The sequence below is a fragment of the Apium graveolens genome, chromosome 11 (genome assembly GCF_009905375.1).
Source record: "Apium graveolens cultivar Ventura chromosome 11, ASM990537v1, whole genome shotgun sequence".
Taxonomy (NCBI): Eukaryota; Viridiplantae; Streptophyta; class Magnoliopsida; order Apiales; family Apiaceae; genus Apium; species Apium graveolens.
Window position 1 is genome coordinate 124,391,702 of NC_133657.1, and position 72,089 is coordinate 124,463,790.

Sequence of the window (72,089 nt, forward strand, 5' to 3'; positions counted from 1 at the left end):
TGGAACAAAATGGGTGTTCAGGAACAAGATGGATAAAAATGGTATAATCACCAGAAATAAGGCAAGGTTGGTTGTAAAAGGCTATTCACAAGAAGAAAGAATTGATTATGATGAAACTTTTACTCCAGTTGCAAGACTTGAAGCAATAAGGATTTTTCTAGCATTTGCTGCATATTCAAATTTCAAAGTGTATCAAATGGATGTCAAGAGTGCCTTCCTAATAGGTGAATTAGAAGAAGAAGTTTATGTGCAACAGCAACCAGGATTTGAAGATCCAGAATTTCCAGATTTTTTGTACAAGCTACTCAAGGATCTATATGGACTAAAGCAGGCACCTAGAGATTGGCATGACACAATGACAGATTTTCTACTTAAACATGGTTTCACTAGAGGAACAATAGACAAGACACTTTTCTATAAGGTGCATGGTGGTGATATGATCCTAGTTCATATTTATGTGGATGATATCATTTTTGGTTCTACTAATGAGAAGCCGTGTCAAAGATTCTCTAAGCTTATGCAGAGTGAATATGAAATGAGTATGATGGGGGAATTAAGTTATTTTCTTGGACTTCAAGTCAGTCAAAGAAGTGATGGAATCTTCATCAGCCAGACTAAGTATAATAAAGATTTATTGAAAAAGTTTGGCATGGTTGATTGTTCACCTGCATCTACACCTATATCTACAGCAACAAAGTTGGATGAAGATAAAAAGGGCAAGAGTGTAGATATTACAAGCTATAGAGGAATAATTGGATCATTGCATTACTTAACTGCAAGTAGACCAGACATCATGTTTGCAACATGTCTCGGTGCAAGATTTCAAGCCAATGTAAAAGAATCACATTTGATGGTTGTGAAGAGAATTTTCAGATACTTGAAGGGGACTCCAAACTTGGGATTATGGTATCCTAAGGGAACTGATTTTGAAGATGTTGGATACACAGATGCAGATTTTGCTGGATGCAGGGTTGACAGAAAGAGCACTAGTGGAAGCTGTTAGTTTCTTGGACAAAGACTTGTATCTTAGTATAGTAAGAAACAACAATCTGTGTCAACTTCCATAGCTGAAGCTGAATACATAGCTGCTGGAAGTTGCTGTGCTCAAGTGCTTTGGATTAGAAATCAGCTAATAGATTATGGCCTAATTTTACACAAAATTCCAATCATGTGTGACAATACTAGTGCTATATCTATTGTGGCTAATCCAATTAATCATTCTAGAACAAAGCACATTGATGTAATGTACCATTTTATTAGAGAACATGCTGCAAATGGTACCATTGAGCTCATTTTTGTTCCAACAGAAAAACAATTAGCTGACATTTTTACTAAACCTTTGGATGAAACAACTTTCACTAGACTTGTAGGTGAAATTGGAATGCTTAATTCTTCATCCTAAGGCAAGAACTCAACTAATGTGTTACAGCAGATTAATTCCTAGTAAATCAAAATTAATTTGATTTATTTAGAAATTAACTGAAATATGAATTATAAATATTTCAGAAGTCTCTGCATATTTATTTTTCAAAATTCAAAATTCAGCTTGGAATTTTTCAAATTCTAAGAAAACTGCCTAAATGTTAATTTACATGTTTAATATGTAAAATTAACACAAGGCAGAACCAAAGTGATCAAAAGTATATAGAGAACTGAGTTCTCGATAAGTTTAATTGACTTATTGACAAGTAATTTTAAGACTTCTCGAGTGAGTTATCGATAAGTCAATTTACTAACTTCTCGAGTGACTTTTCGATAAGCTTTATTATGATTTATTGATAAGTCACTGTAGAGTTCTATATAAGTATTAGCTTATAGAGTTCTTTACAAGTTTCTTTTTAGACTGATAGATAACTCAGAACTGAAATAATTTAATCTAGTAAATTATTTTGGAAAAATACTTTTGACAAAACTATTATGGTTTTATTTTAATTTATTCAAATAAAAATTGGAAACAATTCAGTCCATTTTTGGACAAACTGAGTATTTATTTGACATCTCGATAAGTTTATTTTTAGTTCTCTACATGAATCAAATAAAATAACTTATCGATATGTCTTTCACATTTCAAAATAACTTCTCGATAGACTAATTCCAAACGTCTATTTTTGAGTTCTCGACAAGTCATCTGATTTTACTATAAACTAGTTGGTAACCCGTGCGAAGCATGGGCCCGAAATTAAAAAATAATAGTATCACATTATTATTTGCATAAAACTGAAACTCATAACTCGTGTAAAATACATATCTAAATATAATATATAAAATATTTTTTAAATATGTAGTTATAAAAATCGAAGTTAAGTGTAACTCTAAAATTTCACCGTATAGTTCTAGTTATACACACACCTAATTATTTACTTATATAAATCTGACATGTTAACTTACTAATACGATTATTTTAAAATAAAACGACGCTTGGATGTTCAACAACAAATAAAAGTTTAAGAAAAATAAAATTTACAGAGAATAAAAGTTAATTTTTGTCAGTTGAGATTTTATTACATAAAATTTTAAAAATAGTTGTATAATTTTCTAGTGAATACCAATATTTGGGACCTAAACATGGTTTCGATAATTAGTATAGATAGTTGATAATCCGTGCGAAACACGGGACCGAGACTAAAAATATTGAATTAATATATGTAGAGAATTATTCATAATCTGTGCGAACCGTAGGGTTTACCCAGTGCGCATCCGAAGGGTAGCGGCTGCGGGTTACCTACGATAAAAAAATTAAAAAAAATTTATGTAGTTAAAAAGAATCGAATCAGTTATGAAATTTTCCACTATAATTCTAGTTTTGCATTGTTTTACTTGATATAAAAAAATCTAACATATTAGTTTTATTTCTGTGAAACGAATTGTATCTCTATCATATGAACCAAATATATGTTCTTTAGACAATTTAATATTAATTAATATAATTTGATAATTATCTTATAATTAGCCTTTTCAATATAGTTAGTTTAATATTACTTAATTATCGACAAAAATTAATTTACAAATTAAAAGTAAAAAGATGTCATTAAACTTAATTTAATATTACTAAATATAATCTAAATACAGGCCATAAATTTTTTACTGTTAAAATATATTTTTTTTAATTTAAAGTATATGAACGTTGTGATGGACAGTAACAAATACGATCGTTAAATCAATAATTTTCAGTTTATAAGTTAATACATGTTACTAAAATCATTTTTTATTACTTAATTATTTTTAAAATAATACTACAGAAAATAAAGTTTACAAAGAATATAAGTCAATTCGTGTTAATAGTTTACTTTGTAATTAGTAGTTTTTCAAAATAAAAGTAAATATATGTTATTCTACTTAATTTAACGTAACTTATTAAATTTTTAATATAATTTATAAATAAATAAAGTTTACAGAGAATATAAGTCAATTCGTGTTAGTAGTTTGTAGTTTTTCTAAAATTAAAAATAAATATGAGTTATTTTACTTAATTTAACGTAACTTAATAAATTTTTAATATAATTTACAAATCATTTAAAAAATATTTTTATTTATAAATTAAAAAGATGAGTGGATGAACACTAACTAAAATAAAATAAAATTTACAAAGAATAGAAGTCGAGTTGTGTTAAAAACAAAGTTGATAGAGAATAGAAGTCAACTTATGTCAGGTAAGTACCAAAATTTGGCACTTTGGTACTTTGGTACTTTGGTAATTTTAGCACCAAATTATACATGGTTTCGCTTATTAATAAAGAGTATAGATACCCAGACATCTCGATACATATATACTTACGCCTTCGAGAACTCTAAATGACCTAGCTTTTTCAATTCAAAACTGATTTTTCTCTCATTTCAAACTCTTTCTCACTAATTTTTCTTACCCATTCACTATCACTCAACAACAATGGCACTCAATATTGTTATAGCTACTATCCTAGTGAAAGGAACCAATTATCTAGTTTTTACTGATGCTAACCAAGCCCTTGATAGTTTCAAGGGGTTTGTGAAATTCTTGTCTGAATCTTACATTGCAGGAGCCTTAACTGCTAACCCAATCTTGTACTTGGATGTTCTGCATGAGTTTTGGACAACAACTGTGGTGAGAACTGTTATGAATGACAACTCTTATCTTTGGTGATAACTTGCACAATTGGAGGCCAACAGATAGAGTTCAATGAACAAGATGTTAATGTAGCCTTGGGTCTTCCAACTGCAAATCTAGTGGAGATGCCAACATAAGATGAACTTGCTGAATTCATGGACTTTATTAACTATGGTGGAAGAATCAATCTGACAAGCTTGAATAGAACAAATCTAAGGAAGGAATGGTCCTTTGTATTTGATTCTATAGTTAGGGCCTTCACATGCAGGAAGACAGGGTTTGACAATATATCAAGTGTGGTGTAGAAACTGGTGTTCTCAATAGCCCATAACAGACACTTGAATTGTGGTCTATTGATCCTGGAAGAACTTGCTACCAGGATAATTATGCCCCAGTCTTCAAGAGGTAAGGAAATTTTCTTTCCTAGATTTATTATGTCTACTTTAAATCATAAAGTAACAGACATACATTTGTTGAATGGTATAGGTAGCACTAAAATAGGCAATTGTAAGCAAGTATCCAAAATAATATTTGGTTCACTTACTACAAATAACAAGGTAAATGTAAGTTTGAAAATCACTCCATTTATGATGGAGAGGTTTAAGACTTACCCTTACCCTTACCCAATGCTTGACATGAGATCAAATGTACAAGCTAGTGCAGCTATGGTCTATGAACCTGTAGAAGTTCAAATTCAGGAAAAGCAACAGGGACCTTCCCAAGCTGAAACCATTTCTTCAAACCAAGTAGCAGCTAGGAAACCAACCACTTAATCCTCTCAAAAGGGTGAAGTGAATAAAAAGAAGAGAAAGGAGATAACCCTAACTGTTATGAATGAGAGTAGTGAGGTACAAGTCCAACCCGAGTCACCCTTGGTCAGAAAAACAAAGAAGGCTAAGAAAACTGAGTTGACCACTCAAACCTCCTCTGTATCCTCCCAAAAGGATGCAGTTGTACAAATGGGGACAAAACAGATTCTATAGACATCCTCTCAACATGATGTTTTTATTGAAAAGAGCATTCTCCCCAATGCACCTTGTATAGAGTCTTCACAGCCAACACTTGAACAAATCCAAGTGTATGGTAGGAGAAATAAGGATGTCACACACAAGAGAGCACATCCCTTGAAGCTCCCTCATCAATTCAGGGGGAGCTGCCAACACTCAATCCTGAGCTTCAAAATCTTATATCTAATATTTTTTCTTCCTATACTGAAATACTTGAATCAAATTCTCAACTGTTGCCCTAATCAAGTGACTTGGTTCAAGAAACCTTGCTCACCATCCAGAAACCACAATTAGTTGGTGAGAGGCTACATGCTGGGGTAGACTTTGATAAAACCAACACAAACATGGGGGATTCATCAGTTTTTACTGAAGACCCCATGGATATCTTAAATGCACCTTCATGTGTAAATCAATCTTCACAGACTGTTAGATTTGAGGGTAGTACTCCTGAGGGGGAGCTATCTAAATCCTTTCCAATTCAATCGGAGGTTCCTGTTCCAGGAACAACTCCCCTCAAAACCCTGGCTGAAATTGCTTTGACAATTGAAGCTGGGTGTACAATTGCCAATGATCTTGTCATAGAGGAGGCAAGTATAGCACATTTAAGTGACAGTGTGGTGCAAGACACACAAGAGTTTGAGACTGGTGCACATGACAGTAACCCAGTCAAATCCCCTCTAATTCAATTTAAGGTTCCCACCATATGTGAGGAACAACAACTTGTCACAAATACAGAGAAATCTGTGATTTAACCTGTGACTTCTGTCACATATGGTTCTGATCCCTCACACCAACCATCAACCTCCCAACCTCAACAACCACACCTCCTATCAAAATGGCTGCAAACATCTGACTCTCAACCTCAATCTGTGGATGATCTCCTTATTGAGCAAATTTCTGGATTAGCAAACATCTCACAGCATCTACTTACTTCAGATATGAGCAATCAAGACTATCAAGACATTATGCTAACATACAATGAAGAAGTTGAAAAACAGAAGGAGAAAATTGTAAATGATGTAGAACAAGACGGGAATGTAGATGTATGGCTATCTAAGGATTTTGTCTTGGAGATGGATCAAGTCTTGGCTAGGTTTAGGGATGAATATGTCACTATTCTTGGAAGTAATGCCAAGGCCTTGACTCCACATGATGTTTATGATGCAGTCACTGAAGTTTACAAGGCTCAGCTCAAGGCTTTTCACCTCTTTGGTAAAGCTCTTGAAGTAAAGATGACTGGTCATGAAGAAAAGGTAAGAAAGCTGATAAATGAGAAGATGGTTGAGATTATACCTTCCCAGGTCAAGATCACCTCAAAGTTTCAATACTTTACTGACCAAATGAAAAGACTAGATTTGACCACTATGGAAAAAGATGTCAAAAATATCAGACTATCTTTCATTGCTCTTCATGAAGTGGTCCAACAACAAATCACCAATTCAAATGACACAAAGATCAAGCAGGGTCAGATTCACCAAACCATATATGAGCCTTCTGCATTGCTTATGGAGGGTATCAAACATGTTGTGGCAGACACATTTAGACCTTCTACTTCATCAAGATCTTATCAACCTGCATCTACATCTACAAATCTCCAAATTCAGGCTCTTCAAAATCAATTCTCCACTCTGCAAACCTCAAATGATAACCTCACAGCTCAAGTGCATGCTCTCACTACACTGGTGTAGAGTCAACATGCAGATATTTAAACATTGGTGGACTCCCACAAGCATCTCCAAAGGCAGAATTCTGTTGCTTTGGGGGCCATCACGGGAAAGCTAAACATTCTATTGCCTGCACTCCCTGAGTCTGTGAGGCCAGAATTGCCAACTCCCCTAATCATGCTTGTCACCAAGACTAAGGGGGAGATGGAAGCTTGGATTCAAAAATTCAAGGATGCTGGCAAGTCAAAAGAAGTGACCTCTATAACTCAGCATGGTCAAAATTCTTCAACAACTCAAATCATTCATAATGTTGGAAAAGAAAGACTCCTAAAAGCTGCAGAAGGACCTTGTCAAGATAATGAATTTAATGAACTTCTAACAGTCTTGAGGGTGTCTCTCCACAATAATGTTACATACAAGAAAACTTTGGCTATCAGCATAAACTTTGTTAGAGTGGTGCTTGTCAAAGTTGACAGCTTTCTGGAAAAGAGGATCATAACAAATGTGAATGACTGTGGTCTGGATAGATGTCTTCAGGTGTCTCTCTCCAATATTCAAAAACAGAGAGGATCTGAGATGGATGTGATGATTGAAAAAGTGCACAGAGTAATTTCAGAGGACACCCAGCTGCTAAAGGAAATAAAAAATGCTCAGATTGCTGTTTTTCTTGAAGCCTATCTCCATCCAAGCAGGGGATTGCCTACATCTGTCCACAAAACCAGAAGGTGCAGATACTTCAAAGTTCCTAAAAACTGTGGAAGGAATAACTTGAGATTGATCATAACCCTTGAAACTGATCTAAAGACCAAAATCAACAAAAAACCTGAAGATGAGGAAATGATCAGGATCTTGGGGAGATATCTGCAAAATGTTGAGACCATGTTTCCCACAACATACTACAATTTAAAGGAAGACAAGGATGATGATGAGCAGAAGCATGATGAACAAAAACCTTCTGGCTCAAATCCAAGTCAATCCTCAAGGGCAACTGACAGCAAGGATAAGAAGCAGGAAGAGAAGAAAGGAGATGAAAAGAAGAGAGAAGAAAGAAGAAGGAAGAGAAAGGAAGATGGATCACAACCACAACCACAACAAACCTTAAAAAACCAAACAAATCTAGCTCAATCTTCAAAGCCAACAAACTCAATCATCAAACCACCTCAAACCTCTACGCCTAAATTCCTATACAAACAAACTGCTAACACCTTTCTAAAAATACTAATCACCTCAAGCCAAACATTTCTCAAGAAAATCACAAACCTAAGTAAGACATTCCCTAAGGAAGACATTCATGTATAATAACAAGACTAAGTCAAATTGACAACCCTAAGTAAGTTGTATGATAATCTATGTTTGCATTATGTTTTGTAAATCTTAAGTCTGTAAAAATGTTCAAGGGCAGACTGGAGCCTATTTCTGTAAATAGTATCAAGCCTAAGAATTCTATCTGGAAGAAGATCAAGAAGATCATGCCTCAGAAGAATTGTGAAGAAGCTTGGAGTTGAATAAATCTGTTTTGGGAAAAATATTCAAGTCAAGTTCTCTACAAGTCACAAATTAAGTATTATAGAGAAGTCATTCGAGAACTCCATAATGACTTATCGAGAAGTCAGAAAAGCTACTAGAGAACTCAGAGATATCGACAAGCCAAATTAAAGACATGAAGATTGGAGATATCGATAAGGCATTTCTTCACTAGAGAACTCTGAGATATCGATAAGTCTATTTATTACTAGAGAACTCAGAGTTATCAATAAGTCAACTTGTCATTAGAGAACTCAGAGTTATCGATAAGCTAAACTGAAGACATGAAGATGTGAGATTTCGACAAGCCAAATTCTCTTATAGAGAATTTAGAGACTTCGATAAGTCAAAACAAATGTAGAGTGATTAGAGATCTCGATAAACCAATATACTTATCGAGATGTCAAGTTCTCTATATACCAAAACTGGAGATCTCGAGGTAAATTCAAAGTACAAAGTGCAGACCAGTTCAATATCCAAGATTATCAATCAACAAACAATCTAATCAGTTGGATTGACAAGTCTACAAAAGCAGCTTGAAGAGTACAAGATCAAAGGCCAAGATTAACTGGAAAAGTAAAGTCACAGGCGTGCAAGATTAGCAAAGATACACTAAGCCAGAAATAGAAAGATTTGATTATCCAAAAATAGGGTTTATTACATACTGTTGCATGCTGTGTAATAACCAGTGTTTACTGATCTATAAAGTAAACACTAGATGCTTTTTTAGCTGTAACAATTTAGATAAGGAAATCTTGTATTCTCTCAAAAGAGAAGCTAAGCTCTTTATCAACAAAGAAACCTAGAAATTTTGTAGCAAAACATTCTTAATTTTAATATAAAATTAAGTGAGTTTTGAAAGATCTGTGCCAACTGTTCTTGCTTGCTAAATTTCAGTATTCACACATTTCACTACAAGATTTAATTTACTTTGTTAACCACCTTAAACAAATTAAGAAAAGCAGAAAAACACTAAAACACATTGACCCCTCCCTCTGTGTGTGATTCATTACCTAACAGGGGGAGATAAGGAGAATGTAAAAAAAGGTATATAAAAATAGTTCTCTGGAGCTTTTGGTTGGAAAAAGAGAAAATTTTGAAGAAAAGAATACGTTGGGAACTATTTGGAAAGAGATATTTGAGGTTTCCACCTAAATAACCCATTTTTGAAAAGAAAATAATTGTTAAAATTTTTGTTCGAATTTCTTCTCTTTTTATATGAAAGATTCAGGAGCTGAATTCAGAATAAAATTATGAAAAATTCTTTTCCTTCCCCTTCTCTTCTCTCATTAACATTACTTCGGAGCAAGTATAACAATTTTTCTCGCTAATAAAATATGGTAAATAAAACGAAATTGTAATAATCAATGATTTTTTTATATTATCTCCAAAATGCTAAATCAAGAATAAGAATGAGTTAAATATCACACAGGACACTGAAGTTAAGACGATTTATGACTTCATTAATTGATCTTCACAAGGTATTGATCACTAAAATTATATAATTATCAAATTGTTCCCTCTAAAATGTAAATATGTGCCCATAAATATTATATTTTGTTAAATTCTAGACATTTTTGTTGAACACTATTATAAACAAATGAAAGTTATGAATTTATAATATTTTAGATAATATATTTAGATTTTAAAAAAAATATTGTTTATTTTTAATTTTACAATTATTTATTTGATCTAAATAAAAATATACAATAAATTATATTTTTCTTATATATTTTTCCAGCTAGGCATAATTTTAATTGAGCCGAGTTAAGCCGAATCATTTAACTAATTGAGCGACTTCTGTCCGAAGTCGACCCTCTAATTTTACGAGTCGAGTCAGATCATTTAATTTATACTTAATTGAGCCTAGATTAGATATCTACCCGAACTGGGCTTGTTTAATTACACGATCATGAATTAACTAAATGATCAGGAACTTCTGCGCGGATTAGTTAAACAAGTTCGAGTAGTTGGGAAATCTTTCTTAAAACCGACACTTACTTGCTTAGTTGGACTCTCAAACATCAAGTAGATGGTTGATTGCGTCCAAATAAATCAAGTAGGTCACTCATTGTAAATTTAACTCAAAATAATCATTAATTAACTTAATTTAATCATTTTGATAGTCAAAATTGAAATTATCCAAAATTATAGGATGGTAGAGCTCGTTTTGGGTTTCAATATGGTTCTAAAACTTTTTATTTGGCTAACAGAATCATGATGAAATCTGGCATTGATTCTCCCAACTTGTGTTATTTTCAAAATTTTGAAGATTAAAAACGAGATTTCATCATGATTTTATGAGTCAAAAACCAAGTTTTAATAACCATATTGAAACCCAGAATAACTCTTACCCTCATGTATTATATTTTTTTGATTTTGGCTAATTTCAGTTTTCGACTTTAACAAAATGATCAAATTAAATTAATTGATGATAATTTTGAGTTAAATTTACAATGAATGACCTACAAAACAGTCACCTACCTGATATTTTAACTCATTAGAAAAGGCAAGAAGATGAACAAAATGTGCTTTAGTTGGATTGGCTTGAGATCAAACATTCAACACTTACAATCTCTAAGACCTGTAGATACAGCTCCAACTTCTTCATCAGTTATATATGTTTCACGCTTTCTTCAGTCACATTCTCTTCGCAATAAAGCTAATGATCCCAAAAAACCCTTTATTCCTTCTTCATCAAACCCTAATGCTCAACTCAAACCATTACTTTATGATAAATTAAAAGTTGGTTTCGATAAGCTCGACGATGCTCTTTTCATGTACGATAAAATGCTTAACTCAAACCTCAGCTTCCTGTTATGAAATTTAATCAACTCTTAGCCGCCCTCTTTAAAATGAAAGAGCACTCTGTTGCTATTTCTTTGTATAGAGATATCCTCTCTTGGACGACTCCAATTAATGTTGTTAGCTTTAATACTGTCATCAACTGTTGCTATCACAAGAATGCACTTGATTATGCCGTTTGGCGGAATCATTAAGCGAGGTTTTGTCCCTAATGCTGTGACCTACAACACTCTCATCAAGGGCCTTCTATCTCAAGATAGGCCTGTTGAGGCTGAATATTTGTTTAAGAAGCTTATTATATTCAATGAGGTTCAACCCAATGTAGTAACCTATAACATTATCGTTGACAATCTTTGCAAAACTTCAAATACTTTCATGGCTGTTGAGTTGTTTAAAAATATGGAGAAGAAAGGTTTTATACCCAATACAGTGACTTATTACACCATTATTGATGCTTTATGCAAAGACTGACATGTTGACCATGCATTGAGTATTCTTTCTGAAATGAATCACAAACGCATTTCATCAAATATTGTAACCTATAATTCATCAATTCATGGTCTCTGCAACTTAGGTCGATGGAAAGATGCAATTCGATTGCTAGGAGAGATGAATGCTAGGAATATCCTCCCAAATGTGCGTACTTTTACTATACTGATAGATGCATGTGGTAAAGAAGGAAAGGTTAAAGATGCAGCCTCTGCGATGGAAATAATGATTCAAAAAGGCCAATATCCTAATGTAATCACATACAATTCACTGATGGATGGATATTGTTTGTATGGACAAACTGACGAAGCATTAGAGGTGCTCAAAACCATGAGGGGAAATGATATATTGCAAGATTCTCATACCTATAATATTTTAATTACTGGTTGTTGTAAAAAGATGGAACTAGTGTTGGGTTTAATCTCAAACTTTAGTGTCTAAATAAATCAACTTGTGTTTTTTATTTAGTTATGTCCGTTGTTTTCATGACCTGGCCATGCTGGTTTTATGCAGTATTTGTAGGAGTTCTGTTTTCAAGTTAGTAGTGGAGTCAGTTTAGGAGATCAGCTAGAGGTGGTCCTATTTTCTAGTTGTTCAGTTGCTTTGTACTTTCTTATTTATGTCAAGTATCAGTCAATGAATAAGATCAAGTCTTTTGACACTTACTGAGCAGTTCTACTTACCAGTTTCATATAAACAGATAATATATTTGTATGCAATACGTGGTATCAGAGCTCACAGGGTACGGGAGAAGACTCAGACATGTCTACTGTGGATTTAAACAAGGTGAAGGGAGGATCTTTCGGACTAACTTATCCGATGCTGGCCAGAGGTAATTATACAGCGTGGTCTCTTAAAATGAGGGTCTTTATGCAAGCTCAAGGAGTGTGGGGCGCTGTAGAACCAAGTGATCCAAAGAAAGCAGTTGATGAGAAGACAGATAATATTGCTTTGGCAATGGTGTATCAGGGTATCCCTGAGAATATTTTGCTGTCCATCGCTGAGAAGAAGACAGCAAAAGGGGCTTGGGAAGCTATTAAAACTCTCTGCCAGGGAGCTGAGAAGGTGAAACAAGCTAGAGTTCAGACACTGAAGGCTGAATTCGAGGCTCTGTGTATGAAAGACTCGGATCAACTTGATGATTTCTACATGAAACTCAATGGGCTCGTAACGAATATTCGAGCTCTTGGGGAGGAAATGCAGGAATCATATATTGTGAAGAAAATGTTGCGTGCTGTACCATCAAGATTCTTACAGATCACGTCAACACTGGAACAATTTGGCAACCTTGACACGATGACAGTTGAAGAAGCTGTGGGTTCGTTAAAGGCTCATGAAGAAAGAGTTAAAGGAAAGGTTGATTCAAGTGAAGGAAAATTGATGCTCACAGAAGAAGAGTGGCAAAAGAGGGAGGCTGGTGAAGGAAAGCTGCTTCTTACACGAGAGGAGTGGATGAAACGTAACGCCAAAACAAATGATGGACATACAACATTTGTAAAGGCTCGTGATAAGAGTCGAGTCCGATGTTTTAATTGCAGCTTGTACGGACATTTTGCTGCTGAGTGTCGCAAGCCAAAGAAACACAGGGAACAAAAACAAGAGTCCAATCTGGCTCAAATAGAAGATGATGAGCCGGCATTGCTGTTGGCAAAATTTGACAAACCAGAGAAGGAGTTATTGCAGTTGGAGGAAAAGGATGTAAGGCCACGATTGACAACTAACAACGAGAGCAAACAGCTAGAGTCGAATCTGTGGTATTTAGATAATGGCGCAAGCAATCATATGACTGGGCAAAAATCAAAATTCCACGTGCTTGATGAACAGATCACAGGTCGAGTAAAGTTTGGGGATGGGTCGACTGTTGAAATTAAAGGAAGAGGCTCAATTGTTATGAAATGCAAGGATGGTCAGGAACGAGTCCTTAGTGAGGTATATTTCATTCCCAATCTTAGAAGTAACATTATTAGTATTGGGCAATTGACAGAAGAAGGAAATAAGGTTGTAATTAGAGGAGAACATATGTGGGTGTTTGATAAAAATGAAAAACTCCTCATGAAAGTCAAGAGATCTCAGAATCGTTTGTATAAATTAATTATTGAAACAGAAAACTCAGAATGTTTATTGTCTAAGTTGGATCATGTGTCAAAATTATGGCATTCTCGTATGGGTCATGTGAATTACCAAGCATTGGCATTGATGTTTAAGGAGAAAATGGTGAGGGGACTGCCAAGGGTTGCACAACCGCATGAGAAGTGTACTGGATGCCTTATGGCGAAGCAAGTGAAAAGGAGTGTGCCAAGTCGTTCAAATTTCAGTGCAAAGAAGGTCCTAGAGCTTGTTCATGCAGATTTATGTGGTCCCATTACTCCGGCAACAGCATCTGGGAGAAAGTATTTCATGTTACTTGTGGATGATTATAGTCGGGTCATGTGGGTATACCTTCTTGAGAACAAGAGTGAAGCTTTAGAGGCATTTAAATGGTTTAAGGCTCTGGTTGAAGACGGGGACAAACGAAGGATTAAGGTGTTAAGGACAGATAGGGGAGGTGAATTCATGTCAAATGACTTTAAAAATTATTGTGAGGAGATGGGAATAACTCGACACTATACTACTCCGTACACACCACAACAGAACGGGGTGGTTGAGCGGAGGAACAGAACGGTGATGGAAATGGTAAGAAGTTTCTTGAAAGAAAAGGGGATGCCAGCTATGCTTTGGGGAGAGGCAGTAAGGCATGCCGTATATGTACTCAATAGACTCCCAACAAGAGCGTTAACAGGTATGACACCATACGAGGCATGGTCCGAAAGAAAACCTGATGTGTCTCATATCAGGGTGTTTGGTTGCTTAGGTCATATGAGAATTCCAAGTCCAGGGATGAAAAAACTGGATGATCGGAGTATGCCTGTGGTGAATCTAGGAAGAGAACCCGGTACTAAAGGCTACATATTATTCAGCCCGGATGAAAATAAAATTTATGTGAGCAAGGATGTGGTCTTCGAAGAAGGAAAATGTTGGTCATGGTCTAATGGAACTGAAGATATTGAAACTGAAGTAGTATTTCCTTTTGCTGCTGATTTTGATCAGGAGAGTGTTGGGATGGAAGGCAACTTGTATGAAACTAGTGTTGAGAGGCACTACTCTACAGCAACCAGTGATGAATACGATTCAAGGACGCCAATTTCGAGTAATTCTATCCCGACATCAACACTGGTCACTCCACTTTCACAGACTTCGGTAACTTCAAGACTGAATGCAGACAATTATGATGATAGCACAGAGCCCAGGAGAGTTCGCAGACTCAGTGATGTCTATAATGATACGGAAGAAGTGGTCCTAGACGAAGAGCTGTATCTAATGGGCATAGAGGAGCCTGCAAACTACAAAGAAGCCTCAAAAGATAAATGTTGGAAAAGGGCAATGGAAGCTGAAATTGAGTCGATTGAGAAAAATGGCACATGGAAGCTCACGGAGCTACCTGCAGGATAGAAAATGATTGGCTTGAAATGGATATTTAAACTGAAAAAGGATGCAGCTGGTAATATAGTGAAGCACAAGGCTCGTCTCGTAGCCAAAGGATATGCTCAGGAACACGGAGTCGATTACGAAGAGGTATTTGCTCCTGTCACTCGTCTTGAAACCGTGCGATTATTATTGGCTCTTGCAGCAAAAAATTCCTGGCAAGTCCATCATATGGATGTGAAAACGGCTTTCTTAAACGGGGAGATAGCTGAAGATGTTTTTGTCGCCCAACCGGAAGGTTTTGAAAAAAATGAGAAGGAACATTTAGTGTATAAATTGGTGAAAGCATTATATGGTCTGAGACAAGCACCGCGTGCTTGGTATGCAAAGTTGAATCACTGTCTTAAAAGCTTGGGTTTCACCCGCTGTCCCTATGAAAACGCTGTGTACACAAGGGGGAAAGAAAATAATTGTTTGATAATTGCTATCTATGTAGACGATATTTTGATTACTGGTGCAGATATGCAAAAGATCGAGGAATTCAAGCAACAAATGGGAAGGAAGTTCGAAATGATGGATCTGGGCAAGCTTAGCTACTATCTGGGAATTGAAGTAAGACAAGAAGCTGAGTATATTGAGTTGAAACAATCAGGATATGCTGAGAAACTACTTGAAAAAGCAGGGATGAATGACTGCAATCCCACTAAGTACCCGATGGATCCAAAGGAGCAAATTTCGAAAGATGAGAAGGGGCGTCCAGTCGATGCAACAGCGTATAAGAGGATGGTTGGAGGTTTACGTTATTTAGTAAACACTCGTCCAGATATAGCATTTTCTGTTGGAGTTGTGAGCCGATATATGGAACGCCCAACAATGATTCATTTAAGTGCAGTGAAGAGAATATTACGTTATGTCAAAGGAACGCTGCAATATGGTTTGATTTATGCTCAGAATAGTGGAAATAATGTAATCACGGGATTCTCTGACAGTGATTTAGGAGGAGTGATAGACGACAGGAGGAGCACCGGTGGTATGGCCTACTACTTGAACGAGAGTTTAATATCGTGGGTGTCTCAGAAACAAAGGGTTGTAGCTTTATCATCATGCGAAGCCGAACTTATGGCTGCCACAGCAGCAGCATGTCAAGGAATTTGGGTAAGAAATGTTCTGAATCAGATTACAGGTGAACGTATTGGTCCAGTAACGTTATTCATCGACAATAAGTCGACCATTGATTTAGCCAAAAATCCTGTGTTTCACGGAAGAAGTAAACATATTGACATTAGATTCCATTTTATTCGAGAATGTGTGGAACGCGGTGAGGTGGTCGTGAAGCATATTAGTAGCAGTCAGCAGCGTGCAGATGGTCTAACTAAAGCTCTGGAAACTATCAAATTTGAGAAGATGCGTAACCTGTTAGGAGTTAGAGAGCTGGTAAAATAAGTTTGAGATTAAGGGAGGCAATGTTGGGTTTAATCTCAAACTTTAGTGTCTAAATAAATCAACTTGTGTTTTTTATTTAGTTATGTCCGTTGTTTTCATGACCTGGCCATGCTGGTTTTATGCAGTATTTGTAGGAGTTCTGTTTTCAAGTTAGTAGTGGAGTCAGTTTAGGAGATCAGCTAGAGGTGGTCCTATTTTCTAGTTGTTCAGTTGCTTTGTACTTTCTTATTTATGTCAAGTATCAGTCAATGAATAAGATCAAGTCTTTTGACACTTACTGAGCAGTTCTACTTACCAGTTTCATATAAACAGATAATATATTTGTATGCAATAACTAGACAGATCAATTGATCTATTTAAGAAAATGCCCTCTGAAGGTTTGGCACCAACTATTGAAACTTTCAGTAATATTTTGCAAGGTTTTTTCATGCCGGTAGAGTTTTTGAAGCACGGAAGTTTTTCCAGGAGATGCTAACCAAAGGTCTTAAACTAAATATTGTCACATGTAGTATCGTGCTGCATGGTCTTTGCGAGAACCATCTTGTTGGTGAAGCACTCTCTATCTTTCACAAAATGGAATGCACTGGTATACTTCCAAATGTATATATATACACTATTCTGATTGACGGATTGAGCAAAGGTGGACATCTACAAAAGGCAAGAAGTCTTTTTGAAAGCCTACCTTCAAAAGGCTTATGACCCAATGTCAAAACATATACAGTCATGATCAGAGCATTTTGTCGTGAAGGGTTACTCGATGAAGCGAATGAACTATTTGCAAAAATGAAAGATAGTAATTGCTTGCCTAATGATGCTACCTACAACACACTTATCCGTGGTTGTTTTCACAACAAGGAGTACAGTGAAGCAAGTGCACCCATAGGTGAGATGCGTGCTCGCGGCTTCTCAGAGGATGCATCTACAGTGTCCTTGTTACTGGTCTTACTTGAATTAAATGATCAAGATCCTGCTCTTCTTGATTTGTGTAAGAAATACTTGACATAGTTACCTGGTATAATTCCAATCCAGGCTTTGGGAAGCTAGATAGTTGTTTTTTTTTTGTTTTGGTTCAAATCTCCAACTGATATCTCTGTTTCCTATTATGATATTCAATTGAATGTTCCTGATTTTTTTATTCAACTGCTAGCCCAGTTTCCATAAATATAACATTCTTTTGGATGCTTATTATAATAAAAAAGAAAACTAGACATAACTATTTATCTTCACGGAATAATTACAAATGTTCAGGATTTTGTGATATGGATTGTGTCAGCTGGGTAAATACATGAATCACACGTTCTTTGAATAAGATGTAAGATTAAGGCAACATACTGCATCATACACTACCCTGTTAGATTGTTTTTGGAAGAAGTAACATAGTGATAAGGCACTGTCTTTGAAGCATTCTAATGCTTAATCCTTTTTAAATTCCTTAGTTTCTAACTGTATTGCATACAATATTATTACCTGTATATGTATTCAAAAAAAGGCTTATAATGAAGCATGTGTACTTATAGACAACATTTTTTGGTTGCGGCTTCTAAGGAGATGAATTCATAAGGTCCATGTTATTACACATTTCGATAAGTGCACATACTATTATACCTCTTAACTTGAATTCATATAACAAATGTGATTATTAGATGTTCCTAAACCCTTCAACAGATATCCTTGCATTCAAGAGGTAGCTGTAGAGTGCAGATTCTGCCCCCCATTTGAAAATAACAGGATATGACAATGGCCTTCCTTTGTCAAGTACGAATCACTTGGTTCACTATTTGAGTCGGTTCCAGATTATTTTATCATTTCTATTTATTCTTCTATATAATTTTCTTCTACTAAATTCCTTGTAATCTGGCGGACTGGTGTGTATTATGATCTCTGCTAGTGGCAACTAAAATCCGAGTTTTTTTTTTGATATTATGGTAGTTCTCATAATCTTTATCATGACATCCCCAATATCTAATAGAAATGCTTCAGAAGAAGAGAGATATGAGGATGTGGAATTCAGTTGCAGAAAAATCTTAGGTAGATTCTTACTGCATAATAATCTTGGATGGTTGCAGGTTAGATAATGACCAATATAATACTACCTCCATCCCATTGAATTGTTAATATTTTTCAAGATCTCCCTCACGTAATTTGAAAAATTTACCAATCCAATGGGACGGAGGGAGTACTTGTTAGCTAATTGATTTAGAAAATAAATATAATTAAGTCCTTCCAAATACTGATCGGCGAGGAAGGCCACATATAGAATGAAAAATTAGAGATAGGGAGAGAGTAGCGCTGTTCCATTTAAACAGCTACGGAATTTGACTTTCCTCACCTAACTGTATGTTTGTTAACCTTGACAATGGGTCTTTCACTCCCAGTTTACTAGACAGATATTAACCATTTAAGCTATAGTGCAGCTACACACTTGCACATACGTCTGGAACAATCGACATGACAATGTAGAATTGTTTACCAGTTGACATCTCTTCACTATTAATGATTGTAAAATTTCTCCTATATATATTGCAAGGATTTGCGCCAAAATTACTTGACAGACCCTTATCCGCTTCAATTGGAAAATCAAGGAGCATGCAGTACTTGTGAGCAAATTTCTTATTAATTAATATTTCTATATTTAGTTATAATTCCTTAAAACTTTGATCCTTGAATGATGTTTATAGGACTCTGGGTGTTAATTCACTATTAGGGGAACTTCCAAAGGAACTTGGAATCTTATAAATTTGGTATCTGTTATACCCAAAATTTGACATTGGGTCATGTGGGTTAGGAACGGGTTAATTGAAATCGAATTAGGGAAAAACGAGAGGAATAAATTGGTTTTAGGCTGCAAAGAACGAGGAGAGGACGTGCCCTCTACACGTAGGATGCGTCTATGATTAAGTAGACCGTGATTTGGGTTATTTTGGGATCAAGGATTGCCATGTTGAGAGATAAGGAAGAAATCTCAAAGGGTGGAAGACGCGCCCTATACGGTGGACGCGTTATGATACGACATGTAGTGGGTTGTGTGAGTTGGATTGTTTGAGGTTGAGGTTGTCATGCCAAGGAAACCAGGACGCATCCAGGACTTAGGGCGCATTGTATGGGTAGAATTGACAAGATGGATTGATTTCATGTTAAGTTTGCAGTGCAAGGGAAATGTGTGCATTCCATGGGAAGATGACGCGTCTTGTCCTTGGGAGATGCATATTTTTGGGTAGTTGGGCCTGTCCTCACCTAGACAAGGCAAACAAGGATACCTTGGGGACAAGGCAAGCATGGAAAGAGGAATGGAGATTATTTTTTTACTAACGTATTTGTCGCAGGTATTCTTTGGAGAATTCCCTTCTTGAGACGGTCAAGGAGGGGGATGTCCGTGAAAAGCTTGAAGGCCTCCAGGGGTATGCCTGATGACGGAAGGCCTCCTCCTGTATTCAACAAGTGTTCTCGTTGGGGATGCGGGGTTGATATCAGTGTGTGCTTTGGGAGCTCTGTTCTTGTATTCAATGGGTGTCCTCTTTAGAGAACTTTGGAGTCATCCTGCACTTTGCACCCAAGAGCTTGGGATCACCTGTCCTGCTATCTGGTGGTTTTCCGTATTCGGGGGACAGGGACACGTCCGACATTTGGGGTGAACCGTGGCTATACCTGCATCTGTAAATCAAGGGAGATTACTGTAGCGGAGTGTTATCCTTGCGCAGGGAGATGCATTATCTGTGAAGTCATACGACGGACGAGCCTTGGGCCTTCGCGGTTGGGCCTCGTAGTTGGACATTCCTAAAGCAAGCGGAAGATGGATTCTGGAAGGACTTCTACCGGGCCTAGGAATGAGAAGTCTCAGCCCATTAGATATCTTGTTCCCCAAGAACTAAGTCAGGCTTGATCCCTATATAAAGGGTACGTAGGCATATCGAGAGGGGTAAGAAGTTGAGAGCTGAAAAGGAGCCACCACTTGCCCTGATCAATCTCAGCCACCTATTAACACACAACCACCACACACCACTTGATTTTACGGCGAAGAACCACCATCATAGATCTGAATTCCAGTGAGAAACCTCAAACTTTGTTGTTACCAGATTCCTCCGTCAACAAATTGGCGCTAGAAGGAGGGCTGCTGATTAAGATTATAGTCTTGGGAGGAAAAGATGTCTTATAATCATGATGGAAGTTCTTACGATGAAAGTAATATCAGGTCTGAAGGAGAGGGAGAGGAAGGCTACACTCGCCATGAACCCTACGTGCCCAAAAATATAGTGGATCCTCCGTGAGCTTCAGATGTAGGAGGAACACCACCAGTTCTCATCAGCAACGCTGATATCTTGGAGCAGCTGTATCGCATGAGGGACACTCTGAACAACTTCAAGTCAAGGCTGAGCACGGTGGAGCGTTGTAAAATAAGGAGGGGTCATCGTTTTCCCCGCCATGACCACGCCATGGGGAAATCGCCCGTGGTCGAGAGAGATAGCCAAGATGTTCGCGGCCAAGCCGATGGAGGAAATATTTGAATCACTCTGCGGAACTTGGAATACTCCGATGATGTCGAGCCTATTGTGGAGCTTATCGATGAGGATACTGATGGAAGAGAGAGGCCTCGTATCGACAATCAGGTTGTTCCGCACCCGCATAGATCTGGGTGTACGATAGAGGAGCGTTGTCATGCGGAGAATGTCCAGAATCAAGATGAGGAAATAAGAGATTTGTTGACTCTGAAAAGGAGACTTGGCATAAGGTTGGAAGATGACGATTTGAGGATATTGCTGCCAGAATGGCAAAATGAAGGAAATGGTGGAGAAGCGAGGCCCCGTGATACAACGCGTGTGCCCCCTACATATCTACGGGATGATAGAGTGCAGCACCGCGAACACGAGCGTGCCCCTCCACGAGGAAGGTTTGGAAACTGCGGCCGCGGCTATTCGAGGAAAGGACGGGGAAGGACGGGATACGAGCATGGAAGGGCGCCATATAATGGGAGACGAGAGGGCGCACCCTCAACTAAAGAATCCCCTGTCATTGTTCCCGTGGCATCTCACTGTGCTACAGGCAATGGATCCAGGACGCATCCTCATGACCGGGACGACGCCCGAACTCAAAAAAGGTTGCAAAACAATAATGAGGTACGGAGATACGTCCAGGAGGAACCTTGCGCACAGGAGAATATTCAAAATCAAGATTGCAATATGCCACAGCCGCAGCCTCAGGGCGAGGGGCGACGAGATCCACCGGTACACCCGGGGGGTAACCAAGGGGAACAACAACAAGTTGTGGAGTAACCTCAACCACTTAATATTCAAACCATCCCCAGAATAGAAACATTTAATGTAAATGATCTTAAAAGGTTGCTCAACCATCTTGAAGGAGGTATGTATACAGCAACTACGCAAGCCCCATTCCCTTTCTCTACTGTTGTAAGGGAAACGCAACTACCTGTTGGATATAGGAACACGACCAATGACTTGCGCTTTCATGGAAACTCCGACCCCGTGGAATTATTGGGATGCTTCAATATTGAGATGGACATATATCAGGTACCTGACTTAGCACAGTGCCATCTTTTAGAGGCTACTTTTAGAGAAGGTGCTCAACAGTGGTTCCAAAAACTTGGCCAGGGGATTATCACATCACGGGAACAAATGAAAACCCTATTTTTTACTCAATTCCAAGATGTTGTGAAGTATATGCCGCCTGTTACCACACTGGCCAATGTGAAACAGAAGGAAGAAGAAAGCTTGACCTCATATTTCAAAATTTTCAATGCAGAGTCTACTTTGGTGAGGGGCGCAACTGACGAAATACTGAAAATACTTCTTATAGCTGGTCTGTGCATGGGAACAAAATTCTGGAAACATATGCAAGGAAAAGACCCTGTGTCGCTAGCTGACGTACTTGCGCAGGCTGAGTCCTTTAAAGCAATTGAGCAATCACTTGCTGAGACAAAGAAGAATGATAATGCTAATAACTCAAAGGGGCAAACTAGGAGGAGAGATAGGTCTACAAGTCCAGAGTATCGGCGAAATGCTCGGAGTCCTAATAGGGTGAATGCCGTGAATATACGGAGAGAGTGGAGTCCACCGTCGAACTATGAACAGAGGGTGAGCAATTGCACCCCCTAGCAACATCCATTGATCACAACTTTGAAGTAAACAAGGACAGATGAATCTTAAAAAAACCAGATCGCCTGACCTTGTGGTAGAGTAGAGACAAGAAAAAATATTGCGAGTACCATGAGTCCACTGGTCACGATACCCACGAATGTCATCATTTAAAAGATGATATTGAAGAATTGATCAAGGATGGATATCTGGGAGAGTGGATTGATAAGGTAAAATGACGCAGAGAAGATGGCAACAAGGGGAAAGATGAAAAGCATCCCCTACAGGCAGAGGTTGATGGGAAGCCAGCGGAGGTTAAGTTCCAAAGAGCTGGGAGTATTAGGGAAATTTTTGGAGGACATCCATTTGTTGGTGATAGTAATCGGGCGTTGGATAAAAATGCAAGAGAGGCACGATACCTACCACTCGCCAACATTCATAGCTTGGAGGATTAGCCTCCGAAAATATTCAAAAGTGAATCTGATGATATTACGTTCAGGGAAAGAGAGTCAAGATGGGTACATCATCCTCATAACGACGCGTTAGTAATAACTATGCTCATTGGGATGATGAACGTGCATTGGGTCTTCTTGGATAACGGAAGCTCTGCGAACATCTTATACTACAACACATACAAGAAATTGGGTTTCCCAGATAGTGACATGAATTATGAAGATGCACATGTCTATAGCTTTACTGGAGAAGCAGTAAGAGTTATGGGTTCGATTAGACTTTCTGTCACACTTGGGGAATGAGCTCTATCTGTTACTCAAATGATAGACTTCAAAGTGCTGGATCAAGAGTCCGTGCATAATGTGCTGGTGGGCAGACCTTGGTTGCGGGCATTCAGAGTGATAACCTCGATACATCACTTGATGATAAAGTTTCTAACGCCTAACAAAGTGGGCAGTCTGAGGGGGTCGCAATACGAATCACGTGACTGCTATCATAAGGCTATAAAGGAATTTTGCAAGAGAAGGTATGAAGGAAAGGGTCTTCCCGTTGAAGACGCGACGGGCATTCAGGTGAAACCAAATGAAGAGGTTTACGCACATTATTTTGTGGAGGATCCACAAGAAGAAAAAACTAATATAACCAATACTCCTGCTTAGATATTGGGGAATGTTTCAAGGATTTACAGTATGGAGGAAATCATGTTGAACCATGAGGGGGATGTTTTGCAGGAGGAAATTAATGGAGAAAAATTGGAAGGAAGAAGTGAGATTTTACAAATCCTGGAAAGTAACCCCAAGGTAGATGCTCCTCAAAGACAGGACATGCCCTTGGAGAGTGAAAGTGAACGTGAGGTTGATGCCCCTCAAAAGAAGGACGCGCCCTCCATGTTTGCAAAGAATAATGTTCCTCTAACTGATGACGCGTCCTCCATACCTGCAATGCATGAAACTATGCCTTGCCCTGAGGTGGATGCCCCAAGCTGTAAGGACGCGCTCTCGAGTGCAAGAATGGAAGTGGAAGACCCCCGAGACTTTGATTTCCATCTGGTCCTAGGATCCCTATGCCTACTGAAAAACGGGGCCACCCGAGGACACAATATCTATTCCAATCGATAAAGATGACCCAAGAAAGATTTTGAATGTAGGATCTCAGTTAAGTTATGGGATGAGAGAAAGGCTCACCCGTTTTTTGATTAAAAATCTCGACGTCTTTGCATGGAGTCATTCAGACATAGTTGGGATCGACTCGGGAATAATGTGTCATCGATTGAACATCATCCCTAACTACACGGGTGTATGACAAAAGCATCACCCGATGAGCGGAGAAAGAATGATAGCATTAAAGGAGGAGGTAGATCGACTGTTAGAGGTTGGGTTAATCAAGGAATCTTTCTACCCCGATTGGCTCGCAAATCTGGTGCTGGTGAAAAAACTAAATGGGAAGTGGAGAATATATGTAGATTTCGCAGATCTTAATAAATCCTGCCCGAAGGATAGTTTTTCACTCCCACGAATTGATCAGTTGATCGACACGACGGTAGGGCATGCCTTGTTAAGCTTCATGGATGCATACTCCGATTACAATCAAATTCCAATGTACGACCCCGATCAGAAACATACATCCTTCATCACCGATAGAGGATTATATTGTTATATAGGAATGTCATTTGGATTGATCAACGCAGGGGCGACTTACCAACGGTTGGTAAACATGATGTTCAAAAATCAGATTGGAAAGACCATGGAGGTCTATGTAGATGACATTTTGGTTAAATCTAAAGAGGTGGATGATCATATCAAGCACCTGATGGAAATGTTTAACATTCTAAGGAGGTTTTGCATGAAGTTGAACCCGCAGAAGTACATTTCGGTGTTGAGTCAGGCAAGTTTCTTGGGTTCATTGTCAATCATAGGGGAATTGAAGCTAACCCTGCGAAGATCAAGGCACTGCTAGACATGAAGTCTCCCACGAGTGTAAAGCAGGTGCAAAGTTTAACCGGAAGAATCATTGCGTTAAATCGATTTGACTCTAAATCATTCGACAGATGTAAGGAATTCTTTAAGGAGATTAAGGTGGCAGGGAAAGATTTTGTGTGGGTATTAGAATGCGAGGAAGCTTTCAGGAGGATCAAACAGCAGCTAGGGAATCCTCCCATATTGTCAAAACCATTGGATGGAGAGTCTTTAATCTTATACCTTGCAGTTTCAGAATATTCCATCAGTGCAGTATTGGTGAGAGAAGAGGATGCGCAGCAGTCTCCAGTGTATTATGTAAGTTAGCGGCTGCATGATGCATAGACTCTCTATACCAGCATGGAAAAGTTGGTTTATGCCTTAATTCTCGCATCAAGGAAGCTGCGCCCATATTTCCAAGCGCATAGAATTCAACTTCGTACATCATATCCTCTGTGACAAGTCCTTTACAAACCAGAATCGTCGGGAAGGATGTTGAAATGGGCTGTGGAGTTGGGACAGTTTGACTTGGAATACATGCCTCGCACAGCGATCAAAGGGCAAGCCCTAGCTGATTTCTTACTAGAATTGGATTCTGAAATTGAGGATAAGGCTTTGATGGTATTGCATCCGTCTCATCCTGAAGAAATTTTGGAAGAGTTCCCACATCCATGGTGGATTTTGCATGTGGATGGAGCAGTTAACAATGGGGGAGCAGACACGGGCATATTGCTTATATCTCCGGAAGGTCATCATCTTATGAGTGCAATTCACTTTAAATTCTATACTATGAATAATGATACGGAATATGAGGCACTTATTAATGGCCTAAAGATTGCTTTGGAAATGGGAGTGCATAATCTAATTGTAAAGAGTGATTCAGAATTGGTAGTGAACCAGGTGAATGGGGGGTTTCAAGCTCGAGGACCGTGAACAGAATTGTATTTGAAGTGCATGCAGCGCCTGATTGGAAGGTTCAAGGAGGTTATACTGGAATGTGTACCGCGGGAAAAGAACAGCAATGCGGATGCTCTGGAAAAAATAGGGTCTCAGCAAGAAGCCGTGTTGTTGGGATCTATACCCTTAGAAATCCAGGAGATTCCTAGCATCTCGGAAGTAGAGGTGATGCAAGTAGATGAGGCTCCCAAAGAAACATGGATGACGCCTATTCTTGCCTATATTTACAAGGGAACACTCCCTGAGGATAAGTTTAAAGCTCGACGACTCCACTACCAGGATGCAAGGTATGTGGTGTATGATGAAGTTTTATATAAGAGAGGCTTCAATCATCGCTGCTCAGATGTGTAGATAATGAAAAGGGAAATTACATCTTGAGGGAAGTTCATGAAGGAATTTGTGGTAATCACTTAGGGGGTAACTCGTTGGCGATGAAGGTTCTACGCCAAGGCTATTACTGGCCCACGATGAAGGAGGATGCTACAAACTTTGTTAGAGCGTACGATCGCTGCCAACAAGGGAGAATTCTCCCTTAACTGAGACCTATCACCTTGAAGATTTAGAGGGGAAGTTAGTTCCGCGAGCATGGAATGTGGAGCATCTCCGAAAGTATTATCAGTAAGGTGCAGCTTTGGCCCCTTACATATTATGTTTTACATCTTTTGATACAAGTAGGGCTGTGCCCAGATCATAGACTAGAAGCAATGAAATTCCTTCTAGCCTAGGGGGGTAGTGCATGTACTATCCACCTTAGAACTAGTTGAATGATTGTATTTTTGAATAAAATTCCCCATAGAGCATAGTAGCCATGGGACCAGTGTACTTTTGACACTGGAGCGCATTATTAATAAAGACTTTGAAATTTTATTTTCAAAATAAGTTGTCAATTGTTGTTAATTTTATTGCAGAATAAAGTAAATGATGCGTCCTAATGCAAAGACGTGTCCTGGAAACAAGGATATATAATGCTTTACATGAAAAGCACGAGGACACACCCACATGGTCCTCACGATGTTTTTTGTTACTCTTGAATTAAATTGGTAAGGTGGATTGACCTTCACAATATGAAGGGGATAAATAGACAAATGACTTATACATGAGAAAAACCAAGGAATACTTATATGCATTGGTAACAAAGACGCGTCCTGATAGTGGAATTATGTAATAACTTACATAAAAAGTAGGACACGCCCTCATATCCTTTATGATGTTGATAGTAGTTTGTCATTTTGGGATTAAATTAATAAGGTAGATGCCTCCATCTAGGACGCACCCTTAAAGTGTAATCCTTAGTTTACAATGTTAAGGAGATAGCAGTAATGTGACTTGTGTAGGGGAAGTTAAGGGAACCTCAGATGCAAGTAACATGAGGACGCGTCTTGGGATAAGAACGCGCCCATTATATAACTTATCAAATGAAATTATAAAAATGAGATAACTGGTAAAGCAAAAATATGCATAAAAATAATTCAAGGTATAAAAACCTTGGACAAGTGATAGCAAATAACATTCAGAAATAACAAGTCATAGGTTTACAAACTGCAAGACTTAAAGGGACCCGAACCCTTAAATTTTCTAAGAAGCTTCATTAATAAACTAAGACACGTCCTAAGCAGGAGGCGCGTCCTGCTGTTTGTCTTGATCTTTTGGAGGAGAAGGTGGAGGTTGAACTTGGGGTGGAGAAGGCACAGGAGACGCGTCATCCTTTTCTAAGCCTAGGATGATTATTTTGCTCTTAATGGAATCTGCAGCTCTGACCTTGAAATTGTTCACCCATTTTTGGGTATCTTCGTCAAATTGGAAAAGGTGTATTCTGGGTCATTTGCTATGAACCCAGAACACCATTCCTCAAAGCCAGCTGCAAACCCATTCTGGTGCACCGGATTCTTCTCCTCCTTCCAACCATGAACCCTGTCATCATTAAAAAGGTCCAAATCCAGCTGCATTTTAGAGTTTGCAGCAACCACTTCATCAACAGCCTTCTCCATGGCAGTAATATGACCATTAAGGCGTGCCTTCTCCAATTGCAACTCAAGAATCTCTGCATCCTTTGACTGGGTAAGGAGGTTAATTTTCTTCTCCAAAGCTTTGATTTTATCCTCAGTGTTGCTTTTGAAAGTGTCAGTGGAAGCAAGACGCGCCCTCAGTCTGGTGGCCATGTTAGCATTCTTCCTCGCGTGCAAGTGGAGTTCAGCTGTAGCCCTGACTATGGCTTGCTCAGTCTGCTCCTCGGTCCTGAAGGTCCAACCCCTTACCTCCTTTTCGGAAAAAGTTCCAGAAGAGAATGCGCCCAGATATCTGAAGACGAATGATTGATTATCCGGGATAGTCTTCTAGCGTTTAGGGGGCACGTCCTCCCTGTCCGAAATGTTCACCACAGTTGTATCAATGATTTTTGGTGAAGGAGAGGGGGCCATATTGGCTGGAGGATCTTTAGCTTTGGGATTAGTTTTTGCAGCAGCAAGCTTGCTCCTCCCAGTCTTCAGCCTTCTAGAGGCACCAATAGCGAATTCCTTAGGAAGAGAAGTCATATCTATGGGATAACATGGTAAACATTAGCCCTGGACGCGCCCACACAAGAGGACGCGCCCTGTATATGATAAAAGTTATAGTAATATGGAAAATGACAAGTGAGCATGTTACGACTGTGACAAAAATTTAAATATTGGACGCGTCCTGGGTACATCGACGCGTCCTATGTGAATTATGGAAACTTGTATGCTTATGGGACAGAATAAGGACCACAAGTACATGACAAATTCTATTTTTACAAGAAAAGCATGGTTAGCAAGTTTATGGCAATTAATAGCATTATGAAATTTTTCAGAAAATGGAACAGCCTTATATAAACATCAAGATTACATACATAATCAGAAGACGCGTCCTAAAGATATGACGCGTCAAAAGTAAACGAATGGGCATTGAAAACATATATATATATAAGACTAGGATTAAAACTATGCATGTAAAGATACATGTGTGACGTGTCCTGAATCGATGACGCGTCCTATTTTACCCAGTTTTAAGTCCACTTGTCTACTAATGTCAAGTTGGACCAGTTCTGTGGCGTTGAGCCCTCTAGCTTTTTCAGAGGCAGTGAAAACGGGCTTTCCATTGTAAAAATCACGGTATTTATAAATGGAACCAACCCTTGCAGACAGAGCTCCAACTCTTTCAAGGTTGGCTTTTGTGATCATCTCTTTGAGGTTGAAATGCTTCTCGGCATATCTCAACACTTTCTCTGCTCTCTTTTTTCTCTTTCCAGTTAATTCTTTTTGAGTCCTTTTGTTTAAAGGGAAACGAGGATATCAGAATCAGGAAAAAAAGGAAGGAAATTAAGAAAAAAGACGCGTCCTAAAAAGAGGACGCGATCTAAAAAGAGGACGCGCCCTGCCAGTATTACTTACTTGGCTCCAAGTTGAAACACACACGGGCCCTCTTCACATCATAAGCATAGAAGAAAGGTTCTTTCTAGTCTCGCTCGTGGTTGATTTTGCCTTCATTGAAACCTTAATTATTCAACCATTTGTTGACAACAAAAAAGTGGTAGCCTGTAATGGATTTTCTATGCTGAAAAAATAACTAAAATCCTTCATGGAGGGTGTGCCCAACCCCAAGTCGTGGTACATAATATATAAGGCCCATGCTAACTTGTATGAGTTTGGGGACAGTTGGACCGGAGCAACGTCAAACCATTTTAGGATTTTATTGATGTACTGGTGCAAGGGCGCGCCCACATCCAAAGAAATGAGTTTTGGAGTAAGAATCATCCTAGGGATCCTCAGATTCTCCATGTTGAAAATATGGGGCCTCATCTTTCGAAGAGGACACGTCTAGATGCCCTCCATATCGTAATATTTCATGGTCCATCTGATCTCCAAGTCTGTTGATGTAGATTTCATGGCAACACAAGCTAGCTTATTCTCTTTCTTTCTCTAGACATTCTTCTCTGCCTTAGAGAGATCCTCGAGCTCCTTTCAGTCAAAATCGAGCTCTACATAACTTGGCTCCCAATGCTCAAGTGGAGAGATAAATTGTTAAGGAGAAATAGGTAATTTTTCAGGCTCATGAGCTCTGTTCTCAAACTTACTCTCACAGTGAGGAGAGGGCCCATCCTGAGCAGGAGACGCGTTTTGAGCAGGCGGGGATGCGTCCTCATCAGAAATGATTCTATGTTGAGATTTACTAGAAGAGGGAATGATCTCATCATCAGTCAAATCTTGAATTGCTGAGATACTTGCAGTTTGGGAAGTTCTCTTACATTTCAGTTTCTTCTTGCTAATCCTTGTACTTAAAGGAATGTTATCCAAAGATTCTGAACTCGAATTTGACATGATTGAAGTTTTTTATTTGAGAGCTTCAAAAGCACGAGCTTCTGCTTCAAGAAAGGAATCTTTCCTATTATACTCAGGAAGTTCAGGATCGAAAGTAATGGGGGTGGAGAATCAATCCCAAGGCGTGTATTGAAAGTCTTAAATGGATGAATTGGAGAGGATGAAGATGCGTCCTCCAGCTGAAACAAGAAGGAAAAATATTTTTAGGACATGTCCATGGTTTAAAGAAGAAAGATATGAGATGAGAAGTATAAGAAAAACAGACATAAATAAGGTATGAGAGCGAGAAAGTAAAAATCCCTTGCTTGAAAACGCGTCCTAATCGTCTAACGTAGATGACGCATCCTAGACTGAGGACGAGTCCATGGTATTTTCATTGCAACAAAATAACCATTATTTATAGAGATATACAATAAGCAAGTGCGAGGACGCGTCCTGGGGATTATATGCGTCAAGGTTGCTAGTTCCAGTGGAATACCAATCGATTACGGGTGATTTGGGAAAAAATCTATGTAACCCTAGAAACATGTAATTTAATATCAAAGAAGCAAATATAGCATATTTACAGATATATACACGTATACATACAATTGATAAAGAAGAACAGTTGAAGAACATGAGAGTAAAAATGAAGAATGCTGACAGTCTTTTACTTATTATGATCGATTTACTTGATGAAATGGAAAAATGAAAGAAGATTCATGCACCTTGGAATTTGGGGGTTTGATCGACTGTAAAAACTCAGAGAATGGCCGGTTGAATCGCCAGATTTTTGAACTTGAAACTCCTGCTTGAACGGCGGCGATGGTGGTTGTTGAGAGAGAGTAAAATGATGATGTGGGTCTTATTTTGGGGTATCTATAGAGGAGTGGTTATGGTGACATGTGTAACAGCTATAACGCAACGGCTATGGAGCGTTTTGATGGCGATCGATTAGAGGAAAGACGCGTCCGGGGTTTGTAAGCCAAATTTCAGTGATATTTCTAAGGATAAAAATTCCAACTTTGTTTTCAACTGCGTATGGAATTTGGGGTGTAGTTTTTATACCCAAAATTTAGCATTGGGTCATGTCGAGTCATGAACGGGTTAATTGGTATCGAATTCGGCAAAAAATAGAGGAAGAAATTAGTTTTAGGCTGCAAAGAACGAGGAGAGGACACGCCCTCTACACGTAAGACGCGTCTATGATTAAATCTGCTAACTCATAGTTTTTGTTCCTAGCCATTATTGCTTCCAGGGAAAAGACCTATAGTCACATAAACGAAAGAAGTAGACCGTGATTTGGGTTATTTTGGGATCAAAGATTGTCATGTTGAGAGATAAGGAAGAAATCTCAAAGGGTGGAGGATGTACCCTATACGGTGGATGCGTTATGATACGACATGTAGTGGGTTTTGAGAGTTGGATTGTTTGAGGCCGAGGTTGTCATGCCAAGAAGACCAGGACACGTCCAGGACTTAGGGCGCAATGTATGAGTAGAATTGAAAAGATGTATTGATTGCATGTTAAGTTTGTAGTGCAAGGGAAATGTGTGCATTCCATGGGAAGAGGACGCATCCTGTCCTTGGGAGATGCATATTTCTGGGTAGTCGGGCGTGTCCTCACCTAGTATAAGGCAAACAAGGATATCTTGGGGACAGGGCAAACATGGAAAGAGGAATAAAGATTGTTTTTTACTAAAGTATTTGTCACAGGTACTCTTTGAAGAATTCCCTTCTTGAGATGGTCAAGGAGGGGGATGTCCGAGAAAAGTTTGAAGGCCTCCAGGGGTATGCCTGATGACTGAAGGACTCCTCCTGTATTCAACGAGTGTCCTCATTTGGGATGCAGGGTTGATATCGGTGTGTGCTTTGGGAGCTCTATTCTTGTATTCAACGGGTGTCCTTGGTGGAGAACTTTGGAGTCATCCTGCACTTCGCACCCAAGAGCTTGGGATCACCTGTCCAGCTATCAGGTGGGTTATACTCATTCGGAGGACAGGGACGCGTCCGGCATTTGGGGTGAACTGTGGCTATACCCGCGTCCGTAAATCAAGGGAGATAGGTGTAGCAGAGTGTTATCCTTGTACAGGGAGATGCATTATCCGTGAAGTCCTACGATTACGGACGAGCCTTGGGCCTTCGTGATTGGGCCTCATAGTTGGACATTCCTAAAGCTAGCGGAAGATGGATTCTGGAAGGACTTCTACCGGGCCTAGGAATGAGAAGTCTAAGCCCATTAGGTTTCTTGTTCCCCAAGAACTACGTCAGGCTTGATCCCTATATAAATGGTACATAGGCACATTGAGAGGGGTAAGAAGTTGAGAGCTGAAATGGAGCCACCACTTGCCCTGATCAATCTCAACCACCTATTAACACACAACCACCGCACACCGCTTGATTTTCCGGTGAAAAACCACCGTCATAGATCTTAATTCCGACGAGAAACCTCAAACTTTGTTGTTACCAGATTCCTCCGTCAATAGTATCGTTGTTGGTTTTATTCCATTTTCACAATGAATAAAAATCAAATATTTGTTGATCAATTTAGTATCAATAACGAAAAGAAAAGGAAAAAAAGATAAATAAAAAGGAGAAAGGGTAGAAAGAGTTTTGTTCTGTCTGACATATTTTACAAGAGTGATGTCATCTCAGCAAAAAGAGTAACAAGTCACTGATTCGGTGATTTCTGTACATGATGAAAGGGCAAACATAGAATTAGAAATGTTAAGAAATGTAATGTTATTGAATTAAAAATGGTTTTTGTAGCGATTCTGATGATATAATAAATAGCTGAGGTGAAGGAATCTTTGTAATAATGGGTGTACTGCATGATTTTTAAGTGTATTTGGACTTGAATGCTGTTTTGATATCGCTGTCAAAATGTGACTTTTAGGCTCTTTTAGGTTAGTTATTACATATTTCTAGATATATAAATTAAAGAGTTTTAGTTTATGAGTAAGCAAATTTCTATATGTTCATTCAGGTTATTTTGCTAGCTTTTGTGGCGGTTAATTAAAGTCTCAATTAAGCATATTTGGTGCATCTGTTCCTGGGGATTCATTATCCTTACAGTTAAGAGATACATAAGAATCGTAAACTACTATTCACCATTACAAGTGTCTGTTGTTAATGCTATTTATTTTCCCCCTCTAATTGTTACAGAAAATCTCGTTCTCAGAGTATCCAACCAATCCAAGCTACGACCACTGCCACCTACCATTCAGCGTAAGAAAAACAATATGACACCTAAGCACCTAAGCTACTGCCTCCGCCATAATCGTTCTGCCCATGCACAGGGAAAGCCCCCATGCCTCAGGGAGATGCATTGGCCGATCGCGGTCAAACTGAAGACGGGCGTATACCAATAACCCCGCGATATCTGAACTATTCCAACAATTTCACCCCGATCATTGAACTTGTGGACGAAGATGCTGATGGTCGAGAGGTACCGCATGCAAATAACTGGGTAATCACCCATACACACCGTTCCGGGCGTAGTCTTGAGAAACTTCGACAAGCGTAGTCTTTAAAACAACGAGGCTTCGCCGCTTTGAAGGATCTCCTGGGGATCCTCTTGGGTGACGATGATCTAAGGATGTTACTGTAGGAATGGCAGAGAGAGGCCGATCGCGGAGACGTGACACCCCATGGTACAATGTGTGTGCCCCTAAATTCTCATGAGAATCAGGAGTGACACCGCGATCATGAGAGAGCTCCTCCTCGCAGATCGATGGACCGGTGTGGTCGAGGATATGGAAGTGATCGCTGGAGAAAATCCCAATGGAGGGGAAGAGTCGGAGGCTGAGGTAAATACTTAGACGGATACCACTGCAATAACTATCGTGGCTACCGGGATACCCACATGTATAATCTAGGAGAAAGAGATAATTATGCTGAGCATAATGGTCATAGGGATGTGATAAACTATGATCGCGAGACGCCTCAGGGCTGTGGCCGAGGTCAAGGAGAAAATATGGAAGGAAATCAAGGACGAAACCGAGAAGTGATAGTGATACCCGAGGATGCCCAAAATGCCAACCAACAACAGGCTCCTCCAGGTGGAGATCAGGTAGTAGTACCTCCGCCCCAAGGTCCACAACCTCACATGCAGACTATCCCAGGCGTAAGAACTTTTAATGTAGATGATCTGAAAAGGCTGCTCAATCACTTGGAAGGAAGAGTAACGACCACGACCAAAATTCCTTCTCCATTCTCTACGACAGCAGTAAGAGAGGCCCAGTTGCCGGCCGGGTATCTTAACACTACTAGCGATCTCCGTTTCCATGGAAGTTCAGATCCTGTAGAATTCTTGGGCCGATTCAATATAGAGATGAAAGTGTATCAAGTTCCAGACTAATTAAACTTTGAATTCTAATTATTTAATTCTTAATAAGAATGGTGACGGTTGCGGAAACCGGATAAAGTCGGGAGCCGACTATTGGCGGAAACTTTCAGGGAGAGCGCTCAACAAAGGTTTCAAAAGCTCAGGCCGGGGGTGATCACTTCTTAGGACCAAATGAAGACTTTGTTCCTGACCAAGTTCCAAGCAGCTGTGAGATATTCCCCATCTGTTACTACTCTTGCCAATGTCAAATAAAGGGAGAATGAAAGCTTAACGTCATATTTTAAGAGGTTCAACACTGAGTCCACCAACGTAAGAGGTGCTTCGGATGAAGCTTTGAATTTTTTTTGATAGTAGGGCTAAGGGTTGGCTCAGATTCTTGGAAACATTTACAGGGAAAAGACCCGGCTACTCTGGTAGATGTCTTTGCTTTGGCAGAATTGTTCAAGGCCATAGAACAATCTCTGGCAGAGGTATTACCGACTTCGTAAACAAGTCAGAGAGGCAGAGTAAGGAAGAGAGATAAATCTCCGAGCTCAAGATACTGAAGGAGTAGTCGAAGCCCAAGTCGGATAAATGTTATGACCACAAGGAGGGAATGGAGCCCTCCCTCGAGCTATGACAACAGAACGAGTGGATACACACCTTTGGTCGCATCGATTTAGCACATCTTTGAGGTAAACAAGAATAGAGGGTTGTTTAGAAAACCCGAGGCTTTGTCATCTTGGCAAAGCAAAGATAAAAAGAAATATTGTGAATATCACGAGTCATCCGGACACAATACACATGAGTGTCGGCAGTTAAAGGATGAAATCGAAGCTCTTATCACGGAAGGTTATCTTGGAGAATGGGTGGTGAAGGAAGTAAGGAGGCATAAAAATGGTGCCGACTGGGTAAAGGAAGAAGGAGGTCGTACCCCTGGGGGTCTAATAACGGAACTTTGGAAGAAAGTAAGTTCATCAGGGATGGCAGCATCCGAGCTATATACGGAGGAGATCCTGGGATGGAATGCAGTAATAGAGCTTTGGCAAGGTATACAAGGGAAGCCCAGTTCTGTGACGCCCTCCAAACCTGGGTCAGAAGTTTGGGGTTCACAACACACACATACACACTCAATATATATACTTGCTTATGAAAGTAATATATGTAAAGACCCTACTTACCATAACCATGGATCGCAACAGGTTAAAGTATAAAAATAAGCCACAACCTTAACTTTTATTACATAGTACCAAATCCCAACTAGTTCCGCTTACAACTGATAATGATATCATTCTTACAATCTTACATAACTCATCTACATTATAAAGCTCCTGCTAACTCGGTCCATCTTATCCTGGAATCCTAGCTTGCACATTGGACTGGGAATCATCATTACCAACAATTTCCTTTTTAACTGAAAAATAACATAAACAGATTTGCAAGAGTGAGCTAACTAGCTCAGCAAGTCATAATAGCAATAACTGAGGTTCAACAATGATCAGTTGAAATGATTCAGAAGAATCAAGTTTCTGGATAAGCAATAAATAGAATTGGATATTCTCTTTTCATTTTTAAAAACCAAGGTTAGGCTGCTGATCAGTCACGCACTAACCCCGAGCAAGGCTCCCAGCCCTGCTCTATATACCGGATCCAAGGCACGCATTGACCTAATATGACCACAAATCTGGTCTGACCACGAATCTGGTATGACCACGAATCTGGTCCACATTTATACAACCATCCAATTCTAAAATAATTCAATATGATAACCATTATAATTCAATAAAAACAGAATCATGATTAACATTGATAAAGCATTTATCTCAGAGTATAAAACATTTCACAGGTATCACCAGGGTATATCAAGGTGTAAATATAAGGAACGACTTCAAGCCTGATGAAGAATCAAGTATCTGAAGAATAATGGTTCAATGATAATGCATGGTATTCCAGGGTGTATAAGTTTCTGTATGCTCAAAAAATTCTGTTGAAATTCTTGGTTTATGGTGTGTATGTATTTGTGGAGTTGTATTGTATCTGTATGCTTTAATATCTGAGAAATCAACCGTCAGTGGTTTACAAGAAATAAAGCTTACAACTCAATTTTAATGATATGATAAGGGTTCAAGGTTGAATACTTTAAAGCGCTTGCAATGTAAAACAAGATTTATTTTGAATACTAGCAACATGTTATGAGAAAGTTCATAAATACTTGTAATATATCTCGAAGAAAGGTTCAGAAGGACTTGCCTTATCACAGATGATTTTCAACTTTACTAGTACTCATCTAACAGTTTTACTTTTCACTCACTTCCCTTCTTTTTCTATGCCTTGCTTCTATTCATCAATCACCCGCCTTCTCTTTCTATGCTTCAGTTCTATTTACGCATCATTGGATTTCTTTTTGTATGCCTCGCTTACTCTGCTAGGCATCACAAGTATCTTTCAATATTCAATCTCATATTATTCTAATCGTCACATAGACGTCATAAGTTTTTATCTATCCTTCATTTTACCCAAATCCGATTTACGGATTGAAAGTTATGACTAAAACAGTCAAACGATAACCACATAGGCATATAACACATCAATCAGATAGCACGTAGCACATAGCAGGCAATATATGCGATCAAAATAATTTTTCAAAGAAGATTCAGGGTCAAAATGATTTTTCAGGTATTTAATACGAATTTTTGAAAATTTTCGGAATTAAAATGGGCCTCTGAATCATTTTATAATTAAGTTATAGGGCTCGAACACCCGAATCTGACTTTAAAATAATTTTATAATAATTATCGAGCCTTGAAAATAATTTAAAATAATATTTTAAAGCTCGAAACTATTTTTTGGAATTTTTAAATCCAAATAAGTAATTAAATCTAATTAAATAATCAATTAAAATTAATTAATAACTAATTAAATTAATTAATTAATTAATATTTAAATTAATTGACTAATTAAATAATTAATTATCAACTAAAATTAATTAATTCATTAATTAAGATTTATTTTTAACTTAAAAATAATTTTCAAAAAATAAATAATGAATTTTTGAGATTTTAAATAATTAAAAATCAATTTCTGAAAATATTTTTAAAAAGAAAATACATTTTCTGAAAATAATTAAATAGAAATTTAATTTTTTAAATTTTATAAGATTTTATAAATTTTTAAAACCAAAATATTAAATTTGCAAATCAGGGAAAACTTCGGGGTACTAAAGGGTAATTTTCCCCCGTCGTCTTCCCCGACTGCAACTCTGGTGGCCGGCCGCCATTAACGGCGGCCACCAAGCTTTCCGGCGAGCTACAGACTGCTCAGAAATGCATAAAATTAACAGGGGATGAAGGGCTCTTCCCCAGAAACACGTCTGCAGCAACAAAAACATCAAACCATGCACAAATTGAACAGAATAATCAACTGAAGATATCACCGCCGGTTCAATCAATTTTCCGACGAGCCACTTCCCGGTATCGTCTGTTGATTTCAATCATACCATTCGAATCTCTTTTAAACGATCTACACAACCATGTAATCAATTTCATCTAATAAGCCTTAACAAAGAAACACCTAATTTTCAATGAAGAACATTCAAACACATAAACCCTAGTTCTTCAATTCAAGAATCAAACCAACTTTTCTACATGTTATTGAACTTCAAATTTGACATATAATATACCAAAATGACCAGGAAGAAAAGATCTACATGATTCTAGCATCAAATCACACAAACAATATCAAGAAAAAAATTCATATTTTAATTACTAAATAATTCGAATTAAAATAATTAAATAAGAAAATCACCTTGATATATGCACTGAAATGGATGATTGATTATGAAAGAACTTTTCGAAAGCTTCGATTTGATATATGGCAGGCTCGAATTGGAGTTCGATAACGCCTTCATTTGTGCGTTTGATTATGAAGAACACAATGAATTTTTAAGATTTTTCTCTGGAAACTATATAGTTTTACTATTTGCAAATGATTATCTGTAAAAAAGAAAATACTGTATTGGCTATTTATATTTACGGAATATTAGTACGTTCTGGATCGTGTTGGATCGATAAATACGTTTCTTAGCCGCTAATTAACTATAAAAATGATCCTATCGGATAACATTTTGGATAAACATTATCCTGTTTTGGATAAGCATTATCCTGTTTTGGATAAGTATCAAAGGTTTTGGATAATTATAAAAACTGGGCTTTTATAAAACGCTTTGTACGAAAATAATGTTATCGAAAAGGGTTATTTGCGCTGGGCAGCGCACGGGTCAAACCGTAATCTGGATCGAAAAAGTCAAAACACGGAAAATGTCCGGAATTACCAGATTAGCTTAGGAAAGAGTTTTCGGAAGAGTTTCGGGTTCTAAAAACGTAAAAATGGTTGAGGTTGGACGATTCCCGACTTTAGAAAATGATTTTGTAATTATTCAGAAATAAATTAATATAAAATCATATAACACTCCAAAAATTACTAGAAAAATACTTAATTATCTATATTTTATTCTGGACATAATAAAATTAACATACTTATACTTTACCACATATAAACATCCACATAACAACACCAATCATCAGATAATTCACCAAAAATCACAATATAATCATATAATAATTATTTATCAATAAAAATAATTACACGCTATGTCCCGGATATTACAGGTTCAGACCTCTAACTGACATTCACAGGGTGGAGACTCGGCCACCCAAAGTATTTAAGGGCGAATCCATGGACATCACCTTCAGGGAAGCGGATTCCCGGTGGGTGCACCACCCCCACAATGATGCCTTGGTTATTTCTATCCAAATCGAAACTAAGAACGTCTATGGAGCCTTAGTAGATAATAGAAGCTCAACAAACATCCTCTACTACTACACCTTTAAGAAGATGGGGTTACTTGATCGGGATATGTCAGGAGAAGATTCTTGGGTCTATGGTTTCTCTGGTGAAGGAGTTAGAGTTATGGGATCATTCTGATTACCGTGTACCCTGGGGGAGTGTCTGTTGTCCGTAAGAAAGACGCTCGAGTTCAACGTCTTAAATCAGAAGTCATCCCAAAATGTGCTACTAGGACGACCTTTTCTTAGGGAAATGAGGGTCATCACTTCGATCCACCATCTTACCATCAAATTTCCAACCCCGAATGGAGTTGGCAGCATAAAGGGCTCTCAATATGACTCTCAGGAATGTTACAGACAAGCTATGAGGGGCTTTAGGAGAAAAGATGCCCAAGTCGCAGATGCATCAGATGATAAACGAGAGAGAAGTATCGAACAACTGATCGAGGAAATTCAGGTCTATTACTATGTTGAACAAAAAAATGAATGCCCCTTTGAATTGCCTCCGGCAACGCTGTTCTTAGAAGACGCTATAAGGATTGAAATGTTGGAAGAAGAAGAGCCCCCAAATGACATAATCCAAGCAAATGTCAATGGGAAATGACTCGAAGGAAGATTTGATGTCTTGCAGAGTCTTGGACAAGATGCATATAAGGTAGATGCCCCTCTCTCTAAGGGCGCACCCTTATCTTCAGGAATTCTGAAAGAAGTTGATGCCCCTGTAATACAGGGCGCGCCTTCAATGAGAAAACAAGTTGATGCTCCTCTCCAAGAGGACGCGCCTTCTACGAAAAATGATGAGGATCATGATCAGCTCGACTTAGACCCACGGATACCAATACCAACAGAAAAACTGGGGCCAGCGTAAGATATAATTGAAATCCATGTCGATAAAAAGGATCCAAGCAAAGTCCTAAAAATTGGATCTCAGTTGGATCTAAGATTGAGAGAGGGGCTTTCCATATTCCTCTTGGAAAATCTTGATGTATTTGCGTGGAGTCATTTTGATATGGTGGGAATTGATCCAAAAGTCATGTGCCATCAATTGAATATCGATCCCACGCATAAAGGGATTCGGCAAAAGCACATGGCTGTAAGTGGAGAAAGGGTTGTAGCATTGGCAGAGGAAGTAGATAGACTCTTGGACGTCAGGCTAATCAGAGAATCTTTTTACCCAGATTGGTTGGCGAATCCGGTGTTAGTAAAAAAGCCTAACGGCAAGTGGAAAACATGCATGGATTTCAACAATTTTAACAAAGCGTGTCCAAAGGATAGTTTCCCTTTGCCAAGAATTGACCAGTTAGTCGATGCTAGGGCAGGACATGCTCTGCTGAGTTTCATGGACGCATACTCTGGCTATAACCAGATTCCCATATATGAACCTGACCAAGAGCACAGTTCTTTCATCATTGACAAGGGCTCTATTGCTACATCAGGATGCCATTTGGTTTAATCAATGTCAGGGCAACTTACCAAAGGCTAGTAAACAAAATGTTTAAGAGACAAATTGGGAAGACGATGGAGGTGTGCATGGATGATATACTTGTAAAATCTAAAAGAGCGGAGGATCATATAGCAGACTTGGCTGAAATGTTCCACATTCTGAGAAAATATAGGATGAAGTTGAATCCCCAGAAGTGTGTATTTGGTGTGGAATCAGGGAAATTCTTAGGGTTCATGGTTAACCACCGAGACATTGAGGCAAAACCAGCAAAAATCAAAGTTTTGTTGGATATGAAATCTCACACCAATGTTAAGCAAGTACAAAGTCTGACGGGAATGATTGCAGCTTTGAATCGATTTGTTTCAAAGTCTTCAAATAAATATAAGGAATTCCTTAAAGCGATTAAAAGCATAGGAAATGATTTTGTGTGGACCTCGAACTGTGAAGAAGCTTTTCGGAAAATCAAGGAGCAGTTGGGAAATCCTCCTATGTTAGCTAAGCCAGAAGATTGAGAAACGTTGATTCTTTACTTGGCTGTCTCAGAATACTCCATCAGATCGGCATTGGTAAAAGAGGAGGGGGTCACCATTCTCCGGTGTACTATGTAAGCAAGAGGTTTCTAGATGCAGAAACCAGATACACCAGAATGGAAAAGTTAGTGTACACCCTTGTCCTTGCGGCACGGAAGCTAAGGCCATACTTTCAAGCTCATCGAATAGAGGTTCGCACCGCTTATCCCCTCAGGCACATTTTACATAAGCCAGAGTCGTCAGGAAGGATACTAAAGTGGGCAGTAGAGTTGGGACAATTTGATCTAGAATATTGCCCTTGCACAGCAATCAAAGGGCAGGCATTGGCCGATTCCATACTCAAGTTCGATTATGAGGTAGATAATAAGGCTATAGTGTTGGTAGAACCTTCCTCACAGGGAAATCCCCCTGTCGACGTGAGAGTAGAGTTCCCACACTCTTGGTGGATCTTGCATGTTGATGGGGCTGTGAATAACAATGGAGGAGGGGCCGAGATTATTTTGGTTATCCTGGAAGGACATCGTCTGATGAGTGCCATTTACTTCAAGTTTTACATCACCAACAATGATGCTGAGTATGAAGCACTTATTAATGGCTTAAAAATAGCTTTGAAAGTGGGGGTTATGAATTTGATCACTCGGAGTGACTCAGAATCAGTAGTGAACCAAGTCAATGGAGGTTTTCAGGCCCGAGGACCCCGGACAGAGTTATATATGAGATGTGTGCAGCGTCTGCTGGAAAAGTTTGGAAGTGCCAAGCTGGAAGGTGTACTGAGAGAAGAAAATAGAAATACAGATGAATTGGCAAAGATGGGGTCACATATGGACAACGTTCTGCTAGGATAAATTCCTTTTGGGAATTCAAGAAATTCCAAGTATTCCAGAAGTAAGTGTGTTCCAGACACAGGAGATCCCACAAGAGACCTGGATGACCCCCATTCATAACTATATTCGGACGGGGACTTTTCCAGAAGACAAGCTACAGGCTCGAAGCCTTCGCTACCAGGCTGCGAAGTACGTTGAGTAATATGGAGTGTTGTATAAAAGAGGGTTTAATCAACCGCTATTACGATGCGTAGATCTGGAAGAAGGAAATTATATTCTTAGAGAGGTACACGAAGGTATTTATGGCAATCACTCGGGGGTGGTTCGTTGGCATTGAAAGTTCTTCGACAAGGATATTATTGGCCACCCATGAAAGAAGATGCCTTCAAGTTTGTTAGGGTGTGCGATCGTTGCCAATGATTCGCTAATTATTCCAATGCCTCAACAACATCTATCACTTCACTGGCAAGTCCTTGGCCTTTTTCTATGTGGATAATTGATCTCATTGGAGAATTACCCAAGGCCAAGGGGGGTGTGAAGTATGCTGTGGTGGCTGTTGATTATTTTACAAAATGGGCAGAAGCTATGCCGCTGGCCACGATCACAACAAATAAAATCAAAGACTTTGTCTTCAACTCCATAGTCTGCAGGTTCGGTATTCCATATAAACTCATCTAAGACAATGGAAAGTAGTTTGACAGTAAAGAGTTAAGGAAGCTTTACGAAGACTTGAACATCAAGAAAGATTTCGCTGCAGTCTACCATCCGCAAAGCAATGGCCAGACAGAAGCCATAAACAAGATTATCAAACACACTTTGAAGGCTAAGCTGGAAGAAAAGAAGGGATATTGGCCGGAGAAGATGCCCATGGTCCTTTAGTCTTACAACACAACCCTGAGATCAACCACAAGAGAGTCCCCTTTTTTGCTAACTTACGGGTATGAGGCTATGGTTCCCGTAGAGGTGGGAGCTGGATCTCTGTGAAGGAATTTATTCATTGAGGAAGACGCAGAAGTTAATCAAAGGCTCCACTTGGATTTGATGGACGAAGCTAGAATGAATTCTCAGTTGAAGCTTGCTATATATCAACAAAGAATTACAAGGTATTTCAATAAGAAGGTGAAGTCTGTGCCCAATAAGGTGGGGGATCTTGTGTTGTGGAAAGTCATGTCGAATACTAAAATAGCTCAGCATGGGGTGCTTGAAGCTAATTGGGAAGGACCATACAAGGTCAAGGCTATACTTAGGAAGATGACCTATCGCTTGGAAGATTTGGGTGGCCAGCTTATTCCCCGGGCTTGGAATGCAGAGCACTTGTGGAAGTATTATCAGTAGGGTATGGCTTTGGCCCCCTCATTTCTATGATTAATTTCTATATAATATACTAGAAGCAAAAAAATTCCTCCTAGCCTAGGGGGTAGTATACATGACTACGAACCTTGGAACTAGCTAAAAGATAAAATTTTCAAATAATTTCCCCACACCTGGGACTGGTGTAATTTCCACACTAGAGCGCATTATCAATAAAAGAAAAAAAGTTGCTTCAATTATTTTGTTTACTTGGCATTTATACTCTAAGAGAAAGTTAGGGCGCGCCCTAATAGAGAAGTACCTTAATGATGAAGGAAAAGTTATTTATACCACACAAATAAAAGATATCCATGATGTAAGATGACAGTTGAATTCTATATATATGTACTAAGGGACGCGCCCTCTAAATCAGAAGTTGTAAAATCTTCTAATCTAAAATTTATGCTAAGACCAGAGGCGCTCCCTATGGGAAGGCGCGCCATGATCAATATGGCTTGAAAAAATATGGTGTTACAAATGAAAAATGGATAATAATGGTGGGATTCATTTTTTAGTTTAGCTTCGAAAGGGTAATACGTCAGGATATTAAGGTACACTTTTACAGTAGGACGCGCCTCACACTTCTACGTACTTAGCAAATTTTGACAGGGCGAAAATGAAAAGCTAAGATAAATAATACAGGGCGCGCCCTAAAGGTAGAGGCGCCTTGGCGAATTTCCTTAGAAAATTTCTATGTGAGAATGATAAAAAATTACTTTCTGATATTAGTACGCGCCTTAAGAAACTATTTTCTAAGATTTAAGGCGCGCCTTAACCATGAAGGTGTGCCATTTGTGTAGTACCTGGAAAATTTTACTTGTAAAAATCACCCTTCAATACTTGTTGAAAGAAAGGAAGTGTTAGGCACAAAGCATGCGCTAAATAAATCACGCAAGTATATACGTTCGCAAGTAATATAGAATGATTTCTAATTCGTTCCCACAAAGACTCTGATTAATTATATTTAATTGACACTTACTCACCAATGTTTGATTATTCTTCAATGTCAAGACAATAACAATTAAGGTTGGTAAACTAATAATTACTACTAGAATTAAACACTTGAATTAACAATATTAAACACACATGAGATCCTAACTTCATTACTACTTCGTTCAATAGTTATTGTTAATAACCTTAGCATGTAATGGTGATGATATTAATCGAACAACACGAAACTGATAAATGCCAACTTTCGTTGTACGAATACCATTCTACCAAGCTCCACAATTAAGATAGAAGTTGAATAGGCATCAATTATATTGAGACCTTATATGTCTACAGAATTTGACAACATAACGATTTAAGCTCAAGTTATTCATGATGATTACACAGGGCAAGTAAAACGGTTAGAGTTACCCACTAATCATGCATGCAATACATGAACCTATGCTAGCATGGCAAGTTCTAAATCTCAAGATTCACCGTCGCTTCACAAGAGATTAATAGGCTATCTTACATGTTCGCGACGCATATAAGATGAATAAGCACAACCTATACTAGATATCATACAATCACCACATAACAAGGTATTAAACAATTAACTAAAGAATTCCATAGTAAATCCGCTAGGATCCTATGATAACAATTAGCCCATAATAGAACTCATCGTCACAATGGGTTCATACGAAAGCATGATAATAACACAACGATATAAAGATGAAAAATACTTAATAAATAATGAAGTACGTCACAAGAGTATTAAGATTCAAAGCATAAAGAAAACTAGCATCCACTGTTACAACGAATTAAAAAAGTCACAAGATAAATGTATGCTTCCTCTTCTTCATTGTTGCGTGCTAAAACGGTCTTCTCAATCTTCTTGCCCTTGCTCTTGATGAAGAAAACGTCTTCCCATAAGGTTTATATAATAGCCCAAGAGAACCAGCGCCAACAGAAGCCCAATTATACTCGAATTAATAAAATCCAGATTCTGAAATTCCGCCCGCACGCGGCCGCCTGGCACCAGCACGCGGCCGCCTGCTGGCACGCGGTCGCCTGCTCCTGGCGCGCGGCCGCCTGCTACCCTTCTGGAAAATACTTTATTTTGCTTCTTTTTTTACTGATTTGTTTGCTCATCAACCCTAGACTGATTTCAAGCACTTGCTTAAGCTTTATTTGATGAAAACCACCTATCTAAGCAAGTTATACCCTGAAATGCAAAAACACTAGAAAACGCGTCAAATACACAAAATACTTGAGTTCAAGACACCAATTCAAGCCGTTATGAGACACTCTAAGTGGTAAAAAATTCCACTTATCACACCCCCAAACTTAAATCGATGCTTGTCCTCAAGCATCACATACTCAAACTTAGAATAAAACATGCATGAATGCAACGATCCCCTCGCGACGACTAAACCAACCAACACATGACATATCAACAATTGCAATTAGGCGACTAAAGATCAATCAAATCACGCAAGCTAACATACAACTAGAAACGTGGTGTGTGCGAATACTTAACAGATATGCTTCGAAACTAGATCAATCACCATAATTTAATTATCCTCAAGGCAATCACAAGCTTATATGGAGAATATATTTTAGACACAAAATGACTTATAACACTTCAAGATTATTGGAGTTTATTACGGAATCATGCTTTTATTCAACACATAAAACAAATGCTTATTTGATCGTGCAATGAGTGAGGTCTACAAAAGACTTATGCAATGGTACCCATTTAGCGAGCGTTATGTTAGCGGATCCCAGACTATAAAAGCCTTACGTCACTAGGCACAAAGTCCCCTAAGAACTTAATAACTCGAATACCAAAGAGCCCACTCGTGATCAATTGTGCATTAAACCAAATTTCTTTTTTTTTCTCTTTTTTCAATTTCTGAGCAAGTGCGTATCGCTCCATCTTACTCAACCCTAGACTACTCGTATACAATATGAGCCGGCTACTAGCCATTTGACGCGTAGCCACAACTAGCAATGAATTCCAATTTTTTTTCCAATTTTTATCTTTTCATGTATTTTATCATTAAAATCCTATAATGCATTCTAAGTATAAGCAATAGATTAACCTCAAAAACCATCAAACCATGACAACAATCTAGTCCTTAAGCATACTCTAAGGCTTAGTGAAATTACAAGTATTTCTAGCATGCATATCAACCTAACAAGATTCAACATCACTCTAATGCTATCACTACACTCGCATTAATATCACATATTAATCGGTAAAGCAACACAAAGGGATCATGGTATATGCATGAGCTATATGACATGATAAATAAAGCTATAAAATCTTAAAAATACTATATGGAAAAAATATGCAAGTATATGAACTAAACTAACATGAAAATGCAACTACATGACACACACACAAATATGTTCCTTAACTACTACCCCCAAACTTAAAATCTTCACTATCCCCAGTGAAGGTAATATAAAGGAACACAGGGTATACCTACTCATACGAATTATCATCATCACTCTCAGATGGTGGAGTGTCAGGAGGTGGATAAGCAGAATCATCACCAAAAACGGGCCACTGGATGTTAGCTCCAAGGCCTCTAAATGCAGTCCCAAGTGCCTGGGTGAGCTCCTCTACAAACCGACTCTGCGACTCATACATCGCATCCATCCTCCTTGAAAGCCTCCTGTACTGGACATCAACCAATCTCGAACCATCTCCTCCCTGAGCTCTCGAAGAGCCTGCCTCTCTCTGAGCCTCACTGGGCCTAACCATGGTAGCACCAGCTGCTGGAACTCCTCCTGAAAGGTGATACCCCAAACCATGTGACTCGGGCTCTCCACCCGTCCACTCCTGCATCGCATTCAAAGTCGATGAATCAATAGGAGTGGCCGGCATCTGCAACTGCTCATAAGAAGGCCACTGGACTCCAACTGCCTTGCAAAGCTTCGTGATAATAGAGGCATACAGGATAGAGTATTGCGATTTCCCTTTCAAAAACTTCGAAATCCCTTGGTAGATGTACTCACCAAGGTCCACATAATATTCATCATTCAGAATTCCCCATAACAACCTCGCTCTCTCCACTGTAACCTCATGTAAATACAAAGAAGGAAGAATATTAGCACATATAAACACATTCCAAGCACGAGCATACCTGTTCATCGTGACAGCAGGGAAACTACGATAATCGTTGGATCCCCTTTTGAACTTCCACACTGTGCCCGGATGACAGAGAGTAGCAATAATCAAGTCCAAATCAAAGTCCTCAGGGGCCCTTACATTCCAATGCTCCTCTTGTGGTTTCTTTTGTCGTTGTCCAATCACCCGGAGAATCGCCTCGGGCTGATAATCAACAGTAAGCCCACAAATAACAGAAAACCCATTCTTGTCGCCCTTGGCGTTCGCATAGAACTCGCGAATGATACTCCGCGGAACCGTCTCAGGTGACTCGTAGAATGTAATCCATCCATTCTCAGCAATCATCGGTAGCAACTCACCATCCCTCCATGATGAAAAGAACCCCCTCTCCTTCATAATAGGCTTAGTCAGAAGCTTGGTGTACTCTTCTTCAGCAGCCCCATCCAACAATCGGGGCCTCGCAGTAGTATTCCTCGAAGAATCAGTAGCAGTCGGATTGGTGCTGCTGCTACCCACAGTTCGTGATCTCTTTGGGGCCATGAAAACTGAGAATAAGAGTTGGAGAGTTTGTATTTGGTGTGTAGGAGAGATTTTGTAGAGTGAAAGTGTGTGGGATGTGTATGGAGAGGTTGTATGTATTTATAGGGTAAAATTAGGGTTAGAATTTGATTAGGAGTGGGGATTGTGGAAAGGTATGGGGGGAAAATCGTGGGTTAATGGGGTATATTTTTTTATGAATTTTTTGTTTTTGTTTATTTTTGTTTTGTTTTTTTAGGCTAAAAAATGATTTTTCAACAGTCAGGGATGCATGCGGCCGCCTGGCACCAGCACGCGAGCGCCTGCTAGCACGCGGGCGCCTGCTAGGCTTCTAGAATTTTTTTTTCAGCAACTTTTTTTCTGATTTTTTTTTGGTTTTTTGGATAAAGTACTATATTCTAAAGTGTCCTATGGTCTCATATCTTGGGTTGCCTCCCAAGAAGCGCTTCTTTACGTCATTAGCTTGACGTGGAGTTATGCGATCAAGTTGACAATAAAATGGCACTAATCACTTCACGGTTTGCCGTATCCTTATAATAGTGCTTCAATCTCTGACCATTTACTTTGAATGCTTGGCCCGGATCGTTCTCAAAAATCTCCACCACTCCATGTGGAGACACAGTTTGACGATAAATGGTCCAGACCACCTTGATTTCAACTTTCCAGGAAAAAGTCGGAGACGAGAGTTGAATAAAAGAACTTGTTGCCCCGGCACGAATGACTTAGGCGATAGCTTCCGGTCATGCCACTTTTCTACCTTTTCCTTGTACATTTTATTGTTTTCGTACGCTTGAAGTCAAAATTCATCAAGTTCATTTAACTGAAGCATTCGCTTCTTCCCAGCTACATCTAGATCAAGGTTCAACTTCTTCAATGCCCAATAAGCCTTATGCTCAAGCTGTGCAGGTAAATGACATCCCTTAACATAGACAAGTTGAAACGGGGATATCCCAAGTGCAGTCTTGTATGCTGTTCTATAATCCCAAACAACTTTATCGAGCTTCAAAGACCAATCTTTCCTTGATGGACAAACGACTTTCTCTAGAATGCGCTTGATCTCTCTATTAGACACTTCAGCTTGACCATTAGTTTGCGGATGATAGGCAGTAGCAATGCGATGATTCACATTGTAGCGTTGCATCATAGAAGTGAACTTACGATTGCAGAAATGCGACCCTCCGTCACTTATGATAACTCGTAGCGTTCCAAACCTTGTGAATATCTGCTTATGAAGAAAACTCAACGCTACCTTTGCATCATTAGTCGGTAGAGCTTTGACTTCTACCCATTTCGAGATATAATCGACTGCCAGCAAGATGTACTGATTATTGCAGGACGGGACAAATGGTCCCATGAAATCGATTCCCCAAACATCGAAGACCTCAACTTCAAGTAGCACATTTAAAGGCATCTCATCCTTTCTGGAAAGATTCCCAACTCTTTGGCAACGATCACACCTTAAAACGAACTGATGTGCATCCTTAAACAACGTAGGCCATAAAAAACCTGCTTAAAGAATATGAGCTGCTATCTTTTCACCACCATAATGTCCACCATAAATTGTGGAATCAAAGTCTCATAATATCCCCTCCGTCTCACAGAATGGGATACATCTCCAGATGATCTGGTCAGCTCCTTGTCTAAACAAATATGGTCCATCCCACATGTACCATTTCACCTCATGCAGAAACTTCTTCTTTTGAGCCGTATTCATATTAGGAAGCATTATATTGCTAACAAGATAGTTCACAATGTCTGCGAACCATGGCTCTTCCTCTTGAATTGCGAACAACTGTTCATCTGGAAAAGATTCATTGATCAATGTCTTATCATGTGAAGTAGAATCAGGATTCTCCAATCTAGGGAGATGGTCAACTACTTGATTTTCAGTACCTTTTCGATCCTTGATCTCTAACTCAAATTCCTGTAGTAAGAGAACCCAATGAATAAGTCTAGGCTTCGAATCTTTCTTTAAGACCAGATAGCATATGGCAGCGTGCCCTGGTTTTTGGTTAGATCAATGATTGGCCTTTTTGGGACAGGAACAGGTTGAGGAACATGAGCTATAGTAGGTGTGGATGTTTGGGCCTTGTTAGCATCTTTCTTTAGTTTGGGTTTGGGTTTATCACTAGGACGTGCCCCGAACAATTTGGGAATCCTGGGAGGAGCCATTTCTGTATAAGACATATGAAAAATATTAGTGAACATAGCAACAAGGCGCGCCTAGACTTTGGGGCGTGCCCAAATGGTATCAAATCTGATAATGAAGGCTCAAAGCATATGATATGCAAAGAAGTAGCAAGTAAAGATAAAGGCGGGTACGAAATATATAAAGTACAATGTGCAATCTACGAATAAAGAAACTAAGGTAACAATAAAAGAATAAGGTGCCCTGACAAAGGGCGCGCCCTTATCAAGAAATATTAAATCAATATTGATGAAATACGATGTGCAACGTTGAAACTAGCAAGGAGTTTTACAAACAACAAAATTTTCTTAAGTCAAGTAATGAAGACACGCCCACAATGGAAGGTGCGCCATTAAGACCTAAAATAATCAAACCTGTAGGAACCTCGCTTTGAAGGGAGTTGTCTTCTAATTCCAGCCCTTCTCATGGCTGAGCTTTCTAGAAGAGAAGCTTTTCTTGTTGTGCTGTTTGTCCATGACCAAATAGTAATATCCATGGTCAGACTTCCTTAGGCTGAAGAAATGACTTACTTCGTCCATTGTGGGTTGAGGAAAACCTAATTCTCAGTAAAGGATGAATATATCAAGGACAAATTTTTAGCTGTTGGGGGAGAGCTGGAGTGGAGCTACATCATAAAGTTCAATTACCTCTCTAAGAAAAGGGTGCAAAGGCACACCCACACCCATTGAAACCAACTTAAGGCTGGTTACCATTCTAGGGATCCTGAAATTTCTCTCATAGTTAAAAATATGGGGCCACATCATGCTAAGAGGGTGTGCCCAGATACCCTCCATATCGTAGTACTTCATCAACCACTCTAGTTGTTCATCTGAACAGGCCGAAGGAAGTCCAACACTGAATAGTTTTCCATGCTCTTTCCTGAAACATTTCTTCACAGCTTCATTGCACGGCTCGAAGTTGTTCCAATTAAAGTCCAACTCACTATCAGAAACCTCCCAATGTTGGAAAGAGATGTGAGAAGGTTCGGGAGAGGTAGAAAACTGAAGGGTGTCTTCATCGAAAAAATTCATCTCATCACGAAGAGGCGATGAGTTCTCTTTAGACACACCCTCAGGGTTAGGGAACGTGGGTGCGCCCTGTGATTGTTGTGGAGAAAGGCTTGGAGAAATAGCCCTGTAAGAGACCTTCGATGGTCCTGCCCCAACATTGACTCTAATTTTAATTCCCCTGTACCTATCTGCGTTTAAACTTTCCAACCAATCGTTATCATCCAATTCCATGCTAACATGAACTGAAGATCTTTTCTTCTGAATTAGTTTTTGTTTACCCTTCCTTTGAGATAAAGGGAGGTGGTCTAGGGAATCGCTTGAAGAATCTGCCATAATCTCGCTTTCTTTGAACTCTTGAATAAGACGCGCCTCATGTTCAAGTAAATGAGGAGTCCTATGAGCGTCTGGAAAGTCTGGCTCGAAAGAGATAGGTGGAGGAGAAAATATTCCCAGCCTTGTGCAAATATCTTTAAAGGGATGAAAGGGAGAGGACGCGCCCTCGTCTGCCAGCTGTACAAAACAAATAAAAGAATTTGTTTAAGGGCGCGTCCAATTCAGAAAAAGGAGACGAAAACATGAAAAGCAAATGGTTGAAGACATGCATTGAGAAGATAGCAAGTCTCATTTAGAAATAGTATATATTGGATTAGATTAAAAAACATCTATTTTATTAAGTTCCAAAGGCACACCCTGTGCAAAGAAGGCGCGCCCAGTAGAAGTTATGTCTATAATAACAAGGTAAGAAGGTTATCTAAAAGGAAAATAAGGTGCGCCTATCACAGACTGGAAGATAAAGGGAAATGGGGAGTAAGGCGCGCCTTGACAGGGAAAGTTGTGTTTTATACTGAAAATCTAAATACACTAGTAGTGGATAAAGGGAGATGGCGCGCCCTAAGTTGTTGGCGCGCCCAAGATAAATTCTGCGATATATGTGTTCTAAACCCAACAGTGAGAAAAAGAATACTAAACTATTGTAATTCTCAAAAACACGAATTTGAAATTCAAAATCCCGATATTACAGATCTAAAACTACAAAATTCACATATATATATATACAGATACACACAAGTATACATAATCAGAGGATGAGTTATAAGACAAGAAGTTGAATAGACAATGTGACATGCACAATGAGTTACTTGACAAAACCCAGAAATATAAAAGTTTCATGTACCTTTTCAGTTAATGAAGAAGCTGACCAGAAAAAAACTTGAGAATGGTTGAAAAATGGCTGATTCTGGGAGGAATGAAGCTCTCAATTGCCACCGGGGTTACTTTCTTTTTAGAAGAAGAAAAAAAGAGTAAAGTAAAAAATAAAAGTAATTGCTTGTATTTAAAGGTAGAAAGGACAGCTATCCGTCCCATCAATCATGTCCGTCACGATTCCCGAAATAAAGGGAACCGTTTAAAAAACCGTTCAAATTACAAGGACGCATTTACATGAAGGCGCGCCCTCATTGATTATTGTAGAAATTTGAATTTTGAATAAAATAGTGATGTGTGTTCCAAGGACACATTTACATGAAGGCGCGCCAAGTTGAAGGCGCGCCCTGTAAAAAAATATCGATAAATACGTTTACACAAATTTTGATAAAGATAGGTAAAATTCCAATCCCATTTTTAATAGCATATGTAATATGGGGGGTAGTTGTTATACCCAAAAATTGGTATAAACTTTATTTGGGATAAGATTAGACAAAGTAATCAAAATTAAGATGTGAATGCCTGAAAATAAGGAAAAGAAAAGGTAACTTTACTTTATGAAAGGAAACAAGGCGCGCCCTATGAGTAGGAAAGGACGCACCCTGTATTATGAATGATTGATGAAGAAGTGCATCTGTAGATGCTGAAGGAGTGCCCTCACCAGATGAGGGAGGCGCGCCTTTTCGCCTGGAAGGAAGATGTTGAACAATTTGTTAAGGATTGACTCCTTACCTTTGGAAGGACTTAGGGAGCGCCCTAGGAAGAAGAAATGACTTGGATGAGGTATTTAGTGTGGTTACTTGGACGAATTGGTTGGATGATTCAAGAAGCAAGAAGATTATTATGACTAACCTATTTGATGCAGGCACTCTATTAAAGAACTCCTTCCTGTAATGCAACCACAGGAAGGCGGTGTCCGTGTTCAGAGACCTCCAGGGGTATGCCTGGATGGAAGGTCTCCTCCTGTAGTCAATGATTGTCCTCATTAGGGATGTGGGGTAAACTTTGGTGTGTGCTTTGGGAGCTCTGTCTCTGTAGTCAACGGGTGTCCTCGTTGGGAGACTTCGGAGTATCCTGCACTTTGCACCCAAAATCTTGGGATCACTTGTCCTGCAATCTGGTAGGGGCTCCTTATCCGAGCGACAAGGATGCGTCCAACATTTGGGGTGAACCACGGCTATACCTGCATCCACAGATTAGAGAAACAACCGGTAGGAGAGGGTTATCCTTGGCCAGGGAGATGCCTTATCTGTGAAGTCTCGAAGCCGCGGCCGAGCCTTGGGACTTTGTGGTTGGGCCTCATCGACGAACATTCCTAAAGCTAGTAGAAGATGGTTTCCAGTAGGTTTTCTACTGGGCCTCGGGACAAGAGATCTAAGCCCATTAGGTTTCTTGTTCCCCAAGAACTACGTTGGCTTGATTCCCTAAAAGTAGGGATACGTAGGCAAATTGCAAGGAGTAAGAAGCGAGAGCGCAAATGAGCCACAACTAACCCTAAGCAATCTCAGCCACCAATAATCACCACCACCAAACACTGTTCATATTTTCCGATGAACATTGTTCATAAAATTCGACGATAACTGTTCACGTTTTCCGACGAAGAACCGCTGTCACATATCTTGTTTCCGGCTACGAACCTCAAACTTTGTTGCTCCCAAATTCCTCCGTCAACACATTGACGCTAAAAGCAGGGGCTAATCAAGATCTGCATCTAGGAGGAAAGATATCTCAATACCATGACGGAAGTTTTTATGATGGAAGTTCTGAAGAAGAGTCTGATCATGACTATGATCACCATAAGCCTTATGTTCCACCTATGACTGATCGCCCCATCGCGGATGTTGGGGGTCAGCCACCTGTATAGATCAATAACGCTGATTTGCTAGAACAATTATATCGCATGGGAGATGCTCTGAACGGGTTCAACTCAAGGCTAAGCACCGTGGAGCGGCGCAAGACCAGAAGGGATTCTTCGCCATAATCGTTTTGCCCATGCACCAGGGAAAGCCCGCATGACTCAGGGAGATGTATTGGTCGGTCGCGTCGAACTGAAGGCGGGCGTATACCAATAACCCCGCGATGTCTGAACTATTCCAACGATATCACCTCGATTGTTGAACTGTGGACGAAGACGCTGATGGTCGAGAGGTACCACAGGTAGATAACTGGGTAATCACCCACCCACACCAGTCTGCGCGTAGTCTTGAGGAACGTCGACAAGCAGAGTCTATTCTAGAGAATGAGCAACGAGGCTTCGCTGCTTTGAAGGATCTCCTAGGGATTCGCTTGGGTGACGATGATCTAAGGATGTTGCTGCTGGAATGGCAGAGAGAGGCCGATCGCGGAGACGTGACGCCCCATGGTACAACGCGTGTGCCCTTGAATTCCCATGAGAATCAGGAGCGGCACCACGATCATTAGAGAGCTCCTCCTCGTGGATCGATGGACCGGTATGGTCGAGGATATGGAAGTGACCGCTGGAGAAAATCCCAATATAGGGGAAGAGGCGGAGACCGAGGTAAATATTTAGAAAATCCCAATGGATCACTTTAAGTACTAGATGCAATCATTTTAGAAATTAATGAAGAGAAGATCAAGGTTACTAGCAGCTGGTAGTACAGATGTTCATTTTGCAAATGTATATAATTGTCCTGCACCAATGTTCTTTCTAGTCAATGTGCTACTGGACTCAACCAAGAAACCCTGCAGAGATCCCTTGGGTGAAATATGGGGCAGACTTTGTCGTTGAATCTTCTGGGTTTTTTACAACGATTGAAAATGCTCCGGGATACAAAAAGGTGGGTACAATCTATCTCTATATATTACAATCTCTCTCGCACACCCTGATTTCTTTCTTTCATACCTCTCTCACAAACTGTCTTATCATTTAAAATGAGTATTTCGAACAATAATCTGCAGGCTGGTGTAAGGAAGCTGTAATTTCAGTTCGCTCAGCTAATGCTCCTATGCGCTATGTTTGTTGTGGATGTAAATAAGAAAACATATAAACCAAACATGGATATCATATCTAATGCGCAACAATTTATTTTATCTTCCATTTTTTCATTTATACACAACAAATTTTTACGCCCAGGTAGGTACTAGGTACTGAATCGAACTTAGCTCTGATACATTGTTAGATTTTTATTATTAAATGATAATTGATAAAAAGTAAATTAAAAAGGTAAATTAAAACAAAATAACATTTTCTTATCAGATGCCATACTTCTAAAATACTACGTAAGCCTTCTTTATATACGCTACACATTTAACAAATACACCTAAAAAATAGCTAATCCTATCCCACTAACATCTCCTACTAACATCTAATCTAGAATTTCAAATAATTCAATATCTAATAATTATTCAAAAATTATTTCTAACAATCTCGTCAAAATGATTTCAAATAATTTTGAATTATTATTTCCAACACTATAATATGACATTAATTGCACTACCACAAATTTGAACCGCAGGTACTAATTAATTATGCTTTACATGCATTGTTGGAAAATGTGGGTAGTAGTCCCACATTGTCAAGTCAATTTGAGCCATAGTTTGAGTGGACGAATGTCGCGCGCGCGGGACGAGTGACACTTGGAATGTGTTCTCCTCCGAGAGAGCTTTCCGAGGCACTTTCGATCACTCAAAATGACTAAGAGATGGATGAGATATGATCATCTAAAGTTGGGCTTTTCGGGGCGCAAATCTTGGGCTTTCGAGGGGCAATCCGAGGCTTGCGAAGCCATCGAGCATGCCCGCGTGTGCAACGTGGGGACAGGAATGTAGCGGAAAATTGGCCCGAATAATTACAGACTAGTTTTGCTAAATTTAGTTTCCACTGGGTTTGGGCTCTTAAATTCTTAATTCATTTTTTATTATGAATTATTATAATTGATTTGGCGTAATAATAATCTGATTCAATTAAGGATTTGATTGTTAATTAAACCGATTTATTTAATTACGCATGAAGTAGTGCACACGTTTCCCTCGAGTATCGTATCAGGTTTAGGGTTTATTCATTCATTCGAAATATACCACACAGCCGCCTCCTAAACAAAAATCCTACTCTCTTCCGGTGATAGTTTTTTGCTCCGTTCTTGTTCGCCGAAGGTACTGTTCATGCAAAAACGCCGTTTTCTCGTTTTATCTTGGGAGGCTACAGTGAGGGCCGTAATAGGTTTAAGGAGACACTTATACGACAGGACTCGAGAACATCGCCTTCATATCCTTCTTGTTTATTTTCGTAGTTTATTACTCTGTTATTCACACATGCACTTATTGTTCGTAGTATCCGCATATTGTGTTAACATGGCAGTCTCTCAGACCATAGAGATATGAAAGGACTCCACAGGAGATCGTAGGATAAGCTTTCATTATAGTTCTTCAAGCTTCATTGTGTGGGGTTCTCAACTTGTGTATTCCACCGAGTATATGGGCTTAATGTTAAGTCGATGTTTTGCCAATTTACTTGTGCTAGATGCAGTGGCATGTCTTTGTCGTCTTGATCTGAGCTATACAACTTCTAGAAAACTTAAGATTAGTACTAGTTTGGATTCGACTTGGTGAATGCTCTACTTCTTCTCACTTAGGTAATAATCAGATTTAACTCCTGCTGTATTGGTTTTTACTTGGAATGCTTTTAGTTTTTTTGTCATTGTTTTCATTATTATCATTTATCATTATTATTGCTGAATAAAGTTTTTAAGATTATTGACTTGATATAAACTTGTGCTCCACTTATAATTGATATAACTATAAGTTGTGAGTGTATTATTGATAAATATTTAAATATATAACCATGTAACAGGTCCAGTCTTCTGGTAGCCCGTGTCAAGTGGCCAGCCAACAGAGACAGAGGTTCTGATATGCAGCCACTGCGGTGGATCTAGCTGCTTTGAGCTTCGAGTATGGAGAGCTAACTTATACTCCCTATCTAATTTTCGACTGGAAACATTAGTTGTATATATTGTCCGAGTTGATTCTATCCTAAAACTATCTATATAATTATTACAATCTTTTGTCTACAAATAAATTGTAATTTTGGTTACAGATTATGCCACAGCTGCTGCACTACATTGACATGAAGAGTGATGAGAATCCTCATAATTGGTCGATTATACGTGTGAAGACTCTTGTGATGAAAGTATATATAGCTTACAAAGAGGAATTTGCTTGGGTTCAACTTCCTTCTCAATGAACTGCAACATTAGGACGATATCTTCTTGGATTTACTCTTGGATTATCCTGGTGGGAGTATTGTACTTGACGTGTAACGTTTGTTGATCACATGGAGTGTAGATGGCCAAAACACACTAAATGCCATTTGAGACAGCCCAATGTCCCTGTCTATGCTTGGTTGGTTGAGGTTTTTTCCCATTATTTTTTGGCGCGTTAAAACAATTTTATGCACTTTAGTTTGATTCAGTTTGAATAAAATTTAAATTGTTTGTGGTGGACTACTTTTTATCTCTAAAACAAACAAGAATTCAGGTCCTGATGTGTCTTATTTATTGTGGGAACCCAGGCTGCAGTAGCTCACATGAACGTCTATCTACGTTCTGTCTCAACATTATTGATTCAAAACTTGTTTCCGACCAAAATTTGAACAATAGAATTTGAAACCTACGCTTACTTTACACGGACTATAAGCTAGTAATGATAATACATAACATCAGGTTGATCTACAATTTCAAAGTTGGAGTCTGTATTTGTAAATGATTAAGTTTTTCGGTTAGATTTATAAACCGAGATGTATTTCAATAATATTATTCAAACTGATAAATCGATAGTAACTTAAGGATAAAAACTAATTATTGGCTAAAATAATATAACTGTTGACTGTAAATTTATTTATTCCAGAGAATCATTCACTGATGGATCTTACACTACAGAAATTTTTACATTTGAAAGAAATTGAATTAACAAGGCAAATGATAAAAATGAAATATATAAACTTCGATCTGATGAATCATACTGCACTACCAAAATTTTCTCACATCATAAAGAAAGCAAGGCTGTACAAATGCAACTGACTGCCAACTGATACTTTGATTTGAATGACCACAAGGATGTATATATTTGAATGGAGAGGTGCGATGTGCGCAGCTTCTTACTGGACATACTGAAGTTGCAATGACGATTTCATAATGTACAGATTTGAATATGACAAGAAAATTTGATTCGGGTAATTGATATTTGATGCATCATAAAACAGCAGCACGACTGCTTGGGTAGAAGAGGAAAGAACAAACTGAAGCCGAAGAAATGTATGAGTTCTGGAGGGAGGGACATGGTTCGGGATACACGTTTTCTGAGATACCTGATATATCCGAACATAGCCATGAAACAGATGCATAAGGGGTGGTTGTCAAGGAAATGTTACATAGACATAATGATGTGAAAGGAGACTCAGAAATCCCAGAGAAATTCCCTGCGATAGTCACATTTGTGCCAATTATGTCTTTAAAGGTGAGGCCTTTGACAGCGGGAAGTGCATGTGGATCATATTCATTATCTGGATGTGAATTACACTGACCTGTTGCCTGAATCACTGTCTTAACATTTTTAATTTTTGCGCCAGATATATAAATGTCTTCTATATAACCACCTCTACCTATTGACGTCTTCAATTCAAACCCAATGAATGAGTCATGTAGGTCTATGTTCTCTACCAGAACATTGGAGATGCCCCCAGACATCTCACTGCCAAAAGCCAAGCCAGCGCCTATAGTAGATTGAAGGCTAACCTCTCGGATGTGGACATATGAAGTTGGTTTGCCAAGGGAAATCCCGTATTCATCCCAACCACTCTTTAGCACAATAGCATCATAGCTTACACTAATGTTACTTTTCTCGATGCACACATACTCGGAGGAATCTGCATATTTACAAATGATACCAAGCTGAGACTATGCTTGGGCCACAGCATATTTAACAATAATGTACTTCATGTACATGATTTTAAGTCCATAAAACTGAATAAGTATACCTGGTACTATTCCACTAGTGTAAGGGGATTCTGGGGGAGCATAAGCTGTTATATTCTGAACTAACACATTGCTGCATTACATCCACACAGGTGTTTGCAAGTCAGATCAGAATTTCAAAAATTAAAAGGCAAAATAAGCATTTAAAAAAATGTACCTGCAATATACAGGATGAATGTTGTAGGATGGGGAATATAAAAATGTTAGATTCGAAACAACCACGTCCTTGGAGCTTATAAATTCAACCAGATGTGGTCGGCTGTAGTTTAAAGAATGAGAACTTAACTGCTCCCACCAAACAGAACCCTGGCCATCTATAGTCCCATTATCACCTGTGCAGCGAATTAATGCACACAAAATCTATAAGGATGACATGTAGAAATCGTGAAGCTCAACTGAAAATTGCAAAAGACTGTTAAAATTAAAGGATGGTCCTACCTGTAATTACAACATCAACTAAATTACTTCCTGTAATTAAGCTTCGATACCTACCACCCGGAAGTTCAATACCTCGCCCATAAGATGGTAAGGCGTCAACAACCTCCCAGTGAGCAATATCCTGCAAAATAAATATATATATCAGCAGAGGATTTATATTGCCCAATAGGGAAATGATGCATTTACTAATGATATTCATACAAGACCTGGAAGGCTTTCTTTTCTTTAACTGGCAAAAGAAAAAAAATATCTAGTGTTTGTTTAACTATATATAATTCATCTTTTTTTAAGGAAATGAGCATAACCAGCTGGTGGTTACTTTCTGTACCACAAAATAATATATCAGACTTTCAATACAAGCCAGCAGCCAAATTTTCCGATATGATCAATCTAATAAATATCTATTGAAACTTTAAATCTTAATATCTAATAAATAAGCCTAACCAATTTAGTGGCTGGGACTACCTAGGGACAGGAAATGGCTTGTAGCTCTACAGGTTATAGTGGAGAATTTCTAAATTTTACTGATCAAAAGTCAGAGCACCAACATGTTATTTCAGATACCAGCTCTGTTTAAACTGTAGGGCAGGAATTCAAACTTTGAGGTCTTTTTACGTTCCAACATCACTAGTTATTCATTCATATTGGTTCTTATTTTATGATACTGCACAGACATTCTATGTCATCTTGCAACAAGTCTATGTCATCTTGCAACAAGTATAAACTTGGTGATAGGAAAAGAAATTGTGGGCACATATGTAGCGCAACTTGGCACTGTGGCCAACCTGCTGCACGGAATAATGTTGTGGTAAGAAGTTGATAGGTGTCTTGTAAATAAACGAGAGAATTTACACGTTGAACATGAAAAAAGAAAATAATATCGGCCTGACTTTTTAGTATGAAAGCTACTTTCAGGCTTACCAAAAACTGTTTTTAGCTGAAAAATTTAGGACTGCGTTTAATGTCTACGGAAAAACAATCCCAAACAGGCTCGTAAAGCATTTGATTACAGTATTTGTAAATGCTTAAAAAAAGCTGAATGGCATTAGTCACCTGTGATCCAAGAATAATTGCATCTTTTTCCAAAAATAGTGTGAGGTGGCTGGTAAGGTTGAAACTTCCAGTAAGCCACTTACCGGGTGGAACATAGAGCTGTGCACCACCCTTATCTGTAAAGGACTTCAGATAGAATATAGCATTTTGGAAGGCAACCGTGTTTAGTGCTTTCCCATCGCCAACTGCCCCGAATTCCAAGATAGACACGCTGTGAGGCCTGGGTCTGAGAGGTCCATTAGATTTGCATTGTCCATTATAATCAGCCCCGCAATGTTGAACAACATGACTAAATGCAAGAAGTAAAAGCAGAGTCGCCTGAAAAGAGCGAATAATAAAAGAGAAACAGTAAAGAGAAATGCAAAACATTGTTCAATGCCTAGAATTTTTACTCTGAAACATTTCCTTCCATTATTTGATGCTCACTTTAGGTAGAAAAATTAAATGCAACTACTAGAAATGGATACATAAGTTCAACAATGTTGTTAAGGTCACTATTATAATAGCTAACAACAATGAATAAAACAAAATTACTGAAATGGAACATGGAAATAACAATCATGTAATCAACAGATTGGAATAAAGCTTATAAAGTAGATGAACTATTTAATTATTGGACATTCCAGAGAAGGACAAGTTGTTCTAAACAGCCAAACATTGACTAGAAAACTGAAAACTTAACAACCTGCTGTTGCCAAATAATAATAAAATATACAAACACAACATACTGTATATGTTTGGAACCAAATTTTGCTCTAATAAATGAATATAACTGGAAAGGACATACATTCATTTTGATCTAACCTACAGTTTAGTTATTGATATAAAGCAAAATACCAGTTTGGAGAAGAGAAACATTCTCTGCTACAAGATAATAAAAATTGAAAACCAAATGATATATAATTCATATATTTGTATATGACTATATGAGATAATGGTGAGGCTACCGAAAGCCGAGAGGCAAGGCCTGTGTACATTATACTCTCCTCCCGCTACGAGCCAGCATTAAGCAATGTTCAAAACTTTTGTTAGATGGACTGCAAAAAGAACCAACTGAAAAAGGGATCCTAGGTGATCTGATTCATGGCCAAAAAGTCAAACCAAAGACCAATGAAAGCAAATTCTAATAATTTCCATTATTGGCAAAACAGCCTTAAAGTTAAAGGACCAAAACAATACATTCACACAAGTCATTTCAATTTGTTTTGATTGTACAATGTAGACAAGTGAACAACTACAACAAGAGCATTATGTATGATCAAATCAATCCCAGTTAAAAAAAACCTATACCCACATGACAATGTACATAATTATTCAATAACCACGTCATAAAATCACATAATCACCAGAAAGATACGATCTTTACACATTAATCAAAATGACACATAAAATGAAATGTGATTATTTTCCAGGGAAATTAAGAAAGACTCATCATGCAAGAATGAAATGGTGATCAAGAAAATCATTAAAAAACATTCACAAATCATATTAAAAATGCAAAAATAAAAAATGAAGGAAAGAAATGAAAGCAACGTACTTACTAGCCTCTTCATAATTCTCTTATCTCCTCTCAGAATGTGCAGAAGAAGGAGAAATAGTGGAGGGTGAGGAGAATTAAAGAGTATAAAAAATGGATGGTAAGAGAAAGAGACAGCTCAGAAAATACAAGAAAAGACAGCTCCTCCTCCTTCACACTTGATGTACAATATTTACTAGTACAACATGAATGCTTACACAATTATACACTTGCTCATTTGGTATACATATTACAGTGTGAGGCACTTGCCATGTAGTGGGTAGATCCAACAAAATACTGTTTTGTTTAATTACTTTAGTCTTTTTTTAGCAAAAGTTGATAAGCAATCCTCTCCTATCAAAATTTTAGTAAGATGTTACATGGTTAAAATTTGGGAAATGGAAACTAAACATTAAGCTAGCTACTTATGATTTGTAAGATAATTTTAAAAAAATAAATGATTTATTAGTGATTTATCCTTAATTTACTAAACCTTATAAATATTTTTGACCAATTTTACAACAATATATTGGCTATTCTTGAAAAATTGGTCAATTTCTAAAATCATGCATTCCACACACTAAAAATTACATTTAACACTCCAAAAAGTAGGGTTGAGTATTCGGTCGGTTCAGTCGAAAATCGAACCAAACCGAAATAACCGAAATAGTGATTTTTCCGAAACCGAACCGAAGTTATGTAAGAACCGATCGAATTGCCGAACCGAATTACATTGGGTTATTCGGTCCGATTTTTAAAAACCGAAATTTTTAAAAACCAATTCTTTTTCAATTAACTCATTCTTCAAGTGAATACAAATACAAATCTTCCTTACGAAAAAGTCGCCCTAGTGCTTTATACCTGCGGTGGTGTCATCAGTTGAAGATGATGGAAATCAAATATACATACATAAAGAATCTAAATACCTATATTATTTGCAATAAGAGGACATAAAAGTTGAAAATCTAAACAGTTGCAAAGGCAATAATTAGGAATTCAATTAAAGGCCGGGGTTCGGAAGTCAGGGGCCGTTTGTGTTTTGCAGAGGAGTTGGGTAGTATCTCTACTCGTGAAAATAGGGGGACAATTTACAAGTACTATATAACATTAGTAGAACTAGACTACTGGTATTAATATTATATATTTGTTACAAAAAATATTTTATATAAAATAATATATATATATATATATAAATATATAATTCGGTTAAAACCGAACCGGTATTTAGAAAAACCGAATTTAATTCGGTTCAAACCGAAAAATCGAAATAACCGAAATTTTGAAAAAAATTCAAACCAAACCAAACCAAAATTGACCGATTCGGTTCGATTTTTCGGTTTTGATTCGGTTTTACTCCACCCTACCAAAAAGGATTACCATCAAATAGAATTGATATACTATAATAACCTATTAATATTTGTCAATATTCCTATTTCTATAACTGTTATTTTTTTTAACACCTCCATCATGCCCCTACAAAACTCTATATTTAACATATTCAAATATTGCTATCTATTTTCATGACAACAAAAGTTACCAAATATTTAAGTTCGAATATGATTTTTAAATTTGTAATCATATTGATATATTAAATTAATGAAAAATCAATCACAAATTAAACCTGAAAATTTAGTAATAACAATCATCTAAAGATGCATAATTAAAATGTTTTCATAAGTTACACAGTTAGATTAATATAATCTTAAATGTAACAAAAAATAATTTTAATTATCTTTCATAAAAAGTAAGTTAATTTTGATTTCAAACCGTATTTTTTTTATGTATTTTCAGAACATTGTAAAAGCACAAATAAGCATTAAAAAATAATAATTTTGATAATTTTTCTCTTATTTTTTTATATGTACACTATATTTAAAAAATGCTCTTTATGTTTTACTGCATATAATATGACTTTCAATGAATTCTAAAATTTGTAAATACTAGGGATGATAAAATAATCCGATCCGACGGATATTCAATTTGAAATCCGAAATTTTGGATTTACCGAACCCGATTTTTTGTATTTGGATCTGGATATGAATTTAATTTTTAAACCCGAAAATTTTTGGATTTGGATTTGGATATTAGGTATACCGATCCGAAACTCGATCCGAAATTCGAAACTCTACCCCAACCCGATCCGAATCCGAAATCTGATAAAACCCGAATTATTATATATATATATATATATTAACTAGATATGTAATATTTGAATTTTATATATTACCTATTAGAATTATATATATATATATTATATAATAAACATTATACATATTATATAATTTTTTGAACATATATTTTTATATTTATGTTAAAAGTTAACTAAGTATAAAGTTTAATGAAATACAATTATTCAATCATTTAAACGGGTGATAAGATTTATAAGGTTAACAAAACATCTTTTAGTGATAAATCTAAAAAACTGGATATCAATTAGTTGGTTTTTTAAATATTAGCTATACATATAATAACACAACTAATGATGTGGTGAGGTGGTTGAAATTAATATGTTAAAACTCATTCTATGCAAGTCGCGTCGATCCCAAACACTTACAATATCAATAATTATACAAATTTTCAGATTTCGGATTCGGGTTTCGGGTTCGAGTATGAATATCCAATTCATAAAAAATTTGGGGTTCGGGTATAGCCGAATCCGATCCGAAATCCAATGGATCGGGTTCGGATATTCATTTTCGGGTATTTTCAGGTTCGGATCGGGTTCAGGTATAAATAAAATTTTTGGGTTTAGATATTAATTCTGTAATACCCGACCCGACCTATCCCGACCCGACCCGTTTGTCATCCCCGGTAAATATCACTCAGTATTTCTGTCTATATCACCATCTACTTCCAAATGGTATTGTCGTTGTTTTTCTAGCACATTTGCAAAGCTAATCGAGCCGAATGTGAAGTTGAAAAGATAGCACAGTACACCACTTCAAGTGGCGTAAATGTACTTTATTTTTTTTGTTTTCCTTTTCCTGCCTTCGCCAAAGTAAAATCAACTCCTCTTTATATATTCTCTCAAAATGCTAGTTTTAGAGGGCCAAAAGAACTAGAAAAATTATTTAATAAATTTTAAATTGGTGCACGCATAAGTTTTGCATAAATTTTTGATACTAGACAAATTTATTTGAAAAAATGAAATATGTAGAAATGGTTTTAAATTCAACAAAAATGCTAACATATTATGAACTAAAAATTTCTTTAACGGAGACCCAATTTGCGTGTTTGTTGAAAAAAATAGAAAAAATGCGGAAGATATAGTATATAACCCTCACCAAATGGTCTTTAATAGATAATGTATGGAAGTTTAATTAAGATCATTTTTCATGAATTTTTAAAATATGGCCGTATTTTTTTTTTTTTAATATTGTTGATTCATTTAGTTGTATGAGTACGTAAGTTTGACATATAATATTTATCTTGAAAAAATAACTTACAACAATGTCAATTCAATGTCTGAAAATGACTGATGAGCACATTTATTTGGAATTAAAACATATAATAACATTTAATTATTAGGCAAAAAAACATTGCTAATTAAAAATAACAATACAGAATCATAATTAAGGAAAAATACGAATACAAAACTGAAACATAAACAACGTAAGAAAAAATACAATATGGCATCTAGAGAACAAAATAAAAACATAATATTCCCGGGCAATATCTTGCGTTTGAGTTTCATTATCACCATCATCCTACATTGTCATGATCGTCACCATCCTAATCATGAATATTTCGTGACCACCGAAGAGGTGTATTGTTAACCCTAAATCTAAATCGTAAATCACTTTATTCTTCATTCTGGCGATTAACGTAAAATCTTGTTGAAGGTGCATCGGTCAACCAGGTTTCACATGTATCATTATCAAGGTTCATTTTACACCCAGAAATGGTGATAGTATATGGGTACAGACGTTGCATATAACACAATTCAATTCAATTCAGTAATGGTGATAGTAGATGGGTGCATCCTAAACCTCCAAAAATTATTCTTCCAAGATCTCTTCCTTCTTTTATTACATAGATCTTTTGTTCTAAATGATCAAGAAGAGTGAGCAAGAATTTAAGGTTAACTTCCTCAAGTTCATAGTACTTGTCATGAAATTGCAAGTCATTAATCAACTTATTGAATCTTTCAAAGACCTCAGTACTGCCTTCTTTTGATTTAGCCATGAAACCCTCATATTGTGAGACTAGAATCCTTCTCTATTTTGATCTCACTTCTTCAGTACCTTCACACAAGATCTCTATCTTTTTCCATATTTGCTTAGCTATCTCACAGTTGATAATGTTGTTGTACATCACATTATCAAGAGATTCAATGAGAATGAGTTACAAGCTACTATCAAGTGAAACTTTTTCCTTCTCTGGTTCAGTGTATGTAGCTGGATCTTTAGGAGCAAACTGTCTAGGAATGACCATATCACCCTCTGTTGCTTCAGGCACCCTTACCATAGGAATGAAGGGTCTATGCTTAAGAATTTCAATATACAATGGATTGACCATCTTAATGAACATCATTATCTTCTTCTTAGATAAGGTCTAGTTCACTTTGTCAAAGACATGGATCTTGATACTATTAAGTTTCTGTGCACACACAAGTATACGCATTCACAAGTAGTATAAGATATAAATCAGATTCGTACCCACAGAGACTTTTTTTAGTTAACTTAAGATTATGCACCTATACAACAATGGTATGGCTATCACTCAATGCTAAGGCAATAACAAGTTGAGATACTTATAACTAAGATTAAACTAACATGCAATTAACTAAGAATAAAAGTGATTGAATTAATTATATGAGACAAACATGAGATTCTAACTTCATTAAATACTTCATTCAAAGTCATTGTTCTTAACCTTAGCATGCAATGGTGATGACAACTAATCAGATAACACGAAACTAGTAAATGTTATTGCCCAGTAGTAATACAATTGTTTATGGGGGGTTGGATACAATTGTATAGATGTTTCGAAAAAGTATAAAAATATAACAGTTCTTTATATTTCTGATAAAAACTTTTACAAACTCTCTCAAGAAATATCGATGTTCTTGAGAGCTGCTAAGTCGTACAATGCTCGAGTTAATCACTATGTGATGACCTAAACTGTGTTTATATAATACACAGCTGCTACAAATCAGTCTAAGATATGCATTATCAATTACTAATAGAAAATGATACATATCTTTAACTGAATACATAAAGTCCTATCACTCAGAACGTAGATGTCCATCCTCAAATAAGGAAGAAAATCAATCTTCATAACAGACTGCCTTCAGATGCTGATAACATGCAAATACTGATGATGTATCAAATCCCGATGACACATCAAATACTGATGACATCTAAAACGCAGTCAGATCCTGAGCTTCTTCTGATAATTGAGAATCAGCACATAACAATCTCCCCCAATTTATGCTTAATATAATGAAGCACAAATTCCATTCTCAATGATGCCAAAACCAAATATAAAATGTACAAGGAGTAAAACTTACTTCAGTATCCTAAGATAACTGACAGTTGTTCCTAGAAAGTTGTTCAACCTTTCTTCCTCCTTGTCTTGAAGGACTTTAACAAGCTTTTTCTTCAATTCTCTCTTCTCTTCAGTATTTTCTCCAAGCTGGTAGATGGCTGATCTCAGTTTAGAAATCGAGCTTTTATCCAATTCCCGATCACCAATCAGTATAAAGCTCAAACTGACATCTTCATGATCAGGACTGAAGGATAACTGAGGATTGTTGAGAAAGACTTTTAAGACTGCAACTCCCTTTTGCATCTTCATTTTTTGACCAGTATAAGTTCTGTAAATAGGAACATAATCACCATTGTATTTATCTTCTTTATTCATGACTCTTCTTTTGATACTTTCAAGTATCATAGAAGACCAATTTCTGGTGACATTGTTCTCAACTCTAAGAAGATAGTGAATGTATTTCAACTCTGTCACAGTCTTCATCAAGAGTTGCTACAAAGTAAAACTCTTTACTTTACCATCTCTCAAAAAGTGTAGAATCTCCTCTCTGACATCATTAAAATTTATCTTTCTATATACAATCTTCACGGCTTCAACTTTTTTAAGATGTGAAGAAGTAACTCTTTCACCAAGATTATCAATCAGAATATTTGTGTCCAGTAAATCAGACCTCAGAATTTCTATTCCAGAATGACCAATACATCCTCTGTTTCAAGTTTTGACAAGCTTCAGCCTTTCATTATGTTCCCCCCAAGAAGGTTTCCTAATGAACTTGTCAACATTTTTCTATTCAGAGATAGAATCTTCTAGTCCTGCAGATACATATTTAATATGTTTGAACCCTTTAGGATAACTGAATGAACCAACATCTTTCCATCTTTTATCCTGTTTTCTGATAGGAGCATAACTTTTAGGTAGATCATAAATCTTCCCTTTCTCTTTATGCCATAGATTTCTCTCAGAATTTAGAATTCTCCGCATATAATCATCACATGCTTGATCAGCTTTCATTATGTCAATTCTTTCTTGTTCATCAACCTCTGAATTATGAGAATTGACTACTATAGTAATAACCAACTGATCCAATCCCTTGACCATATTTTCATCAGTGTCAAAATCAGCTATCAGATTTTCAGTATCAGGATTTGTTTTATCCTCAGGACTTGTGTCTTCCTCAAGAGTTACATTTGCATTAGTTATATCAACTTGAGCAATGTCAGTGGTTGATTTCTTCTTCCTTTGAACAATCATCTCTTCAGTATTCTGAACTTCTTCTGCTAATTCATGTCCTTGTACAGGAACATAACCTTCTATGGATAGGATATTCAGAAATACAGAATTAATTGCAACCATTTGACTTGGTTTAGAAAACCTTCCTCTTCCACCTCTTCCTCTAGCTCTTGTAGATCTTCCACCTCTTTTTTCTCTTCCTTTAGAGGTGTTGGCTTCAGCTTCAATTTGAGCCATTAACTCCTTTTGTTGCATAACTTCTTCTTCAGTTGTTAGATCAGGAAATTCTTCAGTTATCAATCTAAGAGCACTCCTAGCATTTTTTTGCTCAAACCTTTTATATTTGTAGTATAGAATAATCTCTTCACCTGTTTTCTTGTGTCTGTAAGGAAAGAATAACCCTTTAGTATCTACTAAGTTAGAGATTGTAACATCACCGGTCTCAGGAGCATCATCAGTAGTCTTGTGCTTAGCTTCATAAGCACCAGTAGACTTCCTTTGTCCTGAATAATCAGATTTTTTAGAATGTTGAGGTTGTTGAGAAGTAGAAGCAATTGGAACATTTGTAACTGGATTTTTATCACCATCATCATCAGTATCTTTATCCTTTATCTGAATAGAATCTGGTGTACATTTTGTAGCAACTATCTTCTCTCCCTTTTTGGCATCAGTATTTAAAAAAAGAGAAAATAAAGCATCTAGTTTGTCAGCCATATAAGATATCTTATCTTCCAAAGAAGAAAGTCGAGAATCCATGTTTTGTTGATATTGAAATACACCTTTAATGACAGTTTTCACACTTGTGAGTTCAACTGAAGTAGATGTACTGATTATGAATGCATCAATCTTGTCCTTGATAGTAGCATGAGATTTCTTCATATCAGTATGTTCTGAATGAATCCCTTTGACAGAAATGGTAGAGGCCTTAAGATGCAATTTCAGATCAGAATTGTGAAGTTCATCATAGGCACTGTGAACATGTTGCATACCAATAGCAGAGGAAATAGAAGTATGTGCATCTCTCCATGCAAAATCCCATTCAGTCTTTCGAAAGTGCTCAGCATCAGCATTGTAATAAGAAAGATTTATATTAAAATGTGAAGAAGAACCAACATTGGACTTCTTAGATGCATTAATAGCAGTCTGAAGCTGAGCTGTGTCAGAATCAACAAAATCACTATCATCATCAGAATCAGAACTAGACAGACCCTCAGAAGAATTTGCAGAGTTAGGCAGGAACTGCTTTGCCTTTATAATGATCCTTAGCAATAGGTGTCTGTTCCTGATGAGATCCTGAAACATAAACAAGGTCACACCTAAATCTCTCTATTCTTTTTAAGTGGTCTTCTCACTTCTCACACAATATATTACTTTTGAGAGTAATATTTTTCTCACTGAAGAAAGTTTACAAGTAAAGAAACACTTATAATTTTTTTTTCTCAAAGCTACCTCTCCTTTTTCCAGTACACGAGACTGACACTCAGAAATTTATTTTCTTTCATAATATTTTCACACAGTCTCGCAGAAAAGCACAGTCACACATTTTGCAAATAAATAAGAGATGGTTGAGAGGAGTAGTATGCTTGTCAAATAAATAGAGGTAACCTCAAACAAGAGACTATTTATAATTATACAAACACGGGAAAGAATGGAAGAAAATAGACAATATCTGAAGATGAGTCCTCAAGTGGAAGTGATGATAGTGGAGGAACAAACAACACATCAGGATGCTTTAACAAGCTAGTCAGCAGCAAGGAATCATCAGTAGTAGCTGCTACAGTGGAAAGTTGAACAACAACATGATTTGTTGTAGCATCAGGATTTGACTTGTTAGGAGAATGAAATAGGCCAGCATCAGTACTTTGAACTGATGGTTCTTGTGGGGCCTGAGGAATATGAGCTGTTTCAGTAAGTTTTGGTGAAGGTCCTTGTATACTCTCCTCAAGAATAAGATCATTAATAACTGCATCCACCTTTGAAAGTTCATCCGGATGAGCTTTCTTTTCCTTCAATAGTTGCTTAGAATCAACAAGGAGATCACCTTGAGCAAAATCAACAATGATTTGTGCAGCCTCTTAGTCTACATCTTCCCTTTGAGAAGATGGTTCTTGTGTGACTGGATGTGTCTCAGTTGCTAAATCTATTTGAGACTTAGGTTCTTATGGACTGACATCCATAGCAGAGGACTGAGCCTTGTTCTTCTTTCTGATGTACCTAACTACTTTTCCACCTTTTTTCTTCAAGCTGCTCTTTTCAGCTTCCTTGGTCACATCAGTTTCTTTGATCACTGGAATCTTTTTGAGTAGAGCACTAACATCAGTAGTTGGATCTTTGATACCAGTAATATCAACAGAGTCATCAGGATTTGCAACTGTTGATTTCATGATCTTTAACCTAGACCCAATGGGCATCTGATCATCTGAGTTAGAATCATCTTGCTTGATCAGCCTTCTTTTCCTGACTGGGAAATATTCTTCTTTCTTCTTACTCTCATTCAGTAAGACCTGTAGAGCTCTCTGTTCAGAGTTAATAAATTTCTTAATTAGCCTTTTCTTTGGTACAACTGATGCCTTTTGGGAGACACCAGAGGGGGCTGATTTAGGAATTGGATTAGAGTTCTGTTTAGGAGAAAGAATGCTTGGGTTAGAAACAAGATAGGTAGTGTCTTGTTCCACAACATCAGGAAATGTTACAGAGGTGCCATTATCAGGATTTGCAGGAACTTGTGAAGGAGTAGGTCTATTTCTCAACAAAAATTGTATGACCTCCCTAGGAAGGAAAAGAGGTCCTGAAAAATTATTATTTTCAT

General features: G+C 37.9%; 3 protein-coding genes and 1 long non-coding RNA gene across 7 annotated transcripts; 3 read left to right on the forward strand and 1 right to left on the reverse strand.

The window, feature by feature from the left end:
- Window positions 1-25,926: 25,926 nt before the first annotated feature.
- LOC141695855 (uncharacterized) lies at window positions 25,927-26,465 on the forward strand. The gene is made up of 2 exons (XM_074500063.1): window positions 25,927-26,216; window positions 26,273-26,465. The coding sequence occupies exons 1-2, from the start codon at window positions 25,927-25,929 to the stop codon at window positions 26,463-26,465; spliced, it is 483 nt and encodes a 160-aa protein (XP_074356164.1).
- A 15,037-nt stretch (window positions 26,466-41,502) lies between these two features.
- On the forward strand, window positions 41,503-42,231 carry LOC141695856 (uncharacterized). Its single transcript, XM_074500065.1, has one exon. The coding sequence runs from the start codon at window positions 41,503-41,505 to the stop codon at window positions 42,229-42,231; it is 729 nt and encodes a 242-aa protein (XP_074356166.1).
- A 14,578-nt stretch (window positions 42,232-56,809) lies between these two features.
- Window positions 56,810-58,023, forward strand: LOC141698009 (uncharacterized). The gene is made up of 3 exons (XR_012564908.1): window positions 56,810-57,156; window positions 57,375-57,472; window positions 57,618-58,023. It is a non-coding gene; the product is annotated as an uncharacterized LOC141698009 (long non-coding RNA).
- A 346-nt stretch (window positions 58,024-58,369) lies between these two features.
- LOC141698409 (putative polygalacturonase) lies at window positions 58,370-62,773 on the reverse strand. 4 transcript variants are annotated; one of them, XM_074503097.1, is made up of 6 exons: window positions 62,586-62,773; window positions 61,045-61,362; window positions 59,992-60,112; window positions 59,711-59,885; window positions 59,556-59,626; window positions 58,370-59,444 (listed from the first exon to the last, which is right to left on the reverse strand). In XM_074503097.1, the coding sequence occupies exons 1-6, from the start codon at window positions 62,595-62,597 to the stop codon at window positions 58,771-58,773; spliced, it is 1,371 nt and encodes a 456-aa protein (XP_074359198.1). In that variant the 5' UTR covers window positions 62,598-62,773; the 3' UTR covers window positions 58,370-58,770. The 4 variants fall into 4 exon arrangements, with proteins under 4 accessions (XP_074359198.1, XP_074359196.1, XP_074359197.1 ...); XM_074503095.1 differs by lacking the exon at window positions 62,586-62,773 and adding an exon at window positions 61,992-62,489; XM_074503096.1 differs by lacking the exon at window positions 62,586-62,773 and adding an exon at window positions 61,882-61,985.
- Between the last annotated feature and the right edge of the window lie 9,316 nt (window positions 62,774-72,089).

What these genes read in the sequence shown, in the direction of transcription:
- LOC141695855 (XM_074500063.1), top strand. Translation starts at nt 25,927, where the DNA reads ATGCAGCGCCTGATTGGAAGGTTCAAGGAGGTTATACTGGAATGTGTA. An exon ending in CTCCACTACCAGGATGCAAG is followed by an intron (nt 26,217 to 26,272) that starts GTATGTGGTGTA and finishes ATCGCTGCTCAG; the next exon opens with ATGTGTAGATAATGAAAAGG.
- LOC141695856 (XM_074500065.1), top strand. Translation starts at nt 41,503, where the DNA reads ATGGAAAAGTTAGTGTACACCCTTGTCCTTGCGGCACGGAAGCTAAGG.
- LOC141698409 (XM_074503094.1), bottom strand. Translation starts at nt 61,413, where the DNA reads ATGTTTTGCATTTCTCTTTACTGTTTCTCTTTTATTATTCGCTCTTTT. An exon ending in AGTTGATGTTGTAATTACAG is followed by an intron (nt 59,886 to 59,991) that starts GTAGGACCATCC and finishes TTCGCTGCACAG; the next exon opens with GTGATAATGGGACTATAGAT. An exon ending in CACTAGTGGAATAGTACCAG is followed by an intron (nt 59,445 to 59,555) that starts GTATACTTATTC and finishes GTAAATATGCAG; the next exon opens with ATTCCTCCGAGTATGTGTGC.